The following is a 69,311-nucleotide window of genomic DNA, read 5'->3' as shown; positions in this document are numbered from 1 at the left end:
GAATGCATATGAGCAACGTTCATCAACTTCAACAGCAGCAGGCCTCGATGCTGAGTTGGCATAACCAGGCCTCTAGCTAGCAGGGACTTGTCCATCTGTTTCGCTTCTGACAGTCAGCCTCACCTCAGTCCCTGGAAAAATCATGGAGCAGGTCCTCAAGAAATCAATTCTGAAGCACTTAGAGGAGAGGAAAGTGATCAGGAACAGTCAGCATGGATTCACCAAGGGCAAGTCATGCCTGACTAATCTAATTGCCTTCTATGATGAGATAACTGGCTCTGTGGATGAAGGGAAAGCAGTGGACATGTTGTTCCTTGAATTTAGCAAAGCTTTTGACATGGTCTCCCACAGTATTCTTGCCAGCAAGTTACAGAAGTATGGGCTGGATGAATGGACTATAAGGTGGATAGAAAGCTGGCTAGATTGTCGGGCTCAACAGATAGTTGAGCCCGACAATGGCTCCATGTCTAGTTGGCAGCCGGTATCAAGTGGAGTGCCCCAGGGGTCGGTCCTGGAGCCGTTTTTTTCAATATCTTCATAAATGATCAGGAGGATGGTGTGGATTGCACCCTCAGCAAATTTGCAGATGACACTAAACTGGGAGGAGTGGTAGATATGCTGGAGGGTAGGGGTAGGATACAGAGGGATCTAGACAAATTGGAGGATTGGGCCAAAAGAAATCTGATGTGGTTCAACAAGGACAAGTGCAGAGTCCTGCACTTAGGAAGGAAGAATCCCAGGCACTGCTACATGCTGGGGACCAACTGGCTAAGCAGCAGTTCTGCAAAAAAAAGGACCTTGGGATTACAGTGGACGAGAAGCTGGATATGAGTCAGCAGTGTGCCCTTGTTGCCAAGAAGGCTAACGGCATAATGGGCTGTATTAGTAGGAGCATTGCCAGCAGATCGAGGCAAGTGATTATTCCCCTCTATTCGGCACTGGTGAGGCCACACCTGGAGTTTTGCGTCCAGTTTTGGTCCCCCCACTACAGAAGGGATGTGGACAAATTGGAGACAGTCCAGCAGAGGGCAGCAAAAAGGATTAGGGGGCTGGAGCACATGATTTATGAGGAGAGGATGAGAGAACTGGGGTTATTTAGTCTGCAGAAGAGAAGAGTGAGGGGGGATTTGATAGCAGTCTTCATCTACCTGAAGGGGGGGGGTCCAAAGAGGATGGAGCTCAGCTGTTCTCAATGGTAGCAGATGACAGAACGAGGAGTAATGGTCTCAAGTTGCAGTGGGTGAGGTCTAGGTTGGATATTAGGAAACACTATTTCACTAGGAGGGTGGTGAAGCACGAGAGTGGGTTACCTAGGGAGGTGGTGACGTCTTCGTCCTTAGAGATTTTTAAGGCCTGGCTTGACAAAGCCCTGTCTAGGATGATTTAGTTGGTGTTGGTCCTGCTTTGAGCAGGGGGTTGGACTAGATGACCTCCTGAGGGCTCTTCCAACCCTATGCGTCTATGATTCTAAAGCCAAGCTACCTTTGAATCATAGAATATCATAGAATCATAGAATATCAGGGTTGGAAGGGACCTCAGGAGGTCATCTAGTCCAACCCCCTGCTCAAAGCAGGACCGATCCCCGACTAAATCATCCCAGTCAGGGCTTTGTCAAGCCTCACCTTAAAAACTTCTAGGTAAGGAGATTCCACCACCTCCCTAGGGAACCCACTCCAGTGTTTCACCACTCTCATAGTGAAAAAGTTTTTCCTAATATCCAACCTAAATCTCCCCCACTGCAACTTGAGACCATTACTCCTTCTTCTGTCATCTGCTACCACTGAGAACAGCCTAGAGCCATCCTCTTTGGAACCCCCTTCAGGTAGTTGAAAGCATCTGTCAAATCCCACCTCATTCTTCTCTTCTGAAGACTAAACATCCCCAGTTCCCTCAGCCTCTCCTCATAAGTCATGTGTTCCAGTCCCCTAATCATTTTTGTTGCCCTCTGCTGGACTCTTTCCAATTTTTCCACATCCTTCTTGTAGTGTGGGGCCCAAAACTGGACACAGTAATCCAGATGAGGCCTCACCAGTGCCGAATAGAGGGGAATAATCACTTGCCTCGATCTGCTGGCAATGCTCCTACTAATACAGCCCATTATGCCGTTAGCCTTCTTGGCAACAAGGGCACATGGCTGACTCATATCCAGCTTCTCGTCCACTGTAATCCCAAGGTCCTTTTTTTTGCAGAACTGCTGCTTAGCCAGTTGGTCCCCAGCATGTAGCGGTGCCTGGGATTCTTCCTTCCTAAGTGCAGGACTCTGCACTTGTCCTTGTTGAACCTCATCAGATTTCTTTTGGCCCAATCCTCCAATTTGTTTAGGTCACTCTGGACCCTATCCTTACCCTCCAGCGTATCTACCTCTCCCCCCAGCTTAGTGTCATCTGCAAACTTGCTGAGGGTGCAATTAATCCCATCATCCAGATCATTAATAAAGATGTTGAACAAAACCGGTCCCAGAACTGACCTCTGGAGCACTCTGCTTGATACCAGCTGCCAAATAGACATCAAACCATTGATCACTACCCATTGAGCCCGATGATCTAGCCAGCTTTCTATCCACCTTATAGTCCATTCATCCAATCCATACTTCTGTAACTTGCTGACAAGAATACTGTGGGAGACAGTATCAAAAGCTTTGCTAAAGTCAAGATATATCACATCCACCATTTTCCCCGCATTCACAGAGCCAGTTATCTCATCATAGAAGGCAATCAGGTTGGTCAGGCATGACTTGCCCTTGGTGAATCCATGCTGACTGTTCCTGATCACCTCCCTCTCCTCCAAGTGCTTCAAAATGGATTCCTTGAGGACCTTTGCTGTGGTGCAAGCTCAAGGAGGCAAGTGAGCCCTGCTGGCTCATTGCACATAGTTAACCTGTAAAAACCCTTGTCACATGTTGTTTGCAAAGCACTTCACTAAAGTATGGATAATTCTTATTTCACAGATGAGGAAAATGAGGCACAGGAAGAGGGAGTGACACAAGTAAGATCAAAGTGTAAGTTAATGGCAGAAGCAGGAATAGAAGCCAGGTCCCCTGACTCCCAGGCCATTATGTGGCCTCCTTGCTCTGTTAAGAGCCAGCTGTGGCTAGAAAAGGGACAATCAACCCCCAGTGAAGTTACTGTCTTCTAGCCTGTCACTTGGAAGCAGTCCTTTTGATGATGGCATGTCTACCTGGACTGCTGCAGCAGTTCAGCATCAAATGGTGATGTGAGCGGGGGTCACTCCTGCTCTGAGCTGCTGGTTGCTGGGGGAAAAGATGCTTGACTCTTGGGGAGAAGAGGAAGAAAACCAGGTTGCCCACGAGAGCAGCAAGATCCCTTCATGCTGTGATTTCCTCAGCTCTCACCAATGAAGCAGGTTCTAGCCAGGTGAGTAGTTTGAGAGGAGACCTCTTGGAATCCTGGCTGTGAGGGAAGTTGTACTTTGGGATTTGGTGCTCTTCTTTCTGTATCTGTAATAAACCAGTGTCCCAGGCAGGTGAGAGAGAAAACCAAGCGCCTGCCCATTTGTGATTTGCAAATAGTCCAGGGCCCTTTTTGCAAGAGTCTGGGTGCTAACTCCAGCATCTTGGCCAAGTAATTTCATTCTGCCTCCCTCTTGTGGCTTCGCTCGGGCATTACATACGTTTGCGGTATATGTTGAATGGGTTATTAAATTGCTGTCTCACTTGCCAAGGAGCTGCAGGTCAGTGGCGGAGAAGGCAGAGTGCCTTTAAAAGTGGTGGGCAAACTCCTTTTGACTAGGAAATGTCAAATTGGCAACACCATACCAACAATGGAGTTGCTAGGTAAATGTAAAATTCCTAGGGCAAATTCTCCTGCAGCACCATTGAAATCAAATGTGTTTGCTCCTTGCCTCTGACAATCAGGCCACTTATTTAGCCACCTACATTAGATTGTAGCACCTGACTTTAGCAATCCAGGTTTGAAAATGTTGGCTTCAACCTTTCTGTGCCTCAGTTCCTTCATCTGTGAAATGAGGCTAATACGGAAGAGTAAAGCAAGTTCAGCTCAGCTCCATCTGGATAGTGGAAGGGTGAATTAGTGTTTGTTAGGTCATTGAAAAACAAACAGCTGAGCAATGTAGGGGTCTGAAGGGCTCAGAGAGGTGGTAAAGGAAGATTGGCACTTGTAGGCCCCTAGTCCAAGTGGGTAGAGATTGAAAGACGCCACCATCCGATGGAAATGAGCTGTAGACAATGTCCCCTGTTGCTGGCTATCTCGGCAGCAAGGCCTGGTTCTGGCAGCTAAGATCCACTCTTTTCCCCCCTGGGCCAGGGTTGAGGCACATTTGTGACTAGCAGGGGTATACGTGTTCCATAGACAGAGGTCTCCCCACCCCATGTCAAACCAGCTCAGCAGTGACATTCTTAGAAGTAAAATCCCACTCCCAGCTCCCCTCTTATTTAAAGAAAGTCCCTCTGCATGCAGCACAAGGGAAAGGAACCAACCCCCCCTCCCTCCCCAAGCTCACCCTCAGTTGCTTTCCTCAGGGCTCCTCCTCTCCCAGTGTGCCAATGATGTTGCCCTGGGGACTCGCCTGTGGTCACAGCCTGGCTGTGAGAGCTCACAAGCATCATGCAAGAGTCCCCGCACCCAAGCAGTGAGCTCTCCCTCCTAGCATGGAAACAAGACTGGAGGGACCCAGCCACAGCCCTTCAACCCCCCTAGTTTCAGCACAGGCTGAAAGAGGGATGTTGTCTGTATGTGTAGCCTGGTGCTGCGGGCGGGCTGGGTGGATGGGTTAGAAATGCAGACAGAGATGGGGTGTAAGGCGATAGATGGCTCTGGGTGCCCACCCAGGGGCTTCGCCCTCCCAAACTCTCCTGAGGAGGCTGCCCTTCCCCCAGAAGAGGGCATGCCGGCAGGCACACACCTGCACAGATAGGCCCGGCAGCACCGGAGAAAGGGGAGAGAAATAACCCGTTTCAGGCCTTGCCTGTGTCATTCTCGAGACCTGGCGCGTCCTCTGAGCGTCTTTCTGCTGTTTCTGCAGCAGCCGCTCCTTCCCCCGGCGGGGCCGGGCTGCGGCAGCTCCAGGTGGCTCATGGGTGATTCGAGTTTGCAAGTCATCAGCCTGCGCGGTTCCCTTGCCTAGAGGGAAACGGGCCCCGCGCAGCAGGGATGGCCCCTGCTCGCCTTCAGGAAAGTGACTCGCCTGTCCCCACTCTCTCCCCGCAAGGCTCTAGCTCGGTGGGGCTCCCGGGTTTCTTTCCAAGCGTTTGCCGGTGAGGTGGAGGCCGGAGCTTAGCTGGCTAGCGAGCCAGCCACAGAGAAGAGCGCGGGCCTGGGAAGAGCTCCCAGCACAGCTTCAGCTCCCTGCCCCTGCTGGGGATGGGAGATTGACCAGCCTCTCCTCTAGCCAACCGCAGCAAAACCCAGCGGGGTGACTCCCCGCAGCGCGCCGGGGAGGGAGCGGAGAGCGGCCGAGCCGGGGGACCTGCCGCCCTCCCATCACCTGGTCCCTTCGAGCTGTCGCCTCTCCAAGTCCCCGCCCTGCCCCGCTCACCCCAGCGCAAAGGGAATCTGGCTGGCGGCGGGGTCAGGAGCGGGGCCGTGTTCTTGGGGGGTTGCCCGCCTCATCTCGCCAGCGAGGAAAGGGAGGTGTGCGGGGGGGTCTTTCTAACTCCTGATCTTCTCTTCTCCTGGGGTTCGCCTGCTCCTTTGGGGCCACGGTGGGGAATCCCCCTGGTGGGAAGGGGTCAGGGGATCTTCTAATTCCTGATCCTTTCGGGGCTCTCGCCTCCCCCCCCCCCGCCCATACACCTGGCACTTGGCTCCTGCCTTCGCGCCCGCCCCCCCCCCCCCGCACTGAACGGGCGGCGCAGCCGGCGAGGGGGGGCGAGGGAGGAGGAGAGGCCCCCTCCCTCCCCGGCTCGGTGTCTGTAAGGAGGCTCCGTGCGCCGGGAGCCCTATATAAGCGGCAGCTCCCCTCGCCTGCCGCAGTGCCCCGGCCCGCCTCGCCCGCACCATGCTGAGCTACAGCGTGGACGCGCTCTTCGGGGCCAGCTCGCTCCGCAAGGAGAGCGCCCGCAGCGGCGCCCGCTCGCTGGCCTCCAGCGGCTTCCACTCGCAGTCGTGGTCCCGCGGCTCCACCGCCGCCTCCCCGCTCCGGCGAGGCGCGGGCGGCTACAGCCAGCTGGGCTCGTCGGCCGAGAGCCTGGAGTCGCTGAACGGCGAGCTGCGCGCCCGCTCGGAGAAGGAGCTGCTGCAGGCGCTCAACGAGCGCTTCGCCGGCTACATCGACAAGGTGCGGCAGCTGGAGGGGCGCAACCGGCAGCTGGAGGGCGAGGCGGCGGCGCTGCGGCAGCAGCAGGCCGGGCGCTCGGCGCTGGGCGAGCTGTGCGAGCGGGAGATCGGCGAGATGCGGGGCGCCGTGGTGCGGCTGGGCAGCGAGAAGGGGCAGCTGCAGCTGGAGCTGGAGCGGCTGGAGGAGGACATCCAGCACCTCCGGCAGCGGCTGGACGAAGAGGCCCGGCAGCGGGAGGAGGCCGAGGCGGCCGCCCGCGCCCTGGGCCGCTACACGGAGGAGTCGAGCCTGGCTAAGGGCGAGCTGGAGAAGAAGGCGCAGGCGCTGCAGGACGAGGCGCTCTTCCTCCGCCGCGTCCACGAGGAGGAGGTGAGCGACCTGCTGCTGCAGATCCAGGGCAGCCAGGCCTCGCTCGAGCTCCGCGACGCCGCCAAGCCCGACGTCACCTCGGCCCTCAAGGAGATCCGGGCCCAGCTGGAGGGGCACGCGGTGCAGAACACGCTGCAGTCCGAGGAGTGGTTCCGCGGTGAGCGCCCGGGAGGGGCTCGCCCCCGTGCAGGGGGCTGGGGAGACCCGGGGCGGGGCGGGGCGGGGGTCACGGTATCGGAGGAGGAGGCTGGGGAGACCCCTTGGCGCTGCGGGGCGGGGCGGGGGACACGGTACCTCCAGCCCCCATAGCTCTCCAAGAAGGAGGAATGTGGGGCGCAGGCACCCCCTTTGCACGGCCTGGAGGGGAGAGGGAGGGGGGTTTGGGGCCAGGCAGCTGGTGGGGAGCGGCATCCCCATTGCTCTGGAGGGAAGGGGCGTTGGGGAACTCGCCCCGATAGTTCGCAGGAGGCTGGGGCGCCCCACTCCCTGCAGCAGGGCGGGGGTGGGGGGTGTCGGTCCCGGAGGGATGTGCACGAGGTGGGAGCAGCGGGCGTCGCAGTCTGGGCTGAGTCAGGACTGTTCCGCCGCAAACTCAGCCCAAGGCCAGAGCCGCCCAGAACTCGCTGGCCTGCCAGGCACTCCCGGGGGGTGCTGCAGGGGGCGGAGGCTCCTGGGGGTCAGGCCAGGACAACCCGAACTCCTACAAGGTGAGTCAAGCTCCGTAAGGCATAACCCAGCACGGCACCCACCGCCTCGGGAAGGGCTGGGCTGGAGCTGCGCAATCGGCCTCCTCGCACTGGCCATGCGGACCCGGGACGCTGCCGCTGCTCTCCTGCCCCCGGATTAACCGCCACAGAGCAGCCCCGGGCGCCCGCCTAGTTCCCAGGTTGGCTCTGCGCTGGGGAGAGGGGTTAGCGCGCCCGTGTCGCTCCCCGGGCGGAGCGCTTCTCCGGGGGGCAAGGCAGGAACCGGCCCTGGAGACCGGCGGCGGCGGGCGGGGTTCCAAGGCTCCTGTACGCCCTGTGTCAGGGCGCGCTGCTGGGGGCCGGGGGGCATCAAGGTGGCGTTGTGCCCTTGGGGGCTCCCAAAGCCAGGCCCTGGTTTGCGAGGTTGCTAGCTCCCTGCCCCCGGGGCTGCCTGCGTGGGGACGCGCCCCGCTGGTTGGATCTCCCCCCCCCCCCCATCCACCCCAGGGTCTGGGGTCGCCGGAGCTCTGCCGGCTGCGGAGCCGAGCTGCGCCTCCGGCCTTCCTGGAGGGAGCTGTCCCGTCCCCATCGCAAAGCGCCCCTGGGCGGGCACGGCGCGGGATCAGCACCCGGGACAGCGCCTTCGCGCTGCGGTGCGCCTGCCGGTGACCCCGGTGCCCCGGCCTGGGTGTGCGCCCCAGTCCCTGTCTGGGCTGCGGGGCCGCGCTGCGGGAGACCAGACATCTTGGGGAGCCTCTGCCCCGGGGCTTCCCCGCCGCCATCCTCACAGCTCCGGCCGGGGCTGGGCGGGGCAGCCCGCACGCTGCCCACGGGCCGAGGAACGCAGCGCTGCCCGCCCGGGGAGAGGAGCAGCGGCAGGGCACCGGCGAGCAGCCGCTTCCCCCCTTGCAGTCCGGCTCCGCCTCCTGCCCGGGAAGGCCCGCAGCCTGCTTGGCTCAGGAGCTAGCGGCAGACTGGCCTGACTCTCGGTGCCAACGCCCAGACTCTCCTGGCCCTTCTGCAGGCCTGGCACCACCTCGCCCTCTGGAGGGATGGGAGCCGAGGCAGAAGGCGCTGCAGCCCCGGACCCGGGCTCCCGAGACGGGCCCTCCAGGCTCCGCCGCAGTCAGTAAAAATCACAGCCCTTAGCAGCTGCCTCGCACTGTGCAAACCCCGGCGAGGCCCAGGCGGGGCTTGGTTACCTACAGCCTGGTCCGGAGGGGTTACAGCCCCGGGGCCTGCCGTCTGAGCCGCCAAAGCCAGGCGAGGGGCGGTGGGCCCGAGCAGCCCAGCGCCGCTGTCTGGCTGCCGGGATCCGCCCGCAGCAGCAACCCCGCCCATGGAAGGGGTTGCCCCAGGCCCCTTCACATCGGCCTGCCTGCTTCTGCAGTGCTCTCCCGATGGCAGAGCCCTGTTACCCTGGCTCCAGCCGGCTGCCAGGGCAGGACAGGAGCCTCGCTGTGCCCTCCCAGCTCTGGGCATGGCCGTGTACCTGGGGAGAGGGGGTGTTCATGGGGGTGTGGGATTCTGTATTTTCCCCGCTACCCCACTCTGGAGCCCCTGTATCACGATCATCTTCCCACCAGATGTGGGCTGGGTGCAGCTTCCTTCAGACCCCTGCCACTTCTGGATGCCAGGAGATTGCAACAGACTAACCTGACCTCCCCCAACCCTCTTACCCAGAGTAGGAGGAGCCTTCTGCAGCCCTCCTAGCCTTTGCCAGGCAGGAGTGCCGCAGAGCAAGGGTCTCAGACTCAGGTGCCCTGTCCTGGCTGCCCATCGCCCCACTATTCAGCCTGCTAGCTCACACTGGTGGGGGTTGAACCTGCCAGTCGGAGTGCAAATCCTTTATTTTCTGATGCTATTAGGGGGGGATTGAATCTGGGCAATCTGCTAGTACAGTGACTGCCCCACTCCATTAACAAGCTTCTTGGAGGGGCCTTGTAATGAAGACGACCCGCCAGCTGCCTGGAACCGCAGCAAACTGCCCCCGAAAGCATGCTGTGTCATTGCAGCACGTCTTCTGGCCAGCCTGGGATTGCGTGTCAGCTGAGGGTGACGCGTGCTGGCTTTCCTCGCCTGCTTTGCAAAATTGTGATGCTGGGTAAGATGGAAAAGTTTCCAAGAAGAATGTTAATCAGGCTACTCCAGTTCTGAGCTCTTCAGCCCTTTGATTCCTCTCAGGAAGGTTCTCCATGGCCTTTTGGTTAATTTCAAGTACAATAGCCATTTAATGTGTGAAGGAGAAGGACTGTAACTTGTGCTTTCAGGGAGATGGATTTTCTGATCAAACTGGTCTCTTCCATCTTCTGTGGCAGCTTTCTAAAGCAGTCAGCTTTGTGACAATGTTGCAAGAGAAAGGAGTGGATTGAATGTAAGGCTTACATTGGTAGGGTGACACCCCTGGGCTGGCCTGAGGGCTCCCCCCCACCCTGCTGTGTGCAGGGCTGGCCCAAGCCCTCCCTGCCTCCCACTGGCATGGGGCCAGGCTGAGGTCCCCCTCCCCCTGGGGGCCCCCCCACCGCACCCCTGCATGTGGGGCTGCCCAAGCCCTTCCTGCCTCCAGCCCACGGGGGACCAGCCTGAGGTCTCCCTCCTCACTGGTGCCTGGGGCTGACCTGAGCCCCCCTACTGCCTACCTGAGACCCCCCCTTCCCTCTGCATGGGGGGCTGGGCCTCTGAACCTGCCCCCTATGTGGGGGGCTGGTGGTCCAAGCCGCCCCCTCCCGCCACCTGCCCCTGCATGGGGCCACCCGAGGCCTCTCTCATCCCCCTGCATGTGGGGTGGGCTGGCTGGCATGAGCTGCTCCTCCTAGCCCTCCCTCCAGCACAGAGCTGGCATTGCCACTTGTCCCCCTGCATGATGATCAGTTGGGAAAAGCAAACCAGACAAATGCCCAGTTTTGTCAAAATGTTAGGACGGGTGGAACAGGGCATAAAAAGAGACTGTCCTGGCCAAAATGGGGTGTATGGCCACCCGATGCACTGGAGAATTTCCTCCCATCATAGGTAAATGATTGCAGCAGATTGTCGTCTTCTGACAACCTTAGCTTCTCCTAGCCTTTCAGGGACGAGGATACAGCTCTTTGCAATTAAAAGAAGCAGTGCTGGGTATGTGAACAAATGCAGAGCTGCAGGAGGTTTTTGCAGGATACCTCCTCCCTCTGAGAACCTCCGCTGGGAGGGAGGTGGGACTGAATGGCTGGCACTCTGACACTACAGTGAAGGGTGCCGTAGAACAGCATAGGATTTATCTAATGAAGGAAGAGAGTCTCTCTCTTCTTTCCTCTCTCCAGTTCTCTCTTTCCATCCACCACTGCAGTGAGGCTGGACAAGTTGTCAGAAGCTGCCAAGGTGAACACAGATGCAATCCGCTCTGCTCAGGAGGAGATTTCAGAATACCGCCGGCAGCTCCAGTCCAAGGTCACCGAATTTGAAGCCCTCAAGGGGACCAAGGAATCCTTAGAGAGGCAGAGAGTGGACATAGAAGACCGTCATCATGCTAATGTCTTGTCCTGTCAGGTAACATACAGCGGAGGACATCACCCAGCTGCCAGTGTCCCATGCCAGACAAGGCCTGTATAACCCTCTTCCCAGAAATGCAGGGGGCGGGAAGTGGCATGGCAGCCTAGCTGTAGGAAGGTGGAATTACTTCCAGGCTTTGAGCAGAGTACACACGCACTGGGTAGAATCCAAGCCCACCCCGTTCCTGGGACTCGGCTTTGTTGGTACTTCAGACACCACCAAACTGTAAACTTTAGCCTAAGCTTTCTCCCCAGGCTTGGCTGTTTCTAGGGTTGTCCCTGCAGAACATCATCTGTTCCAGTCTCTGCCTCAGAGAGACACTCCAGACCCTCTTAGGTTTTGACCAGTCTGAACTATCCCCACAGTGACTCATCAAACTATCCCTCTGCATCCCTATACAGGGTTTAAGCACCTGATGGTGGAATGGCTCAAGGGAGGTGTCGCAGAGTGTGGGGGAGTCCAGGCCCTGCACCCCTCTTCCTGGGATCCACTGAGACTCTCAGCCAGCCAGTAAAACAGAAGGTTTATTGGACAACAGGAACACAGTCCACAACAGAGCTTGTGGGTACAACCAGGACCCCTCGATCACGTCCTTCTGGGGGAGCAGGGAGCTTAGACCCCAGCCCTGGGGTTCCCTGTGTTCCTCTCCCCAGCCTCCCAAACTGCCAACTAACCCCACCCAGCAGGTTCCCTGCTGCAGCCTCTGTTCACATTCCCGGGCAGAGGTGTTACCTCCCCCTCCCCCTCCTGGCTCAGGTGACAGGCTCTCAGGTCTCCCATCCCCAGGGCACATTCCCAGGTCAACACTCCCCCCTCCCTGCTGAGTCACTTCGTCACAGGAGGAGCCCTGAATCACCAGCTGTGTCCTAGAATATGCCCTGCCAGTTCACTCACTAAGAATGAGAACAGGCTTGCTTTTGTGGCTTGGGGAATTTAGCACCATGCTGTGATCTACTAGGGACAGTTGCACCGCAAGTTATCACCAAAGGGGAACTGCTGCTCTTTGAGAGGTGGGGAGACTCAGTGGGATGGGATATGACTCCTGATGTTTTCCTTAGACTATCACAAGCCAAATCCAATACAGCAGCTCCTCACCACATGGGGGAGACGGGGTGGATAGTTCTTTCTAAGTTGTGGGGCCACACAGCAGCCGCAGAGGCCGAGAGAGGTAGGGGGTGGGAGGGGAGCAATTTGGGGCATGTAGGGCTGCCACAGGGAGAGGCACCTCTCCCCCAGAGCTGCTGCCTGTGGGGCGAGAGGGCTGGGGGGAGTCCTTTTTTTCCTGCCGCAAACCCCAAGCCCCTCATCCCCGGCCCCACCCCAGAGCCTTCATCCCCAGCCAGAGCCCTCACCCCCAACCTTCTGCCCCAGCCCTGAGCCCCCTCCCACACTTTGAACCCTTTGGCCCCACTCCTGCCACACATCACCTCCTTATTGGTGCACATAAGACAATTCATTCTGCATATGGATGTAAAAAATTAGAGGGAACAGTCCCTGGCGAATCTGGAGATAACTTGGCCCTAGCAAAGAGGTGATGATCTGAGTGCAGAATGAGCCCAGTGAATTGCGCATCCACTTGAAGCTAGCATTGCAGGATCTAACGGCAGTGATAGATGAGCACTGGATGCCATGGTATCCCAAGGTGCACAGTGGCAGCTCAGTCTCTGCTTTGCTTGTGGAAAGTGGAAATCTGGAACAGGGGCAGTGCAGCCTGGAAACAGCCCTAATTGTGTTTCTGCCCCAGGAAACCATCCAGCAGCTGGACAACGAGCTGAGGAACACCAAGTGGGAGATGGCAGCCCAGCTCCGCGAGTACCAGGACCTGCTGAATGTCAAGATGGCCCTGGATATAGAAATTGCTGCTTACAGGTACAGAGCCACAAGCAGGGGTAGAGGTGAGCTCATGGAGGCAGCTCTCAGCAAGTTCTTTAGAACTATCCAATGCTAAGCGTACAAAATAGACACCAGCACAGGGGACTTTTCACTAAACAATATCATCACCCCCACTGCCTTCCTTTCAGAGTCCCTAAATCATTTAACAGCCTCTCCTGGGCAGTTCTGCCAAGTCACCACCCTCATCTCGCTGAGCAGAGCTAGTATATATGATGTTTATCCAAGCTGGGAATTACACCTCCCAGCCGCAGTGCAGACAGAGACTTGGGTATGCAGATGGCCCTACCCAAGGACAGGAGGGAACCAATATCTTAAGCATCAAGCTGCTCCGGCCCCCAGGTTTTGCATGGCTCCTTGGCTTATCCCCAGCTAAAGCATGCACGTGGAGGCAAGGGGATGAAATCTTACAGCAGGCTTGTATGGACAGCAAGCTGATCTCCCCAGCCCCATTGGGGAAAATACTGTGAACAGCAAAATACACCCCCCTCCAAGGAGCCTGAAGGGTGAATGTCAAAGAGAAACCAGGATCCCAAGGGAGTCCTTAGGGCCTGATACAAAGCCCTAAGGACTTAACTGAAAGACTCCCATTGAGTTCAGTGGGCTTGGGTCAGACTCAAGTGTTCACAAAAGCAAAGTTAAGATTTACTAGTAACATTTTCAGAACTGCAAAGTGGACTCTGACTTCCTTTCTCTGTCTCTCTCACAGAAAGCTGTTGGAAGGAGAGGAATGCCGCATCGGGTTTGGACTCGGACCTTTCCTCTTCCCTGAGACACCCCCTAAACCCCCCAGCATTTCCACCCACATAAAGGTGAAACGTGAGGAGAAAGTCAAAGTGATGGAGAAGTCTGATAAGGAAACCGTGATTGTGGAGAAGCAGACAGAGGAAATCCAGGTGACCGAAGAGGTAACGGAGGAAGAGGAGGCCGAGAAGAAAGAGGAAGCTGGAGAGGAGGGTGAGGAAGAAGCTGAGGCAAAGGAGAAAGAGAAGGAAGAACCTGAGGAAGTAGCGGAAGGTGAAGAAGAAAAGGCCAAGTCCCCAGAAAAGGAGGAGGCAAAGTCTCCAAAGAAGGCCAGGTCCCCAATGAAGGAGGAAGCTAAATCCCCAGAAGCCAAGTCTCCAGAGAAGCCGGCATCCCCCACCAAGGAGGAAGCCAAGTCTCCGGAGAAGCCGGCATCCCCCACCAAGGAGGAAGCCAAGTCTCCGGAGAAGCCGGCATCCCCCACCAAGGAGGAAGCCAAGTCTCCGGAGAAGCCGGCATCCCCCACCAAGGAGGAAGCCAAGTCTCCGGAGAAGCCGGCATCCCCCACCAAGGAGGAAGCCAAGTCTCCGGAGAAGCCGGCATCTCCCACCAAGGAGGAAGCCAAGTCTCCGGAGAAGCCGGCATCTCCTACCAAGGAGGAAGCCAAGTCTCCGGAGAAGCCTGCATCTCCCACCAAGGAGGAAGCCAAGTCTCCGGAGAAGCCTGCATCTCCCACCAAAGAGGAAGCCAAGTCCCCAGAAGCCAAGTCTCCAGAGAAGGCCAAGCCTCCTGTGAAGGGTGAGGCCAAGCCTCCAGAGAAAGAAATAACCCCCCAAAAGGAATTGATCAAATCACCCCAGAAAGAATCCAAGGTGCCCATAAAAGAAGAGATGCCAAAAAAGAGAGAGGAGAAAGCCCCAGCCAAACCGGAAGTGGAGGAGAAGGAAGACAGCAAGAAAGAGGAGGGGCCAAAAAAGGAAATCCCAGCCAAGGAGACTCACAAACCTGAGCCTAAGGTAGAAGAGAAGAAAGAAGAGGAGAAGCCCAAAGAAGATGACAAGGAAAAAGCTGCCAAGCCAAAGCTCCCTGCCCCCGAGGAGAAGAAAAAGGAAGTTGTAAAGCCTGAAGAGAAAGAGGTGAAGGAGAAGGAGCCGACCAAACCAGCACCAAAACCCAAAGAAGAGAAGATGGAGGAGAAAGCTGCTAAGCAGAAGCCTGAACCTAAACCTCAGGAAAAGGAAGCCAAGGCCAAGGAGCCCAGCAAACCAGCAGAGAAGGAGCCTGAGAAACAGAAGTCTGAAGAAAAGAAGGAAGAACCTAAAAAGGAGAAGGCTGAGCCCAAAATGGACCAAGAGGAGAAACCCAAAGCTGAAGCTAAACCCAAAGAAGAGTCAATGGCTGCCAAGACAGAACCCAGCAAAGACACCAAGGAGACCCCCAAGGTGGAGACACCCAAAGATGCGCCAAAAGCTAGCAAGCCCAAGGCAGAGAAAGTGGAGAAGTCCTCCAGCACAGACCCAAAAGAGGCCAAACCCACAGAGAAAGCTGCTGCTGCTGCCGAGAAGAGCGAGAAGTGAAGAGCAGAGGCTGGGACGTGCGAGGAGATGGACCACCAAAGAGAACTCGGAGGCTCTCCCTGCCAGGTGGTCAGTTATATTTTTGTTTTCACAAGAGGAGCCTTTACTTAGATGGTGGGTGCCCTCCCACCTCTGAGCTGGAGCTCACGTTAGCAATATGTTTATGTGAAAGAAATCAAAACCCAGTACCTGAGCCTCCACCAATGATGTTATGTTATGATAGCTTCAATAGCAGAATGTGATACATGCAGAATGCCACATTTAAACACTGGAATTATAAAAGAAACCTGCCCCTTTTCCAAATAAGTGCATTTATTTACGATATGTGCAATAGATGGACAAATGCAATAAAGAATGTACACAGTTAGAGCTCTGTTATACCGTGGAGAAGTACAGTAAGGTAGGAAACTCAGAGTTGTAAATGCCTTTTCATTTTACAAAAGGAAATTATTGAAATCCTCCTTTGTACACTGCACCGTCTGTGGTTGACTTAAAGGGAAGCAGGTTAGACACTAGTTGCAGAAACACACAAAGAAATAAGAAGTGCACTATACAAGCCCACTTTCAATTGCTTCTGTGCAATAAGAAATAAAATGCTTACAGACTAACTACTCTCTGTCTCCTATCTGCCAGTTCCTTCCAGAGGAGAACAGGACCACAGTTCATCACTGTTGAAAGGCCACTGAGCAATGGAGGGCAGGGCTCTATGCGAATGTGTGGATTGGGAGGATTTGATACAAACAGCTGGAGTTCCCATTCAATCACCCTTAGACATTGGTCCTTGTGACAGGACTTGGGCCCAGGTGCTCAAAGGAATGTAGGCTCCTAACTTCCATTGGAATCAATGGGAATTGGGCACCCAACTACCTGGGAGAATCTAGGCCTTGGTCTCTAAAGAAGGAAGTTTGGCTGTTGAATTAACAGATGGGCTAGATCTAGGCCCTTCCACAGTGCATCCAGCGCTCTTAAGCATTCACCAGTCATATTAGCAATGGTTTCATTGCTCTGCAATGCTCCGGCAAGCCCTCCTTTAGAATTTGGGAAGCCCAACTTGCAAAGAACGTGGAGCGGGGCGAGGTAGGGGATTCAGTCTGTGCCCCAGGCCACTGGCACTGAAGGAGGTACCCCAGCAAGGAAGCCAGCTGTGTGAAGGGAGTGTCTGCAGGAGCCAACTTGGCTCCACAAACCATGGGTTCGAGGCTGCCACCCGGAGAGAGGAAACTAGCGGAAGAGGTTCAGATGAACAAACGGACAAAGCAGAACCACTGCTTGTGGGAAGGGGCAGCCCATGTGCAGGACTCGGAGCTATGGCATGTGTGTGCATAACCACAGCATGGGCAGGGGCTGCTGTGGCAGCAGGAATGTGTTCCAGCAGCAAGGAGAGAGAGGGATTTTTAATAGTGAGAGTCCTAGGGGTCTCTGGGGACTGGTTTATTACAACAGTATCAGTGCAGTCCCACACTGCAATGCAGACTGGCTGCTTGGCCTGTGTTCTTCCCTGCCCAGAGGAGACACGGGAGAGCAGAACCGAGAGAGGGACCAGCAAAGGCCAGGCACGAGAGGATGTAGGACAAGCTCCGGAAATGCCCTAGTTTCCAGGCTGTGTGTGCGGGGGGGAAGCCTGTGCCATCTGCCTCACGCTGCACAGGCCAGCATGGAGCTGATCATTAGAGAAGCTGGTGCTGCCGTTCTTGCAGAGGAGGCATCAGAGAACTGGGGGCCTGGAGCGCTACGCATTATGGGGTGAAATGGAGGAGCTAGGTCCCACAGAGACACTGGGAACTCGTTGACCATCTGCAGGTCACCAGCCTCTCAGCAAGAGGGGAGTGAGTCCCCGAGGGATTAATAAGACCCTCCTTACAGGCAACCCACAGGGAGGGCCATTATCTTCTCCCCCCCCCAGGCCTGGTGGGCCCCCTGCACAGAGCAACACTGCACATTAGCATGATCTCAAAGCACTTTCCAAAGGTTGGTCAGCACCATTAAACCCTCTTCCTCCGCGTGTTTTACACATGGGGAAACCAAGGCACAGAACAATAAAATCGCTTGCCCAAGTTCCCACGTGGCAGTGTGAGGAACAGAACCCAGGACTCCTGACTCCCAGTTCTGCCACCGTCTGTGCATCTCACAGCAGGAGTCCTTGCATGTCTCACAAACCAGCAATGAACCCCCCCACCCCGTGCGTACAATGGCAGCAGCACAAGTGCTTTGTCATTAAATGAACGGGAGCAGGGCAACACGGAAAGTGAGCTGGGATAACTAGAGAGGGTGGAATCCCGGAGCCATGACCTCAGCTTTCAAGGTGGCCGGCCAGCCTGGAGCGACAGCTGCACCCACCCAGACTTGGTGATGAAAACCAATTTTCATTGGAGGTGCTGGTGCTAGATGGCAGGGATCGGTGCCCGAGGTAGTCTGGTCCCTGTAGCCTCGCTTCTCTTCCCAGGGCAGCACCGTGGCCAGGGGGTGAGTGTTTCCGCACCTGCTTTTAGCAGTGGACTGAGGTGGTGCCAAGCCTTGGCAGCTCTTGATGGGTTCGGGCCACTGATCTGGAAAATCGGCGGCTTTCCCAAACCCATTCCCAAGGTTTCTAAGAGACTGTGCAAGGCTGGGGCTGGGCTTGCAGAGGAATCTCTCCCCACCAGGCTTAATTTGTAACGAGAGAGGTGCCAGGGCTCACGCAATTTTTCACATTCATAACTGATGCACCAAGCCCAGGGGTGCTGGGGCTCCGCCCTGGCAAGCCCCACACAAATTAAGCACTGCCAAAGGGGTGACATCGCCCACTGAGCTCCCGGGGAGCAGTCAGTCATCCAGGCTCTGAGCTGCAACCGTGCTGCGCTGTAGCTCAGAAGCCCAGGAGACAGCCCCGTAGCAGACAGCTACCCCATCCCTGCCCACCAGGCTCCTCCTGCCCCCATTCTCTCGGAGGGACCCCTCTTTTCATTGTATAACCTCACTGTCTCCCAGAACTGCCTTGCTCCTGTTCCCATGGGTACCTCCTTCAGCTCCAGGACAGGCCGCCTCTCTCATCCTCACGTAGGGCTGCAGGGACACCCAGGGGAGAGCACTTGCAGGGAGGAAATCTTCATGGGGTCCTCGCAGCGGGGAGGGCTGTGGCTGGGAAGGCTGTGATCATCAGGCCAGCTCCCCCAAGCCCATGGATCCCATAGACTCAGACCCTCCACACAGAGCATCCCCAGTGCTGCAGTGTCTAGCCACCGTGGGCTGGAGGGAAGAGCAATGTGTGGCTGAAGGGGCAGCGAACAGCAGGGTGTGGAGAGGTCAGGTACCACACCTAGGCTCATAGAAATGGGCTGACTCCAAGCCGGGGCCTTTTGTTTCCTCCTCCCTGGTGTAGTCTGCTCATTTCCAGCCCCTGTGCCCTAAGGGGTGAAGGAATGTTCTGACAGACACAGTAAATTTTCTTCTGCCCAGTCCCCCTGGCCATTCACCCACCTTTAGCTCGTGGACAGTGGCAGGACAGGCCAAAGAAGCTTTTGTTTTGCCCCCTGGCATTCACTGTTAAGAACAGCCCTCGTGCTGGGTGATGTCTGGGACTGGCATTGTCATATCACCATGCCAACAAGATGACGTCCTCCTGTGACCACAGCATCACAACCAGAGGGGCTGTTAGCGCCCAGCATCCCAGGTAGCCCCGCCCCCAGCAGATCAGCTCCTGGCTGTCCTACATTTGCCCAAGGGCGACACTTCCCTGCCGGATCAGCCCAACCTCCTGGCCAGGGCCCCGGGCTGGGAACCAGGGCTCTGGAAGTGCTGAGCACTGGCAAGTCCCATTGACTTTCCCTGCAGTCCTGGCTAATCAACAGCTCTGAGAATCAGGCTCAGGGCTCTTTCCTCCCCGACACTGCAAGGCCAGTTCAGATCTGCCTGTGCAAAAACATCAGTTGGCATCAGCTCAGGACACGTGGCCCTGGGCAGGGCTGTACCACCAAGGAGAGAAGCACAAGACCTCCCTTTTCTCCTTCCCTCCAGCATCTAGTATTAGACACTTCCTGAGATCCCTGAGAGTCGGCACCTGGGGGACAGACAAGATAGCTCCACCATGGCAACCAGAAAAGCTTCTAACAGTATGTTGGTTTTCCCCTACACCATCTAATCACTGTAGTACGGGAGTGCCTCCCACACATGAATGCATTTATCCTCACCACCCACCTCTGAGGTAGGTCAGGACTGTTATCCTCACTGATGGGAAACTGAGGCACGGAGGGGTCAAGGTCACACAGTCTGTAGCACAGCAGGGAACTGAAGCTAGATCTTCTGTGGCCCAGTCCCTTCCTACTGTTGTTTATATTTGTATTCCAGTAGCAGCTAGAGGCTCCATTGTGCTGGGCACTGCACAGAGACATGCTAAGAACTGACAGGCTAAAGAGACCAGACAGACAAAAATAAATATTTTCCACCCCCCATTTTACAGAGGGGGAACTGAGCCACAGAGAGATGAAGAGTACACTGCAATCGGAGGTATAACTGCAGCTTATGTGGACATAATCTAGCTAGGTAGGTCCCGGCCCTGCAAAGCTGGAGGATTCCTCAGGCCCACGCTGTGGCGTTGCTGATCTGGCACTCATGCTCGCTAGACTAGTCTGCTTGAGCCCTGCCCCCATGATCCCTCTATAGGTAGCCTTGGGCCAAGGCCACATGGGGCGTCTGTGGCAACATTTGGAATTGAATCCAAATGTTGGCAGTTTTTAACGATGTGCGTAATTAACAACTGGAACAACTTATCAAGGGTCCTGGTGGATTCTCCATCACTGACAATTTGTAAATGAAGACTGGGTGTTTTTCTAAAAGCCGTGCTCTAGGAGTTATTGTGGGGCTGGTCTCTGGGCTGGGTGATGCAGGCCAGACTAGATGATCACAGTGGTCCCCTCTGACCTTGGAATCTGCGAGTCCAGATCTCCTGAGTCCCAGGCCAGTGCATTCACCCCACAGCCCTCCTTCCTCTTCCACCCCATGAGCAACCAGGCACTTTGGGGCTGCGCTGACTTTTCATACTAAGTACAAAGAGCAAGAAAGAGCAAAAGTCTTTGCCGGAGAGCAAAGGGTGCGTGATGCCACTGACCCAGACTCAGAGCTCGAGGCAGCTGCCTCTGCAGACAGGCAGGGCGCTCAGCAAGTTAAACAGCAATGCACAGAAAAGCAAAGCATTTCTGTGTCTACAGCTACCCATGCCACACTCCGAGGCTGGTGTTCTCCCATGCTGAGGAGAAGGGCCATGGGATCTCACGGCCACACAGAGCAAAAAAGGAACCGGATTTTGAATATTCATCCCTTGTAATGCAATTCATCTGCTGTGAAGGGCTGACTCAGTGCTGCTGGGGTCAGGAATGGGCAGTTCCAGGAAGTCTAGACACTTCAGACCTGATGGTTATGGGATTAAATCATCCCCTTGGGCCATTTGGAATTGAAGTCGAGGCCCATTTCCCATTACTGAGCTGGGATCTTACTGAGGTTTTTAATTAATCATTTTATAATAAAGTCACTTTCCTAGTCTCTCAAATGAAGTGGGAAGAATTCCAGGAAGCAAAGCTTTGATTGTCAGAATGGAGGGAAGATGTACTAATTATTTTTAATATTTCTTCACAACCTTCCGCCACCTAATAGAGCTTTAACACATCCCAGCCATCTGCTGCATGCTGGCCTGGCCTGTCACTGAGCTGTCCCCATGGATCTCACAGTCACACTTGCTGAGCTCCTAAATTTGCTTCAAAAACACATCAGTTGCTTTAGAGGAGGTAAATGTGCCGTTCTACCTAACGCAGGCTCTGCGGTTCCCTGGGAAGAGGGTCATTCAGGAGAATCACCACCATCACATCAAAGATGAAACAAAGCAGCAATTTCATGATGGAGATCCAGGACTAGTTAAAGGTACACGATTGTTTAACTATTAATTGGTGAGCTGGCTAATTCTCTCCACACTGGTAGACAAATTAAGTTGCAGGCAGCTGAACCGTGTAGGATTGGCTCAGACAAGGAACGAAGTGAGGAAGGCTGGGAGTGCGGACGGGGATTCAGGAGTAGTGGGCTCAATTCCTGACTCTGCCCTAGACTTCCTGTGTGATCTTGACCAAGTCACTTAAACTCTGTGCCTCAGTTTCCCCATATGTAAAAATAGGGATAATGGTATTTCCCTTGTCTGTCTTGCCTATTTAGATTGCAAGCTCTTTGGGGCAGAGATTGTCTTTTACTACATGAAAGTACAGCAATGAGCAAAATGGGGCACAGATCTCAGCTGGCTCCTAATCCCTAGCCTAATAAAGGTGGTGTTCAAACAGAGCTTTGACACTACGGCTGCCATGCTGCTTTCTTCCCTAAGGCTCAGAGATTGCCCAGTTTCCTTCCCAAATATTTTACTGCCCCCATCCTTACCCAGTCATGCAACATCCTACTCATGGGGTAGGCCTAGGAGCGGCTGAATCACTGTGGGGTTGGGCCCTAGCCACAGTGGAATAGATCTTTCTTGGCTCCCCACTTCAGCAGTCCCATTGCCTGTGGGGGGGTTACATGCAAGAGGCAGACTAAGAGGGCAGCATGGCTCAGTTTGTAAAGCCCGTTGGGACCGTGGGAGAGTCACGGCTCTCTGGGAATACAAGCTAAGAGGGCAGGTGAGGATATGAGCGCTCACTGCAGCAGCGCCCCTCGGTGGCTGCAGGGCACGGTACCATTCAGCACACGGTACTTGCAGTAGCTGATCTCTCTCTGATGGTACTTACAGATCTTAGTGGGGCTCCTCGAGGCGGTCCATGGAACACTTGCTTGTGATCCAGAGGGAACCGGCTCCCCTCCTCCTTTCAAGCTGCAGGCTCCTGGTTGCAAAGCAGAACCTGATCCCAGGTGGACAACAAGAGGGAACCTAGCTGCCTTTGCTGTCCCTAGCAGAAGGGGAATGAGGCAAATCCATCGGAGAAGAGGACTATGGGAAGGATTTTCAATAGCACCTAAGTGATTTAGAAGTGCATGTCCCATTGAAAGTCAATGTGTCTGGGTAACAAGAGCAGAGGGAGAAGACGATGAGGCAATCAGAACAGCATGTGCAGAGGGAAAGTAGATGGGGCAAAACTCAGCCTGCACGCTTGGAATGGAGAAGAAAAGGAGCCAGCAAAAGTTCCCAGGCCAACACACCTAGTGCAACAGACAGCTCCAAAGACACACCCTGCCCGGCTGTCTGCCCTCATTAGCAATTGATGTGGAGCACGGACTGGCCCTACAGCAGCCTTGCCTAAGGCCCTGTCTACACGGGCCAGTTTCTGCGCAGTAAAGCAGCGTTCTGTGCTGTAACTCCCCAGGGGTCACGCGGCCAAGCCGCTGAGTGTGCAGACATTGCACAGTTGCAGTGCTGTAAAAACACCACCCCGACGAGAGACGTGCAGCCTTCTGCGCCGGGGGTACAGACACCCTGGTCGATGACAGCCCTGCGATTGGCCTCCGGGAGGTGTCCCACAATGCCTGTTCTTGCCTCTCTGGTCATTGGTTTGAACTCCACTGCTCTGTCCTCAGGTGACCAACCATGAGCCCCACCCCGTAAATTCCTTGGGAATTGGGAAAGTCCCCGTCCTGTTGGCTCGGTGATGCGTGCAGTGGTCTCAGCGAGTCTTTCCAGGTGGCCAAGCCTGCTCCATGGACCAGGCGATCCCCCGCTTGGCGCAGTGCCGAGCTGCTGGACCTCATCAGCACTTGGGGAGAGGAGGTTGTCCAGCCCCAGCTGCGCTCCAACAGTCAGAATTATGATACCTATGGACAGATTTCACGATGCATGACAGAAAGGGGCCGTGAGCGGGACACACTGCAGTGCAGGGTCAAAGCGAAGGAGATGTGGAACACCTACCACAAGGCGCAGGAGGCAAACCGCCGCTCCGGTGCTGCACCCACGAGCTGCTGGTTCTACAAAGAGCTGGACGCGATCCTTAGTGGCGACCCCACCTCCACTGCGAAAGCCACTGTGGATACTTTGGTGGCTCGCGGGCCAGTCGAGAGTGGACAGAGCCAGGCGGAGGAAATCTTGGACGAGGATGTGCAGGGGGAGGGGGACCCAGAGCCAGAAGACAACTCGGAGGTCAGAGATGCATGCAGCCAGGAGCTCTTCTCTATTCCAGAGGAGCCCTAGCTAGTCACAGCTGTCGGATCTTGGCGAAGCGCAAACAGGAGAGGAGGCCCCTGGTAAGTGGCTTTGATTTTTGGAATTACTGAAGTGAGTTGTTGGGGGCAGGAGGATTGGAGAAAGCAGGCTTGTGTCTGTATGATGTGGGTACCACCACATGCCTAGTCTGAGCGGCAGAGCAAGGTATTGATTGACTCCCTCACTTTATGGGAATCTGCCTCAAAGATCTCCAGGAAACTCTCATGGAGATGCTGGGCAATCTGCTGCCGCAGGTTCTTTGGCAGAGCTGCTTTGTTTCTTGCCCCATTAAGGGTAACTTTCCTGCGCCATTCTGCCGTCATGGGGGGTGGGGACCATGGCTGCGCACAGGTGAGCCGCATAAGGGCCCGGGTGGAATCCACAGTCTTGGTTCTGTGCTCACCCTCAGCAACGAGATCTTCCATAATGAACACAGCCTGTGGAAAATGTGGGGACCATAATGATTAGAAGGCCCCCCTACAATGCCAGCTTTCCCCAAGAGCCACATGCCCAGTGTACAGCAGGGTCCAGGAACAGTGATTTCCCCTGCCCCTGTGGCTACTCACCATTTTGGGGGTCTTGTGGCTCATGTGGCTTGCCTGGGGTCAGCCACTTAGTGACAGGTATGTGAATAGTGCTTGTGTTTTAAATCACTGAATCAGTGGTCTGTGTGTTGCAAACAATGCGGCTTCTGTAAAATGTTGCACTTTGGCTTAACAGATAAGACCTTGGGAGCCCAGCCTCCCTCTTTGTTATCGCCGGCTGAAAAGCTGCACAGAATTAGAAAGCGGCCACGAAGAACTAAGGAGAACTTTCTGCGTGATGTCATGATGCACTCTGCGGCCGAAAAACAAGAACTGAAGTAGTGGTGGGACAGCGAGAAGAGGGACCGAAAGGAGAACACGGCGCACCAGAAGGAAGCCACGGAGCAGCTATTGAACGTTATGGCGCGCCAAGCAGACACACTCCAGGTGCTACTAGCACTGCAAACCAATCAGCTGCGCGCCCGCCTTCCCCTGCAGCCGCTGTCGCAAAACTCTTTCCCACGCACCCCCCAGGCACCACCAACACACTCTTATCAACCTCCTGGCTCCAGTCCGTACCCGCAGCATTCCACTCCTGCCCCATCACAGTCCAGCCCTGCGGACTTCCACTACCCACTGCACTCAACACCCGTCCCGCTGCAGTTTTGCCCTGCTGAAGTACAGTACTCGCTGCACTGTACTCCAAAGGAGAAGGATGGATATGAGCCCTGGACATACACAAATTTTTAACCGTCCCGGGACCCCTCCTCCTCTTGAAGCCTTCTCTTCTACCATCCCCCTCAGTGCTGAGGTGTTCTTTTGTTTCTCTCCCCTCCGGTTGTTGTTTTTTAATAAAAGAATTGTGTTGCTTTGAAAGCAATCTTAATTCTATTAATTGAAAGCAAACAGAGCCCTGCAAAGCAACAGATAATTTTCTTAAACCTTCATAGTGCATCATCTGCACCAATCACAATCACCTCCTAGCATTACAAGCACTGCATTCCCGAGCACAGCAACAAATATTAGTGGCTTTCAGCTTCAAATTGCTGCCTCAAGGCACCCCTGATCCTTATGGCCCCGCACTGCGCCCCTCTAATAGCCCTGGTCTCCGGCTGTTCAAATTCAGCCTCCAGGCGCTGAGCCTCAGCGGTCCAGCCTTGAGTGAAGCTTTCACCGTTCCTTTCACAAATATTATGGAGCGTACAGCACGCGGCTATAAGCATAGGAATATTGTCATTGGCCAGGTCCATCTTCCCATATAGGCAGCGCCAGCAGGCCTTTAAATGGCCAAAAGCCCACTCCGCAGTCATTCTGCCCTTGCTCAGCCTGTTGTTGAACCGCTCCTTGCTGCTGTCAACGTGCTTCGTGTATGGCTTCATAAGCCACGGGATTAAGGGGTAGGTGGGGTCTCCCAGGATCACAATGGGCATTTCAACTTCCCCTACGGTGATCTCTTGGTCCTGGAAGAAAGTCCCAGCTTGCAGCTTCCTGAACAGGCCAGTGTTCCAAAAGATGCGTGCGTCATGCACCTTTCTGGACCAGCCTGCGTTAATGTCCGTGAAATGCCCATGGTGATCCACAAGTGCCTGGAGAACCACAGAGAAATATCCCTTGTGATTAATGTACTCGGTGGCTAGGTGGTCTGGTGCCAGAATTGGAATATACGTCCCATCTATCGCCCCTCCACAGTTAGGGAAACCCATTTGTGCAAAGCTATCCACAATGTCATGCACATTGCCCAGAGTCATAGTCTTTCGGAGCAGGATGTGATTAATGGCCCTGCACACTTCCATCAACATGAGTCCAATGGTCAACTTTCCCACTCCGAACTGGTTCGCGACCGATCGGTAGCAGTCTGGAGTAGCCAGCTTCCACAGTGAAATCGCCACGTTCTTCTCCAATGGCCGGGCAGCTCTCATTTGTGTGTCCTTGCACCGCAGGGCTCGGGCGAGCTCATCACACAGTCCCATGACAGTGGCTTTCCTCATACGAAAGTTCTGCAGCCACTGCTCGTCATCCCAGACGTGCATCACGATGTGATCCCACCACTCAGTGCTCGTTTCCGGAGCCCGAAGTGGCGTTCCACTGTGGTCAGCACCTCCGTGAATGCCACAAACAATCTCCTGTCGTAGCTACTACGTGTGGCGAGATCAATGTCACACTCCTCTTGCCTTTGTAGTTTCAGGAGTAACTCCACTGCCACTCGTGACATGTTAGTCAGAGCGAGCGGCATATTGGTCAACAGTGCGGGATCCATTCCTGCAGAGGCAGAGCGCGCAGTACACAAACCACTGAAAGATGGCTCTGAATGCAGATGGAAGCACAGGGATTGCTGGGATGCGAAGCCATGCATCACGGGGCACTGGGACAGGGCCCAGGATGCCCCGCGACCCCTCCGTCTTCCCAGAAGTCTTAGCGGCAGAAGAGGAAGAGATGTTCTGTGGGACAGCTGCCCAGAGTGCACCGCTCCGAATGCCGCTGCATTATTGCACAGGCAGCTGTCAGTGTGAACACACAACAGCGGTTGCCCTTCAGCGCTCTCTGAGCAGTGCTGTAACTCTGCCAGTGTAGACATGCCCTAAGGCAGGCAGCCTCTCCATTGGCCGCTGGCTGAATCGTGAGCTGAATGACAAATTACCCCCAATTTTTTAATTTTGAGATTTCTGGAGGCTCAAACCACCTCTGGGATTCTCTCTCTGGGGCTGCAGCACCACCAGATGCACCAGCTACACACGCAAGGACTTTAACTATGCTGGGAAAAAGCAGTACAAGGGCCCTAGACAGAGCACAGTTCTCCAGGGGACCACAGCTATTCCCAGACAGGAAGGGGACTGTGCCATACTGGGTTAAGAGGCCTGTCACGATTCCACCTCACCCCAAATCCCCTCTTGCAGCTGGGGGCAATAATGCCAGGGTTACCTCTCCCATTTCCCCTCTCAGATTCCCTAAAAATGCCACATCACCACTACCCTTACCTGGGGTGGCTTATTGTCCAGCCCAGTGCAAACTGGTCCTTGGATGCCCCAACGACAGCCCTTTGAGAGCTTCCCCCTCCCCGAATGCAGCTACAACTCAAAACACAATCCAGCCACTCAGCCCTTTGCAGCCTCCTGGCACTGGCTTTCTGGCTCAGAAAGGTCCAGCCTGGCCCCTCTTCCCTAACGAGGTTTAATCACGCTGTGCCCTGGAACAACTGCAGCCAAACTAGGGGCTGTACTGGTAATACCAGTATCCAACTCAGCCCCAAACTCATGTGGGCAGAGCAGGCCCAAGATCCAGGCAGGGGCTGGGGGTTTGCAGCTACATTCCCTGACTGCAGCAGAAACAATAACCTCCGTGCTGGCATCCAGGGGGAAATTCTGTCGAGTGGCCAGAACAATCTGTTAAGGTAGCAAAAGCCCCAACTGAGCCAAGTGCCTCAGATTTGCGTGGATGAAGTGTGTAAACCTGGCCTGTCTCAGCACATTTTGTCCCCCCGCAGACAGCTGGCAAGAGCGGCCCCGTCGCCTGCACTAGAGCTGAAGGCAAGTTGCGGTTGCCATCGCCTCGCTGCTCCAGAAGTTTCGATCCAGCCTTCCCCGCTTCAGATGCTGTCCTCAACCGCCCCTCCAGGGACAACGGCAGCCTCCATTCTGGGGCGGAGGCTCAGCAACCTCCCCTTGTTCCTGCACGGGGCTGAGATGGGTGTGCTGGGCCCCAGCCTCGGGGGCACGTACCTGCTTGCTCTGATTGGCACTCAGAAAACGCACCAGGCAGAGGAAGCAGCAGTGAGAATGAGGGGAGTGGCTGGAGGAACAGGGCCAGCTGCTGGGTGATCAGGACCCCCCCCGAGTGCCACATGGGAAAAGGGGGCAGAGGAGAGCTAAGGGGTGATTAACACTAATCACCTCTATGGCACTTTCCCTCCACAGCTCTCAAAGTGTGTAAAGTAGCATCATCTCCATTTGACAGATTGGGAAAACTGAGGTTAAGCAAGTCAGAGGCCGTCAGCAATAGAATGCAGGTCTCCTGCCTCCCAGTCCAGTGCTTTGTCCACTCTACCCTATTGCCTCCCTGGGACAGAGGAAGGCTGGGAGAGGTGCAGGAGGGCAGAGCTCTGCACATATGAAGTGGGAAAGCAGCCAGGACAGAGGGAAAGTCCCCTAAAGACTCCAGAGATGGAGTTAATGAGACACACACCCCCCTGCCCCTGCTCTGGTTACCAGGCCAAGTCAGCTGAACAGCTCCACATGGAATCCTAAAGCCTGAGACCAGGTTACCTGAGCTCCCAACCCCCCGTCACAAACTGTAAACTCACAGGAATTGCTTTGGCCCTGGACTGCCGCCTCCTGTGGGATGGACGGGCTCAGCCCCAAGACACAGAGCCAGAAGGGTGGGGAGAGGATGTACATCTGGCCAAGGACATAAGGGAAAGCAGCACCATGGGATTTCGAACATCTATGCAGTGCAGACGGGACCCGAGTGAGAACATGGCAGAGGCCCTCAGCACAGCAAGCAGCATGGGACTCCATGGGCTGCTTTGGAGGAGAGCAGAGCTGAGCCTAGAGTGGGGTTAGCCCAGCTGTGCAGAGTCCCGGTGCCTAGCTTTGCAGGTGATTAAATGGCAATGCCACCAGTGGCAGGCAAGAGCAAGTTCACCCTCCCTTCCCCAAATCCATTTCCTGCTCTGTGAGAAGTGCTTTTTCTGTCTAGTCAGCTGGCAGGCTGCCAGCAAAGGAGGGTGAGAGTCCAGGCTGCAGTGCAGGTTCCATTAAGGGGCTATTTTTATCCTCTGTCTCCATCTTATTCAGCACAGTGGGGAGGGAAGCTGGGAAGAACAGAGCAAAACAAACAGCGGCAGGCGAGACAGGCTGGGGGGAATCAGTGGCATTTCAAGAGGGGGAGAACCGACAGAGCCAGGCAAGGGGCAGCGCATACCAGGAGCCCCCCTTCCGAGACAGCAGATTTGTTGCTAGGTTTCAGAGCAAACCCCAAGCTAGCTTAGATATGCCACCTCCTCTGAGCCCAGCCACACTCCTGCGGCTGTGGGCTCACACATACACCCATTCCACTTGCCATTGCCAGGGGCTCACGGCAAAGGAGGGAAGTGACTCTGGAGTCAAAGGAGCCGAAGCTCCTCCCACAGGAGCTGGGATAGGATTTTCCATCCCTGATCAAAAGAGCTTCCTCAAGGCCTGGAAGTGCTGGTGCAGGGGTGATCAAAGTCCTCTCTTGGGCCCAGCAGAAGGGCAGGACAGAGGGGCAAATGGGGGCGGGTGGCTGAAAAGGCCCGCATGGGCACAGAGAATGAGAAGGGAGTGACAGTCCAATGACATCTCCTCCATCATCTCTGTGTCCCTAGCGCAGAAGCCTGGGAGCTGCCACTTTTCATGGGCTATTTGCTAAGCCACGCCCTTGGGACATCCACCCGGGACCCTTTAGAGAAGCTGTGAGCATAGCTCCCTAATAGGCATCGCTAGCAATGATCCAGCCGCTCCCCTCAGCTGGGCTGCCACCAGACCCACCTACCAAGGTGCAGCTGGCATTCACACACATGGATCAGAGACGGACTTTTCTTCATCTACAATTTAATACTTTACAACACCCCTGGGAAGCAACGCTGGAATGAGAGCGCTGCATGGAGGGGCAGGGGAGGTTCCTGGAGGATGTGGTTGACCCCCAGCCAGCTGAGAACAACGGTCACACAGAGATTCAAGTGCTGCGGGAGTTCAGTGGCTGGAGGCAGGACAATCCGGGTGATGGGGTCAGCGGTGACTGAAGAACCCCTGAGGATGGTTGTACTTGAACGGCTTCATGCGGTTGGGCCCCCTGCAAGAGGGGATGAGAGAGCGGGGAGGTTAGGCTGCAGTATGCACTAGACCAGGGGTTCCAACGTTTTCTGAGGCCCCCCAACATGCTATAAAAACTCCACAGCCCACCTGTACCACAACCACTGGTTATCTGCATATAAAAGCCAGGGCTGGCATTAGGGGTTAGCAAGCAGGTCAATTGCCTGGGGCCCCATGCCACACGTTTTCCCCGTGAAGCTAAGTTACTCGGCTTTGGCTTCAGCCCCAGGTGGCAGGGCTCAGGGCTTCAGCCCCACACAGTGGGACTTCGGCTTTCTGCCCTGGGCCCAAGTCTAATGCTGGCCATGCTTAGAGGACCCTCTGAAACCTGCTTGCGGCCCCCCAGGGGGCCCTGGACTCATGGTTGAGAACCACTGCACTAGAAGGGGATTTTTATCCTATGTCTCAATCTTATTCAGCACAGTGGGGAGGGGAGCTGGGCAGAACAGAGTGAAACAAACAGAGCGGCAGGCGAGACAGGCTGGGGGGAATCAGTGGCATTTCAAGAGGGGGAGAATCGACAGGGGATGAGGGGGATCTCTCAAGTGTGGGTGCAGAGGAAACAAACCAGGAGCCTATGGGCTGAGCCTCATTTGGAGTCACTACTGCAGGGAGCTTCACAGTCTCATTCCAAGAGCCATTTGCCCCAGTGTAAAACTGCCAGGACAATTAGGCTCAAAGGCAGTAGCTGCTCAAGCTGGCCAGGGAGCTGCAGGGCAGGATCACGGCGCAGTGGGAGAGGGATTGGGAGGATGCTCAGACTGGAACAGCAGTACTATCTGGGGGAAGCCTGCCCAGTGACTGTTCTTTGGCTGAGTGTGGACTGGGGCAACTGGTGAGCGTTAGTCCAGTGCTCGGAGAAAGGGATAAAAAGGCAAGAGGCACCTGCCAGAGCAGGAGAACCTGCTTGCTGGAATGAGGTGTGTGTGGTGGGTTCAGCAGGAGACACAGGGGGATGCTCCTGAGAAACCATTTCTTGGGGGTGGGGAAGAAGCTTCTACCTAGTGGCAGGACAGACCATGGGAATTCACAGTTTTAAGGTCCGTCACTCATGGTTAAGGGCCAGACCAGCAGGTGTGGATGAGCCCAGGACAGACTTCTTGGCAAGGAGCAGCTGCCATCTACGCTACACCGTGGCAGAGAGCAAGGGGCAGCTACTAGAGAAACAAGAGCCTCAGCTCACAGGGCACCATCCTGAATGGCTCCACCCAGGACCTCCACTGCTCAGGTGCAGGATTCAATCAAGGGCCTGTGTGGGGCAGATCAGTCAAGGAGGTGGCAGGGAGGAGAGGTATCAGCCACAAAGACCAAGGCCTGGAAAACAGGGAGTAAACGGCATTGGCTGATCTCGGAGCAGCCCAGGCTGGCTCCTGGGTGGAACTGTTCTACATGCCAAGAGCAACAGGAAGAAGCTGGGGGCAGGAGGAACCGCATCGCATGGAGGTGGGGGAGAGATCTCTCTGCAGGCAGCGAACGAGATGCGCCGAGTGACGCTCGGCTGGTATCAAGTGTAAGGTGGGAGGAAGCGGTTTGCAGAGCTGCACACTCCAGGAAACAGTGCAGACAGTGAAGCTCTAGAAACTGCCTCATTAGACGGCCTCTGATTCACTTCATATTAATCGTTTACCTCCCTGGCGTGTCCCCGACATGGAGTCTTGCTGGCCAGAGAGTTATGTACGGTCCCTGTGTGTCTGCCTTGGCTCCAGGGCAGCCCTCTGCCCGTTCCCCAGGGCCTCCTGGCAGTGGGCTGGGCCCTCACCTGACAAGACGCAGGCACATCTTCTCCTGGGGGAACTCCTTGGGCCCTTCCACGCTGGTGTCATGGGACTCTGTTTCCAGGTAGACGTCCAGCACGACGCACAAGCGCTGCAGCTGATTGGTCAGCAGCTGGTAGCCAGGCCTTGGCCCACACAGCTCCTTGTAGCACACGTTGACCTCGCTCTCCATTGCCTGCAAGAGCCAGGGGATGGAATCAGTCTCACAGGGAACTCTGGCTAGCTGATCACTAATTACTTTCCCTTCCTACGCTATGGACAGTGTCTCCTCCAGGGACCCCCGGTCTGCTGCAGGAACCTCGCTTTCTGGTGAAGGGGCTGGCTCGACACCCCCAGAAACCCAAGATCTCTCCGTCTTCCCCCATTCCCCTCCAGCAGGCCTGGCACAGTTGCTACCAAGACGCTTCAGCCAGGCTACCTCCAGAAGGCGAGAGGGGAGTTCAGACTCCACAGCCCATTCACCCCCTGGCCTCTGCTGTGCTTGCTGATCTACTCTTTCCAACAGGCCAGCAACTGGCATCACCCAACAGTGGCTCTGGCGCTTCCAAACCACATTAGATCTGACCCAGTGAGAGAAGACTCTTCTCCCCTCCAGTTTACCCGAATGTTGTCATCGTTGCTATTGGTTTTCTCCCCTTTCCAGTTCAGACACAGGTTAAAGATGGGTGGCATGGAGGAGTAGCCCGGATTCAGCACGACAGCTGCCTGGAGTTTGGCTGAGACGTGCAAGGGAAGAGATCTAGGATTACACACTACCCCTGAACCTCCTCCCCGCACCAGCTCCCTAACCCTCTCACCCAGTTTGGCTTGTTTCCAGCGCACTGGATCTGCTTTTCGGAATCTAGGTTGATGGCCTGGGAGGACTCTGTCTCCCCCAACCAGCCACTCACAGTGATGGAGCCAGAGCATTCTGGAGAGCGACACTGGTGCCCGTCAGGGAGGCAATGATGGAAAGAAAGCCAGCATAGCTTCCAGGCATGGTTATGCCTCCCAGGATTCCAGGGAGAACCCAGGGTGCGAGCTAAGTGAGGGAGGAGGGAAGACAGCTTTGCCTTGCCCCCCAGATGGCAGACTGGAGCTGTGCACTGGCCCAAGTCAAAGTCTAGAAGAGCCCACGCCAGTCACTTATTGGGGGAGGAACAGTGGCAGATTGCCACGGGGCCACTGTCTAGTGAAAGAGCCCAGTTGTCCACAAAGGTTGAGACCCACTGATCTAACTGTCCCAACAGCTTCTGCTGCTAACACCTGCTAGTGACGTCTCAGCCTTTCAAGGACAATCACCACGTGCCAGCCTCTCCTCAGGGCTTGAGGGCTGGTGAACAGATGGCATGAGGACACCACTGGCTGCTTCTGAGTGTAATGTCAGAGGGAACAAAGGAAGCCACACGCAGCACTCCCTGGAGTCTGAGACCAAAGGAGGGGAAACACACCCACCTGTCCCTCTCTCTACCAGAGCCATATAATAGAGGTGAGTGTCTTCAGCCAAGCCAGCCTCCACAACGTCTTTGGTGTAGGACAGCTCCTGCAGGGGGAGACGCCGGGGAATGGGGATAAACAAAGCTGTGTGCTCAGATCTGCAGCGTGGGCACCGAAGACGGGAAAGTGCAGGGTTATTGATCTGCTTCTGCCAGGGGAGTGGGAAGCTGAAGCTGGTCCCTTGCTCTGGCGTTGCACCTAAGGCTATCTGCACCTACCAGGTAATCCTCGTAGGGGAGCGCAGCCCACTTCACCAAGCGTGACACGACCTTGGAAGGGAAGAGATGCTGGCACTCGCTGGAGACCGGCACGATGCCATGCTCTGAAAGCAACGACAAACCCAGTTGAGCTGAACTGAAAACCCACAGGCAGGATCAAGCCCCACTACCACTGTCTGGGACAACCAAGACAGAACGGGGGAGGGGGGAAAAAGCTCAGGTACAGTCAAATCTGGAGTCCATGGGCCTCTTTAGTTGCAGCTGATGTCTACAGACACTGAATAGAGGGGCATGCGAGAGCATCTGGCAGCTCACCAACCTGAGCCGTGATCCCTCCAGAGCCCACAGGCTGGGCAGGGTGGGGCAGGTCTGCACATGGATGGGAGAAACTTTGGCAAAGTGCAGGCTGTGAGGTGAGCAACTCATCTCTCTCCACATGCCGAACCTATTCCCAGTGTGGTGTTTGAGGGCAGAGTGAACGCAACCCAGTCCAGCTGCTGGGAGCGAGCGAGCTGAAGCAAAGCCTGCCTCACACTTTAACAGTAAAACCGCTAGCTACACGCTATCTGCAGAGCCTTCACAGCTGGTGACAGCACCAAAGGCAGAAAGAACAGCTGGACTTTCTGAAGCCAGGTGGAACTTGCAGCACTGGCCAGTTCGACCAACTTTCCACTGAGTATACGGGGAGTTCCATCTGGCCAGAGACACCCACGGGGACATTTGTACAGAGCCACTGTAAGCAGAGCTCCAACGAGGGGGGTCAGAGCCCATCACTACAGGGACCAGAATCTCGCTTTTCTGCTCTGAAAGCAGGAGCCGCGTACCATGTCTGTCGGAAGGACGAGGGCCCTGGAATCCCTTCAAGGAAACACTATTGTCACCTCTTCTAAACAGGATTCAAATGGACAACCCTGCTCTGATGGCCAATGTCCTACGCTCAGGGGAGGAGGGAGACCACTGGGAGGGTGCAGTGTCCTTACCAAGTGAAGCAAACTGCTTGTGGAGAGCCAGGCGGGACTGCAGCCTCGTCCTGAGCAACTTCATAGTCATCTCCATGTGGCTGGCACTCAGCGAGTTATCTGCGGTCACTGTGTGCTGCGGACAGGAAGGACTGTGACCTAGAGCCTGGATTTCTTTCCTTACCCACTAGCAGGGGCCGACAGCTGGTTGTACTGGAATCCCTTAAGCACAGTATTCCACAGTGCACAGCACACTGGGAAAATACATTTTCCTCTGGTTACTCTCTGGAACATGCTCATCTTCCTCCATCTAATTAGCCTGAAGGAGACTAATGCCCACTTGGGAAGAGGAGCTAGATTTGGCTCCCAGCAAACTAACAAGGCTGGGCCATTGCCAAGCCAGACTGTGGCAACACCAGCCTGTCCTCGCCCCAATTCAGCCCCTAAAGCTGCAGTTAGATTCCTGAGCTCAGGAGTGACTGCCTTTTGATACTGCAGGAGCCACCAAAGCTGGCTGCACCTGGCTTTGGAGCTTAAAAGAATGGCAACCGTGGGCTTGAGATCCCAAGTGTGAGAGTAGCCACCGGGTAGAGCAGAGGGGATGACAGCCTGGCAGGGCCTCAGGAAACACCTTCCCTCACTAGGGTTTTGCTTTCCGGAGGCTGTGCCTCAGACATACCTGAGGCTGATCTTTGGGGAAATGCAGGCCACCCAGCTTCTGCACCCACATGTAGGGGTGCCCCAGATCTGTCACATAATCACTCAGGGTCAGGATGCTTAGGAGACAAAAGGAAAATATCACAGTGCCACCTAAGACAGAGGGGGCGGTCTCCCCAGTGTGAGAGAGCCAGACCTGGAGTGCCGGAAGCAGCAGACAGACCCACCTCCCCGAAACTTGCCAAGAGTATGACTCCAGCTCCTGATGCAGCCATGCACACACCAAACGGGCAGGCATGTGTGTCCCGAACTCCAGGTATCAGAGTTCTTTTCCCAGCTAAACAAGGCTTCCATTATAGACGAGCCACCATCTCACCCAGCTGTTCCAGAAGCAGCAGTCCAGCCCTGAGTGTAGGGTATTGCCATTTGGCCTGGCTGCCCCAGCTGTCCTGGGCTAGAAAGCTTCCCCACAGCACACACTGGCAGAAGAAGCCCTTTAGGTCCCACATCGCAATGGGAACAATGCAAGCACCCTAGTCTCCTGCTCTAGGCTGCCCTGCCTGACTGGCCTCCATGGACGATGCTGGACATGACTAAGGGCAGGGGCAGGTGTGCAGCTGACTCACCCGACTTTATCGAACTGGAACTGGTTGGCTGGATTTGGAGTTCTCCTCCCATGATCCCCAGGATACAGGCAGTTCAGCAGGGAGCCTGGAGACAGCAGATCTCTGGGGGAGAAGGAAGGCTAAAGTCAGCCACAGATTTTCCAGAATGACAGTGCTCTTTGGGATCATTAAGAGCAGAGTGCGCTGGCAACGGACGAGGCGCATTTCAGGGCCCCACAGCCACGGATTTCACCCCTGGCCGTAGAACTGGAATCAGAGTCTCCTTTTCCTGGAAGCTGTTTCCCCTGTCCAGCTGTAGCGATAACTGAAAACACGACCCGCGTGTAACCTGATGCACTGATGTGCCGAGTTTGTGGGAACCTGGAGGAGCAACTGAGGGGTGAGCTTCGCCAAGCCATCTAAATGGGTTGACGCTGAAACCTAAAGATGGCCAATCTGTGGGCTGCTGAAAACAAACTGCAGAGCTGGTGTAAAAGAAATGGCTGCTAATCTCCCCGCAGACAAGAGGGGCAGCTGGCTGATCACACCATGCAACAGAAACCTTTGTTTGAAAGGTGTTCTGCACTTGCCACAGCATCAACACCACACCCCAAACCACGACAGAACACTGGGCCGGCTCGCTGCAAAGCACATGGGGCACTGAGGAGGAGAGGCAAGTTGGTGAAGGGCAGCTGCAGGCGACAAAGGACCCAGCTGGGAGAGTCTGTAGGCAGCCTGCTGCCAACTACGACTCCAGCAGATGAAGGATTTGCTGCACAGGAACATCCCTCCTCCCTGCCCCTGACCAGCAAGGGGGCACTGCCATGGAGAAAGTGCTCCAAGCCGGGGGATCTGTCCACTGCCACGTGGAAGCTCATGCTATGAGATGCACAGACAAGCAGCCCCCACTTCCCATCTCATCCCTGGAGCTCCTTCAGAACTGGGCATTTTCTACTGAATTAACGTCCAGGGCAGGTTTCTGCAGCTGCAGTTTCAGCCCAGTTCTCACACTAATCAAACTTGGATGGGTTCTCCAGCAGAAGGCATTATCCACGGCTCTTGAGACAAGGTGACCTGGAGAACAAGGAGGTGGAGGGAGAGTGCCAGACACAGGCTTGGGGAAGGGAAGGAAACCATTCATCTGCAAGATGGTAATTAAATGTGACAAGCAGATGATATGCCCCAGCTCCTCCTCTGCCTGTGCGCTAACCTATTAATCTGGGCCCGCTGGCCGTGGCAGCAGACACGCGGTACTCCAAGGGAAGCAGATTTATTTTCCCAATGATCAAAGCCACGTGACCGTCTCCTTTTACCCTGATCCCTCAGTCTCACTGCAAAGGATAAATCAGATTAGAGAAAGACTCTGTCTCTGTACCGACAACTCAATCCCTCGCCTTCCGAACTGTAGCTGCGTGAGCAGCTGCATCACCCTGGTGGCTGGCCGACAAAGGGCTGCAGGACGGGTCCCTCTTGCTGAAGGGAAGGACGCTGCATGAACAATGCGGCCCACTGCCTTGTTCGGGAGGGTTTTCAAGTCTCCAGCTCCCCTTGCTGGTGGGCGCTTCATGCTCTGCCTCACGCAGGGCAGGCTGAGATAAAGCCGCCAGGTCCCAGCTCCGCTGGGTTGCTCAAGCGGAGGCAGGAGAAATGCAGGCAGCATTTCAACAGAAAGTAGCTTGTAGCTTTTCAGCCAGGGAAGGGAGGAGCCAGGCACATCCTGACAACAGCTTCCACTTTGCAGCCCCGCGGCTGCTTCTTAGAGGCCAGGGCGAAGGAGTCCTGCTAAGCACTCTGCTGCGCTCAACCCCAGTCAAGCCTCTGTCACGCGGGGTGCTTGGTACGTCCCCCTAGGGTCACTTTGAACAGAGAATGCGGAGGACAGCAGCTCCTCTGCGGTGAGATCAAGGTCAGGCAAATTCCATCACCAGTGCAAGGACTGGGAACAGACTTGGCCTTGACACCTCCGTGGGCTTGGCTTACCCAGCACTGATGGGCGTGGTCATCTCCGTAGCAGTGGTCACCTTGGTTTTCACCGTCATGACATTGAGGTTTATCAGGTAGAAGAAGATCAGGTGGAGCACGCTGTCGTCTGCGTGGTGACATTGGTGATGGCATGGGAAAGAAAAGCCATTTGTGGGGATGAAGGAGCAGGGCAGACAAGAAAGGAAGAAAACAGTCAAGAGGAGCAGAAACCCCATGCTGCTTTCACTGGTTCATGTGGCTGCTGACTCTGACTGGCCAGATGTGGACACGGACACCAAATCGGGGGAGGAAACTATGTACAATTCTAAGCTAGAAATCAGGGGAAGGAAACTTGAGATAAGGGAGTCAGTGATCCAGGTGAACTGAAAGTGCAGGGGCAGCATACAATATCCCAGCCTGGGATCTGGCCAGGCCACTGGAGTGAACACCCCTTCTCTAACGAGATGTGCTGAGGATCTTGAATAAGCATAGGTGGGAGGCCTGTGGTTCTAGGTCTCCTCTGAAAGGTAGTTTGATCCCCTAGCCGCAGGCCAGAGCCCTGGGGCAATGCTGATGCCAAGCAAAGCGTGCCCCTTGCTGAGCTGCCAGCACCGCTTTTCCTTGGAGCCTTCCCATCCAGGTACTGACCCGCCTGATCCTGCTTCGCTTGTGGAAGCCTGAGACTGGACAGCTGGAGACCCTACATACTGCTACCCTGGGAATCCCACGCATGTGAGACGAGTGCAACACATGGCCAAGGAACCCCTCTCTCCCTGGCCCCTCACGCCAACAGGACAAGCCCTGCCACATCTGGAAATGGCACAGAGGTGCCCTCTGAAATGCGTGCAGCAGCACGGCCCCTGTCCTGTGCTAGGCCGCACCAACGCCGGGCAAGGTTCCCCTCAGAGGTGGTCTCACAGGCTGTCAAGACTAACAGTGCTGCAGAAGCAGAAGCTCCTGAATCCTGGTGTCGCAGGGTGCCAAGCTCCATGCAGAGGAGTCTCTACTGGAGGAGGCAGAGCCAAGCACTTCCCTGCAAGCCCGGGAGAGCAGAGCTGCTGGTGCAGAGGCCAAAGGGCACGGCCAGAGGGCCCTGATTTTTGCACCAATGGCTCCATGGTCTCAGAACCAACAGATAAAACTCTGCTCCCTCTGTGCCTGAGAGCAGAGAGGCAAACAAAGAACAGCCTAGAGACTACTGAGGAACAAACACCCCGGCCCATCCAGAGGGCATGAGAATACCATACAGTAGAAAGCCAGACAAGTTTCTCTCCCCAGCACAGCTGCGCCAAGGCACTCTGGCAACTCCGTCATTACCACAGTTCGAGTTCACTTGCCCCTTTGTTTGAGAGGCCAGGGCACTGGTCTCTCCCGTCTTTGTCCCCCCCTGCCTACATGGAATGGTTTGGCTCACTCCGGGCCGACCTGCCGTGAAGATCATCGTTCATTCACGTAGGGGGGACTCTTGTGTGACTCACCCCCAGCTACCCAGAAAGGTGGATCTTTGAAACTCGACTCCTGGGGCCACATTCTGATCTCACAGGCACCGGTGTACATCCAATGGCTCGCTGAAGTCAATGGATTTACACTGAGATCAGAACCTGACTCTTGGAGTCTAACGCCCTTATACCTTTGCACTTGAGGTCAATGGTAACAGACAGTGGGTGTCTCTTCAGCATCTCCTTGCGCTTGTCGTCCAGCTGCACGCCCAGCGTGGGGCGACGACGCTTCTGCGGCAGGGGAGAGCAGAATCACAGCACCTGAAAACATGTCACATTCTTCCCACCCCACGGCTATGTGTTCACAGCAAATGGGGCAAGCTTCTCTGTCTTTTGCAGGCAAAACAATGCTTAGCACTTACACAGCAACCTAATTATAACTACTCCATGCAGCATCCTGGGTGCCAGGTAGAGAATTTACAGAGAGGGAAACTGAGGCACAGAGCTGTGACTTGTCAAGTCCACAAAGGGTAATCGGGGTCAGATCTCAGGAGTTGCTGAGTGCTCTCTCCAATAGCATCTGCACGTCTGACGGCCCATACTCGGAGTGGACCTTCTCTCAAAGCACTAAGAACCTGAATCCTGCCAGAGCCAGCTGTGAGCAATGCTTGGCATACACATACCCCAGTCATGCAAACCTCTGAGGAGGAGATTTCCAAAGGCACTTAGGGCAATTCAGTGCTCAACTCTCACTGCCTTTGAAAATGGATCCCCTGAAGGGCTCTGCAAACATTAACCCTCACATCCCCTTCTTGGGAAGTGTGACAAAGGGAGAATTTTGGTAATATTTTTATTAATCCTCTGTATGCCTCTGTTTCCCCCAAGCTTTGCATTGCTATGCACGGAGTATAAAGGGTTAAAAAGCTGTTCATGAGGCAGAGGAGTGGACAGGAGGTGTTGGGCCATGTAACTGCCTGGGATGGTATAAATGGGTGTGTCAGGACTGGCTGAAACTGACCCATATCAATGGGGGATCTGGAAAGGCAAAGGGAACCCCAATAGCCAGGACATTCACACCTAGAAACCCACAGCCAAGAGGAAGCAGATCCCCCCCTGCAGGGAGAAGCAAAGCAAAGGCCTGGAGCTGGAGAACAAAGGGGAAAGGAGCTATGAGCTAAGAGCTCGCCTTTGGAGGCAGACAGACACCAGGGACTCAGGAGAAAGGGACAGATGGCAGTGTTGGCCAGGTTGAATTCTACCCCAACCTTTGCCTCTCCACACCAGGGTTCAGAAAAATCAGTGAGGCATTTTTTGAAAAAAGAAAAAAAAAATTAAATTAGATTTTATTTAAAATCAGATTCTTTTTGATGTTGTTATTCCAGTCATAGTAAGTTTTTCTTGTAAACCAGTTTAAAATGAATGAAAACGAGGAGGGAGGGAGGGTATGAAATCTACTAGTTTTGAAAGTCTGAAGGACAGCCCAAGTAACTTAGGAAATGGTATCCTTTTTATGAGACTTAGGTGAGTAGGAACTTAAGCTCCAGTCACTTTCCCATCGGCATATTTGAAAATTTTCCCAGGTTGACCTGAAATAATCAATTTAATTCACTGACTACAATTAATCCCTATTTAGTTGTAAATGGGAAACACGTTTTGGTAAGAGAAGTTTATGTATCCAAAACATTTAAAAGTTGGTTTGTATAATAAAAATAAATCTTATTATGCTGATTTGTGTGTTTAATTCAATTCCAGTTACCACCCTAACGCAGAATGACACAAATCAGGAGCAAAAAGTGAATTACCTAGTAAATAAGCAATATGTCATTCACCCTTTTCTAACTTACTGAACGTGTACAATTAATAAGAATTTGAAACTATTAAGCTATATAATTATTTAAATAAATTGATATAGTTACAGTTTATCCTCCAAGGTAACAAAAAGATGTATCAAATCTAGTGTACAGACTCTATTTACTTGTAAATCAACAAGTTTTCATGGTTAGATCAACCAATAAAGTTGCACTTTATAAAAATCACTGAAGTACAAATGGAAAAGGTGATTAAAATCAATGATATAAGTGAGGTTTTCCACTGGGTGATTTAAATCATGATTTACATTGCTGATTTAAATAAACCCTTCCTGCTAACCAAAGGACTTTCCGATTCTGGAGGCCAGGAGACTAAGAAATTGTTACCTTGGTTTGGAAAGGCTGTCTGGTGGTACTGCAGATACTTTAGGAGCACAATATAAGCCTCCTGCAGGAGTCTGGCTTGGCTGGATTTGCTGCAGGGAGTCAAGGAGAAACAGGAAATGCCCAGTTTTGGAGTTGTGGAGGCCACAGGCCTGCCCCTGTGGAACTGTGAGGGTCCTTGGGGCCCAGTGCACTAAAGGGATCACTCCCAAGGGACTGGTTATAGGCTGGGCATGGACTAGACCCTGTGGATCTGTGACAGGAGGCATCATTGGCCCTATTTACAGATGGGAACGTTGAGGCTCAAGGTCACACATCAGATCAGTGGCAGAGCAGGGAAGAGAAGCCCCAACCCTGCCCCCCACTCTAAGCACTACCCAATGCTTCACTGGGAGAAACAGAAGTGGGTCCACCCATGCGAGGAGATCCCAGAATTTCAATATTGGGGCAGTGCTAGTCCCTTACCGTGGTCTGCTCCTCTTCAGCATCAGAATCACTCTCGTCATCTGCACATTCAAACAGAGGGATAAGCAAGAGCCAAGCGCAGGGATCCATTTGAGAGACTGTCCAAACAGTCATGCCCCAGGGACCCACTACCCCTGCACTGCAGTGTTTATTCCTAGAAGACACTGGTGCCCACAAAGGGGCACTTAGCACAGCTGAGGCCCTCGATGTGTTACATGCCTTTTGGCCCCTTTACAGCCTCTACATGACCGAGATCCTCCATGTGCCACCGGGCAGTGCTGGAGGGACTCTTCCTTAAAACTTGGCCACCCGTCTCCCCAGGAGGGTGAGTCGGGTGTGAGGGAGGAGCCAAGGCTATTTAAGCAGTCATTGCACAGAGATAAGCTATAGAACTATTGCAGCCCTGCCCAAGGAACAACATTGCTCCTCAGATCCTTCCCCCGCCACCCCCCAAATCAGCTTTCAGCCCCCAGGCTGGGCCAAGGCAGGCGGGGATGCCAAGTTTAACTTACCTTGGGAGTCCTCTGGTGGCTTGTAGAGGGCCTTGGCTTCTTCCACACTCCCTTCAATTGCCACAGCCAGCTTCTTATCTGTGGAGGGCAAAGCGCCATTCAGCACTTCTTGAGGGCCATGCAGTTAAAGGGAAGGTTGCTGCTGCCAGCCACCTAGAGAGGCATCAAGCTTGGAAGCAAGGATGCCAAAGAGTTTGTCAAGTTACTTTTGTAGCCTCTTCCCCACTAGCAACAGGCAGATTCAGGGCCTAGTGGGCAGCCAAGATGCAAGACATTTTGTTTGTAAGCATGCTCCAGAGCTGTGGTGAGATCACCTTCCCATCCAATGCTCTGTGCACCTCTCCACAGGTGGAACAGCAGTAATGACACACAGACACACCAGTGACATTGTGGTGCGAGGGGGATCACAAATTTCCCACTCCGATTATTGTTTCACATTACCCTCCATCAATATGCCCCGTTCCCCAAATGCAAGGTATCCCCTACGTCAGGGGCAAAATGCCAGATGGGTTGTGATCCTGTCTTAAATGGCTTTTGTGCAATGCAGTACCCATCAAGGTATTTTTACCAGGCTCATCGCTGTAGCAGGTAACTGCATGTGGGCTGAGGAGCCTGAAATGAGACATCACAAGAAGAAAAAAGAACCAGAGATGAAAGCTGGTCAGCAGCATTTGGCATGCACATCTCTGCATGTCAGCAACTGGAATGAGTGAGTAAAAAGAATAATTCAAAAACAATCAGAGGACATCCTTTTCCACACATTTAATTAAGACTATGGAACTCAGTTACACTGGAAGTTGCTGAGGCCAAGAATTTGGCAAGAGTCTAAAAAAGGATTGGTCATGCATATGGACAACAAGAATATCCAGTTATATTAATAATAGTTTTGGGTGCTCCAGGACATAACTATTAGAGATCAGGTTGAGACCTAATATGGGGGCCCATTATCCCACATTTGCTACTGCAGGTTTCTTACACCTTCCCCTGAAGCATCTGGTGCTGGCCACTCTTGGAGACAGGATGCTGGAGTAGACTGGCCTCTGGTCCAATCTAGGCTGGCAACCCCTAAGGAGTCTCAGCCTCAGGAGCTCACTGTGGGACCGGTTTAGGGTTTTCCAGGGTGCCCATCACCACAGTATCCAAGCACTGAACAGAGAATTAGAGAGGGCCACACACTGGGGCTCTACACTGTGCCCTGTCTGGGCTCTAGGAAGCTCTAAACCCAGGGGTGGGGATTTGGCTATTTTAAAAACAACCACCTTCTGCTACAAAGGGGGCTTCTGGCAGATTTCAGACGCAAGGAAAGAAAGGTACTCACCCTGCCTGAGGGGCTGGGAGAAGGGTTTCATGTTAGCTAATGGGGTGGGCCGGAAAAGGACAGGAAGGAAGGGAGGGAGGGAGAGAGGGGAAGAGTGAAGAAGAGAAGTGCTATCCCCTTGCTGTGTGTTTTGAGAAGCAGGTGACAGTTAAACAGGTCTCAGCAACAGGGAATTTGCCAGGCAAGGAAGGGGGCCCCTTGACTGGCAGATGAAGTTGCAGGAGTGCACTGAGCCACAGTAAGCACAGAGGGCATTAGTCTGGGCTCTCCTGGGAGCTGCCAACCCTTATGCTTTGACAGAGGACTTGAAGGGTTGGATCACCTCCTCACTGCACACGAGCCACATAGAGGACAGGAGCCATGTCAGTTTCAAGGCTCTGCCCTGGACCAGTCTCCCCGACAAGTTATGGGCTTTGTCCCGCTACAGGAAGCCATGCAGGAACTGACACCCCCTCAGCACCGACCCAGCAAGCAGTGAGGCCTGCTCCAGGCTGTTACACCGTTCAGGGGTGTGAAAATCCCACCCCTCCGAGTGCCGTAGCTATGCTGACCTAAGCCATGGTGTAGACACAGCTAGATTGACAGAAGAACGCTTCCACTGCTTGGGGCACTGGAGTGCTGACACTGATGGAAAAACCCCTCCCACCATGGGGGTATGCCTGCATAGCTACGCCGCTGTTGTCCCAGCAGCGCGGACATGGCCTTCGACAGCCCGTTCTGAATGGTCCTGGACCACGACAGCCCAACAGGCAGGAGTGCCGAATGCCAGCGCCATACCATGGGGGCTGTGGACGGAGCATACTTGAGCTAGGCGGCTGGCTTTAAAGCCATCACTGCTGCAGTGCCCACAATCCCCTGAGTGGGGCACAGGTTTGAAAAGAGCTCTCAGAGCAACTCTTCCAGGAGAGGCGTGGGAGGGAGGGAGGGGCGAGGGGCTCAGCCGCAGCAGCCAAACGAACGAGGTTCTCATATGATGCTGCTTCATCAGGCCGGCTCCCAGGCTGTGGCTGCCCCCAAGCAGGCTCCGAGAGCAGCGGTGGAGGAGCTATGCAGAAGTGGCGGAGGCAGAGTGGATCGGATGCAGCAGAGTCATCCGCACGTCTCACAACAGCAGGATTTTCTGCAGGCAGCTGTGAAATTTGGCCCATGGGGGGACGGACTCCCCGCTCCACTCACATCACAACTTTCAGTGACACAGATGAAGGCTGTCTCAACCGCTTTACTCCCCTCTCCCGACATTGATACTCACCACAGGCCTGACCATAGGCGTTGGCTTGGACAAAGAGAACATAGAGAGGTGGTGGCAAGTGTCTAGCTGTCTCGTACTGCTTGTGTGCCTGGTCGAAAGGCATGAAGAGATACTCCTGGACAGGAAGGGAGGCCTGGTGGGACACAAATCACACACACACGATTGGTACTGGAATTGTTTGCACACCAGCCCAGTCCCCGAGCGGTTTGTGCTCGATGCGGCTGTGCAGGAGACCTGGAACCTGCGCCAGGAGCATACACAACCCTCTGGGCAGAGATGCCCCTTGGGATGTTCAGCAGCAGCCACCGGGAAGCTCAGCTCTCCTTAGGGGGAGGACTAATGGCTCTGCAGACGGGAGAGAACCTACTTCTTTCACCCGCTCTTCCCAGCCAAGTCTGACGCAAGGGGAGGAAGCTACAATTGCTCTCCATGGAAGGTCCCATCTAACGAGTCTTCTGCCAGCACCTCAGCAGGGGCCGCTGCACAATGAGATTGCACAGGAAATCCTCGCCCTGTGAGGATCTGGAAGCACAGGTAAAGGAGCAGTTCCAACACCTCCAAACAGCCTCGGTCCCCATGCTCCCAGTGCTCTGAACCTCCCTTACTGTGGATTTCGCCAGCCTGTCCCCACACCATCTACCTCCCAACAACTGAAGGTTAGAGGGCAGACAGGCAAGGGCCAGCACAAAGGGTTCTGATCCATCTAGCAGGAAACACACAGACTCTCACTGCAAGCAGCCAGTCTCACAGGCAAAGAGGAGGGCTTTGTTAAGCTCAGGAAGTACCTGCATGATGCTGTTGAGCCGGGGCTGGAGGCTACTCAGATATTCCTTCTTCACTTCTATCTCCTTCAGGATCTTCTCCTTGTTGGCCAGACACTCCTTATACTTCTCCGCCAGCCTGCACAAGAGAAGCTCATTTACAGCACCGCATTTACAAAGGAGACAGATGTCAGATCAGAATCTCTGCTCCCTATTGGTGCATTTCTAAACCTCAGGATCCAGGGCTCCTGATTCCACGGGCAGGGGCTCCCGAACTGAGATAGGTCACTCTATGCTTTGAAGTCAGCTTCAGAGCCTATTTTGATCAATATCTGACCTTGCTGTCACCTCTGAAGTGATGTGATAAATGAAGAGTTCATTAAAATCCAAGGGAAAGGGAAAACAAACCGCAAGAAACCTAGCAGAGCTGGAAAACTGGGAAAATTGAAAAGAATTCTGAAGAGCGTTCAAGAGAGCGCGAAACTGTTAAGAGATAACTGTTGAGGTGGGATCTCCGCACGGATCTTCTCAGAGTTGGGTTGCCTGTGGAAGCATCCCAAAGCAGGTAGTAAACTCCATTCCAGAGTAGCTGGTCCCTTCTGGCTTTGGAATCTATGAAAATAAAACTGAGGAGAAACTACTTGAGAAATCTGAAGAGTAAATGTGCCATTTAGTAAACACAGCAACATATTCCAAGCTCTCTTTTACTCTAAGAAATGAGGACATACGAACGGCCCCTCCTTACTCCCCTGATCTGCTCCCATATTCGCATCTCAACCGCTGACTTCAGCGACAAAGTACATTCTTCATGCTGCTTTATTGGGTCTGTTAGCCCTGTAGAGCTAAAATAGCTACAGGAGAGTCTTTTCCATCTTGTGCTGTTAACAGAAGCATTTTGGTTTTTTAATTTTTATTAAGTGCCTATCAGTAATAGCTGTGCAAACCCCTGGAAGACAATGAGGTTTCACATAACACTGAAGGACTTATTTGATCTAAAGAATCTTTACTACTGGCTCTGATAAATGAGAGAGAGACCAGCTTAACTCTCAGAGCCCAAGAGGGGAAACCTCCCTCACTATTTTTAATTGTGAACTGAGGACAATTGCTGATCAGAAAATGGTTCTTTCTCCCTGTGATTTTTTTCATCAGAAAACAGAAAGCCTGAAAATCAAAATATTTTGATTTGGGAATGCCACCGCAGTGTCTGATGTTGTACTGTGGGTGCCTAATGCTTCCATTTTGCTCTATACAGGCTACTTAACTGGTCTACATCTCCCAGGATGTACCATGGTCTCCCCTCTTGAAGAGGGATGGCATGTATCATAGCAGTTTTGCATCATGGCAGATGAAGTCCAGCAGGGGAACCTGGCCCATAGAGAAGAATGGAAGCATGGGGCAGCCAAACCACAACTCCCATTACACGCTGTGGTGGCATTTCAAAATAAAAATATTTCAGCTTTTGAGCATTCAGTTTTTCACCCCAAACAAATGGAGTGGGTGAAACAGACAGGGAAAGCAGAGCCGTCTGTGAAAAATTCTGATTGTGGAAAACTCAATTTTCCATCAGAAAAACAGTTTAGACAGGAAAGCTAAGGCTGTCTGGAATGGACCTGCTGAGACAAACACAGAACCCCACAATGCCAGTTTTACACAGGCCCTCACTTAGAAGCACAGCTTTAGCTAAGAGGCATAGTCATAACTATCAGATGATGTTATGGGAGGGTGTGTGACTGGCTGGAGAAGGCAGAAATGGAAAAACCACAAAGCTTCCAGTCAGAAGAGTTCTCATAAATAAAACCTACTTTTAAGCTAGTACACCCCACAAATTAGAGCTGCCAAGTGAGGGGAAAGAGACCATGAACACTGTAGGCACTAGGGCTAGGATTTGCACAGATGACTAGTGATTTAACCACACACCTTCCACTCACTACTGTGGGGAAACCTCATCCTAGCTCTTCTTTGCTTTTTAAAGTCGGTTTCCAAGGTGCAGACATTTTTAGTGGGACATTAAAGCAATCCGTTGGCAGGACGCTCCTCCTGTGGTTACCGATGGATGATTTCGGATTGGTGATGGCCGAGCCCCTGTTAATGACGACTCTTTGGAATGGAGCAATGGACAAAGAATTGCATGCTCTCAGCTCCACTCTGTGGTGCGTATAATATGTGGGGGGAGGGATAGCTCAGTGGTTTGAGCATTGGCCTGCTAAACCCAGGGTTGTGAGTTCAATCCTTGAGGGGGCCATTTTAAATGCAGAATTACACCCTTCACAGCCCACTTCTGTCAAACAATGAGTGTTGTTCCTCTGGGAAGAGACCAGGGCATAGCTCTGGCTCCCTTTAATTAGCCACATAAGAGAAGACTCCCTGAACTGAAAAACAGGATCAAGACACTGTTCAGAATAAACAGTAAAAACAGATCTGAGAGACAGGCCCATCTGTGTGTTAAAAAGGGATCTGCCATTTGTCCTTTAGTAACTAGTTTAAACTGACTATGTAGCCTTTCTTTGCTGTTACTGTATTGTTTGTTTAATTTAGTGATTGACAAGTGAAATACAAAAGGTTATTTTCAAAGTGCATGTCCCTGGGCTGTGAAATATACACCAACAAACGCTTGGTGCCAGGTAGAGACAGGACTGATCTGAATGGTGGCCTGTTGGCTTACCTTTTGCGCTGCTCCAGCTCCCAGTCGAGGCGGGCCAGGGTCTGTTGGTGCGGCTCATTGAGGGTAATGTCAGGTTTGCTGATTTCTGGAGGAGCCTCTTTGTAAAATTCATCCACGCTCACTAGATCAATCTCCTCATGTTTTGACCTGCAGGGATGGAGAAGGGATGAGTCTGTGGGAGGCTGGGAATCCCAGTGCAGAGCTGCACCATTACCGGCAATCTCACAACCTCAGCATTCACTATTTGTTTCCCGATTATGAGACCCACCTTGAAACATGAATTACTACAGTTCCAGAAAGCAAAATTGCAACAGGCCCCGCTAAGCGCACAGTTCATATCTGAACAGGGCCATTCCTTTCCTGGGTGTTGCCAGTATGTGTTCCCTGTCTGGCTGTCTGTCCTCAGATTTATTCAGAAGTCAGCCGAGGGACAGTCGCACTTCGTAAGAGCTCAGAGACTTGACTGTGGACGGTGCAGCCTTTGGAATAACTACATTGATGCAGTTCAGCTAAGCATTTTAAAAACTGATCCAAAGAAAACATTGTTGGACCAGCACAATTCCTATCAAAAACCTTCACAGTATTTATCCTGACTGTCCTGACTCTTCCCTATGCACCCGTCTCCTTCCACTTGCCCCAGGAACCTCCAGGATATCTAGACCACATGCCAGATTCTCAGCCCTGGTATGGCAGCATTCAGGATTCTTATGATCTTTCAGTGATGGGAGCTAGGCTCTCCTTGTGACTCTAGGCATTACACCCTCCCTAAGACCCTTTGTATCTGACACGTGCAACTCAAGTTACAGCCTCCTTCTCTCTTGCTGTACTCACTTAAACTCCAGGCATTTGGTGATCTCCTTCTGCAGATGCATCACCTCATACAATAGGTTCTGGAGTTGCAGGTGATAGGCGTCTACTTTCTGCTTTGCCTGAAAGAAGAATGTGATCAGGTAAGCGTAAAAAGAACAGTGCAGATAAAACCGGAATTAATAGAGCAACATGCCCAACAGATGGCAAGGACCAAGGGCTGCCATTTGGAGATGGCAGATTTTATGGAATGGCCATGGTGAAACCCAGGAGGTATCATGGGCACTGGTTGGCACTCCACCACCAGCCTGTACAAAATGGCCTTGAGTTCATTACTAGTGGGGAGATCAGGGCATGCAAGGTGAGAACCAAATCATATTGGATGTTCTTCTAAAAGATCTGCTCTAGTTCAAAGAATAATTAATTCTCTGGCCTGTGTTAAATAGGTGGTCAGGGCAGATGATCACAGTGGTCCCTTCTGAATCTATAACCGAGGCAAACAAAAGCTGTCAGATCAGAAGAGAAGCTGGCTTTGTAACTCTATGTGCCTGCTGTAAGGACACTGCTAAGGCTTTTCATTCCTGTGGGCACTACTCACTTCAAAAAAGTTTTGCAAAACTGAAAACCAGTGAGGTGGGTTAGAGCAAGCATGCAGGTATGTAGGGTTCCAGGAGCTAGTCAGTTTGGGAAGGTTCTAAGGCAGTGGTCCCCAAACTTTTTACCTCATGCCCTACTTTACCCCTGCCCGCATCTCCCCACACACACCGGGAGTGGGTCCGGAAGAGAAGCTGTGGCTCCAGGAGCGGGGAGGCCACAGACAGGGGTAAGGGGGCAGAAGCTGGACTGGAAGCCAAGGCCAGCAGTGGAGCTGGGTGGCACTTCCTCCAAGGCCCCAGCCGTACCCCCCAGTTTGTGGACCCCTGTTCTAAGGAGTTCAGTAGTATCAACTCAGCTTACTTGGAGGTGTATGAGTAATTAATACAGGTTTATCTTAAACACAGTGTTTGGGATTTACCAGTTACTTCTACATTGATATACTATCAAGATGACAATTACTGGTGCTATGGTAATGGGTGAATTAGAAATACCTAGAGAGAGGATTTTGATCCCTGCAGAAATCTGGAATCTGAATAATCAACTTGATTCTCCACATTAAAAATAAAGACTGCATGGCTGAATCAAGGGACAGGCCATGCCATGTTCTGGGGAAGAGGCTGCAGCGATTAGCAACAACACAGCTTCTTAGCTCACTACGTGCATATTTACTTGATAAGAACATAAGTCAAGTTTTTTCAGGAACACCCATCACTGTGTCTTTATCTCCCTCACCGTGAACGGTCTGATTGTACCGACATGGATACTTCCAAGCAGGATCTCCAGATAGAACAGGAGGGAGAAAATGCAGGGCAGCATGGACTGGTACTTGAGAGCCCTGGGGCCTATACCCAGCTCGGCTGGGTAACCTTGGGCCAGTCAATTCTCCTCCCCGTACAATGGCGAAAATGATACTCACACCTCCTTTGTAAAGTGCTTTGAGATCTAGGGATGCAAAGTTCTACACAAGAGCAAGGCACTATTTTCTTCTCAGCCCTGCTGTACATCAGATCAACAGCAGCTTCTTGACTGTTAAATCACGTCAGACATTAAGAGGGTGCTGCTGCTTCTTCATTCATTCTAGTTATTAGATTATCTGCTCCACTTCAGTGGAGTTTCCCTGTGAGCCTCCAACTCAGAGACCACTTGGACCTAATCCAGTGTGTACTAAGGTACCAGACAGTAACCCCCACTCCCACTCTGCCATTCTAGAAGATCCCTAATCCCTCTGCCATTCCAGGTAGCATCCCTTTCAATCTCTGGCCTCCATTGTACCTCATGGGTCTGATCTCTCCCCTTCTTTAGTCGAATATGAGCCAAACGGTTGAGTTTCTTCAGGGTCATGAAGTGCATGCAGCTCTGGATCCGACGCTCTTCTATTGCAACAGCCTGACAAGTAGGAAGGAGAGCTGAGGTAAGGAAGTTTACTCACTAGTAACTGCTGCTTGCATAGATTGCCACTGCAGAGACACTTTGTTACTGTGCATGGGAGAAGTAACTAGAACAAGCAGGGATCTGCAGAGACTGGAAATAAGGCCTACATTTTTGGCAGTGAGGGTACCAAACCATTGGAACAATTTACCAAGGGTCAGGTGGATCACTGACCATTGGTAAATCAAGATTGGATGTTTTTCAAGAAGCTCTGCTCTAGGAATTATTTTGAGGCAGGTCTTCAGCCTGTGTTATACAGGAAGTCAGATGGGATGATCACAATGGTCCCTTCTGGCTTTGCAATCTATGAGACAATTCTCAAACGTGAAACACTGGTTAATATCTCTAGGACTTCCTAAGGTGCCACACATTTCCAGGTTCAGTGGAAATAGACATGCACAGACTCTTTCCTTAGTCCAGGAAGAGATCAGAATCACAAGATTCCCCATGGGCTCAGTACAGGGCTCTTTTTCGCTCAGGAGGCCAGTTTCATGACATCCTTCACTGGGATTTAAATCTTTCAGAGACCAAGTGTGTTTACCCTTTGGTAAAATCATCAAACAAGCCTGACTATTACCAGGTGGATCTACCCTATCCTGGAGGCACACAGACTTCAGTCAAAGACTCGCACCCCTGTTTCCATGGTCTTCGGTGTAGTGACAGCTGCTAGCCTGACAGCCCTGGCTGAAGTTCTCCTCTCAGCCACAGAACAGGCAGCTGCAGTGCAAGCTTTCCTTAACAGTATGTCTCAACTCTGAGCTGATGTGGCCATCCCGTGCAGGCCAGAGGTGCATTCTATCTCCATGCTCTTCGTTCTCTAAACAACAGTCACTAGAGTCAGCTTGCTATGTGAACACCTCCCTAGCCGGAATTAGAACGAGACTCACCAACTTGCTTCACACAGGCCCCCAAACAGGCATCAGGCAGGGGTAATCAATAATTTGGGCGGGATTCTCTCGCTGGTAAAAGGCCTCCTGTCCCCACACCACTCTCCTGAGCTATTCAGTCCTCATATTTTATTTGGTTTTGCTGAGACTGTAATAAACGCCTTCCCCCTTTGTGCATCTTGCTAGGATGCCATGTGGACTTCAAACCCACGGCTTTCTTGGAGCAGCAGAAAGGTATTTAAAAATGCTCAGGGGAAAGAACTCTAGGGGCTTTTTCCTACACTGTCTTTGCTGCCTTTGCTCTTCAGATCCTGGATTTCTGCCATGAGCCTCTGAAGTTCCTGGCAGGTTTGCTTGTAGAGTTCATAGTCTTTGTTGGGATCTCGGAGTTCCACCTCTGCCTCTTCACTGTAATACTTCACATCCTGCAAAGAGCCAGAAATACAGAGTAGCACACAACACTACAACTAATCCCCCCGCTCTCCTCTGAAAAGGGCCCCGTGGGGTCTCTCAAATCAACACTCCCTCCATTCCAAGTTTAAAGCAGCTTTACGCAACATCAGAAGATCTAACTAACTGCTGGTGCGGCAAACTCCACTGGGGATCTCAAAGTCTAGTGAGCTCAGACTGTCTCTTACACTGTCACCAGACGCCAGTATCAGTTCCCACCCCATGTAATTTGACAATCAAGAGAAGAACAAGAGCAGTGAGTAAAGTTCTTTCAATTATCAGACAGGATGGAAGACAGATCGTTAGCACTAGGCTCCAGTTTAGTTGCCACCCTCACCCAATCCCCCCTCAATCTTTTCATGGCTTCTTAAAACACCCCAAGATCTTTTCGGGGGCCAGTGCAAACTTGTGACACAGCAAGAAAATTGCTCAGAAAGCACAAGGCGCAAACTCTGGCTCCCAGAGTCATAAACCATCTTTTCTCAGGATGCTGGCGATTGCTACTTGCAATCGTTGCTAAAATTCCCATTTACTTCGGTTAAGAGTAGCGTAAGACCAACCCTGAGTGCTTTTGAAAAGCTGACCCTTATAACACAGTGTACATATGGGGGTGATATTTTTCTGATGTCAAGAGCTTTCAGAACAAACCACTGAGTTGAGCGACAGCCTCTTCTTCTGCATTCCAACCAGCCCTACAGGTGTCTGATCTGCATGCAGAATTGTCACAGGCTTACAATCACTCTACCCCACCTGGTCAGGGTCAGCCCTGCTCCGCTTGCTCTCCTGTGGGGCCCCATCGGTGCGGATGACCTTGGGTTTCCTCTTCTTGCTTGAATCAGACGACATTTCTTATTTCACAGGCTGTGGAACAGGAGAGGAATGCAAAAATCACTCATCTCCAAAGGGGAGTCCCTCAATTCCTTGGGAACAAACCGGAGCTACTGTCAGAGCACGAGTACTCCAGTGGGAGGGTAATCCAACCCCTCCCTTCCTATCCTAGTCACGATAACTCTTGTCCTAATCATCTCCCCTCTCAACTCCTCAAAGCAATGTCACCCCCCTCAGAGCATATCTGCTAAAATGAGACTCCTCATGTGATCTGCCCACATCACTGAATCCTTTCGCTGCCTCCCCATTTCCGTGTCAAACCCCTCCTGCTCACCTTTGAGGCCCTCCAGCACTCTGCCTCATCTGCTTATCCCACCTAGCCTCATCACATCACATCCCCACCCCCAAGGATGGGTCAGTGCCTCATTTGTTTGTCTGCTTTACCCCACAGCCATCTCTATATTGCTTCCCACGCTATGTATGTCTTATGCATGACGGATCACTTGATGACGACCTGTTCTGTTCATTTCCTCTGGGGCACCTGGCATTGGCCACTGTCAGAAAACAGGACACTGGGCTAGATGGACCTTTGGTCTGATCCAGTAGGGCCATTCTTATGAACGCCCTCCCAGCTTTGCCTTGCCAAGCCATTCCCTGTCCTCATTCAAATCCCTCTGCCTCACTGCCCACAAGAAACAGCCCCAGATGTAACCAAACCCAAGCCAGCTGCTTGATCTAATTGCTGCAAGAACCTCATTCCCTCTCTGAGGTCTGTTCCCCCAGTGCTTGGGCACATCACAGCTAAAATTACATGGCTAGCTCTTTGGGGTAGGGTCCTTGTCTTTCTACCTGTCCCATGAAGAACTCAGCACACTTGCGGGCGCTGCAGATACAGTCACCATCAGTACAGGAAATGGGAATGAGAACCACAACCTCACTCCCATTCCTTGTCTCTGTTCTTGGGGATTCACTCAGCCAGCGCCCCCCCAGACCCAGACAGCCTCCTTCCAACGGCGGCGAGACCCAGCGCACAGGATCCCGGCGTCAGACCCACGGGCAGCGGCCACGGCGTGACCGCCTGGTGCCCAGCAACATGCACAGGCAGGGAGCGCGTCTCGCCCTGGGGGGCGCCGTGCCCGGGAACAGCTCTCCCCGGAGCAGGGCCCCAACGACGTCCTCCGGGGCCCGGGCCCAAAGCATCCAGCACCGCCGGCCACCTGGACAGAGAAGCCTCGCCACACACAGCCCAGCCCCCGCCGGAGCGGCCTGGCCTCGCCCCCCCGCCCCGGACCGGCCTCGCCCCCCACCGGACCGAGCTGCCTCGCCCCCCCCCTCACCGGACCGAGCAGCCTCGCCCCCCACCCCGCACCTCCCCCCGGACCGAGCAGCCCCGCCCCCCCCGGACCGGCCTCGCCCCGGACCGAGCAGCCTCCCCCCCCCTCACCGGACCGAGCAGCCCCCCCCCCCCCTCACCGGACCGAGCAGCCTCGCCCCCCGACCGGCATTGCCCCCCACCCGGACCGAGCAGCCCCGCCCCAGAGCGGCCTCGCCCCCGCCGGACCGCGGGGCCCCGCCGTGCTCCCCGCTGCCCCGGGCGCTCACCTGGCTCCCGCCCCGCCACCTCCAGTCTCCCAGCGGAAGTGCCGGGGCAGGAGGAGACGAGTCCGCGGTCAGCGAGGGCTAGAGCGTCCGCCGAGCTTCACCGCCCTCTGCTGGCCCTTGGAGGAGACCGATCCCTCCCCCCGCAGGACCCCCCCGCCCCATAGACTTGGGGGCGGGGCCCCATTCACCGGGCGCCCTGTCCCTTCGATCCCCTGTTGGAGCCCAGAGATCCCTGAGTCGCTGCCCCTCATCCGCAGCACGTGGGGGTGTCCCCGCCGATGGGGCACCTGGGGGCCAGGCAGGTAAATGCCCCAAGGGGGCTCTGCCCCACACAGAGGGGGTTCAGGGCGGAGACGGGGGTTATCGGTGTGGGACATGGCACCGGGGCCCAGCTGGGCAGCACTTGGCAGGAGGAATCAGACTTGCTGAGGTCCCCGGGGCCGTGAGAGTGGGGGGTCTGGCTGGTTAGCCCCTGCCCCCCAGCACACACGGCCCACTCCCCATCAGGCTGGAGAGGGGTCTGCACCCGCACTGACAGCTGATGGGCTGCGAATAGCAGGGGTTAGAGCAGCGGTTCTCAACCTATGGATCATGGTGGGCTGCAAACGCGGCCCACAACGTGTTACGTGGGGCACAAGCTGAAAACCACAGCACCGCCTCCTGCTAAAGCTCCCCACAGACCCCAGGCTATGCCCAGCGCCCCGCACCCAGAGGCCAGAGGTGCTGGAACTAGCCTGAAGGGGTTTCCATCATATACAGGGTTTACAGTTTGGCTCAATGGCTCTCGGCCCCCCCACTATGAAAATTGTTTCAGCCCCCCTCCACATCCCATGCCAGAGACCCCTCCACAGAGCGGGGCCAGGAGCGGGGCCCTGGGCCAGGCTGGGCAGCCAGGGCCCGAGCCACGCCACACTGGGCCGGGTAGCCAGGACCCGAGCCCTAGTGTGGGGCTAGGAGCAGAGCCCCGGGGCCAGGGTTGGCAACCAGGATCCCAGGCACAGGGCCAGGAGCGGAGTCTCATGTAAAACCTGGGGGGGCTGCACAGGGCTGGCCTTACCCTGAGGCGAATTGAGGCAGTTGCCTCAGGTGCCAGACTGGGGGGCCACTAGGACCCAGAGTGTAGAAAATGGTGTCTGCTGCTGGTGCATCTGGATTCTCTCTGCGCTAGATGCACAGAGATGGGGGAATGCTGTGCTGGATCCAATGTAGGAGCAGGGCAGGGGTTGGGAGCAGAATCAGGGAGAGGGGCAGAGGCAGGATCCTGGGCCCCAGTAGCCAGGCTGCTGGAAAATGGCTCCTCTCAGGCAAGCTCAGGGATCTGGGGGGTGGGAAGGGGGCCCTCCGTGATGCCGGGCTCTGGCTCCATGGTCGGCATAGTAGCCACGGCATCGAAAGGTGGACAGTCTTCACTAGGGTCCCCGCCCAGGAAGGAGGTCGGTTGCCCCACGCTCACGAGGGACATCCCATGGGGAGGAGGGCACAAGAGACAGAACAGGCAGGCAGGAGAAAAGGGGAGAGGGAATCACAGAAAGCAGCAGGAGCTGCAAGGGGAGAGAGGAGGAGGAAACTCTTATGTACCTTTCTAGCCCCCCCAGGGCCTGGACTGATTAACCCCAGCTTCTCAGGGAGCTTCCTGTTTCCTGCTGCTTCCCTGAACCCACTTGAGGAGAACAGGCTGCCAACTGAAATAGTAGGAGCCAGTTAGGCCCTTAAGATGCTGACATCTTCCCTCACTCAGGCCCTGCTACCGGCCTGCTTATTTGTCCCCTTCATCTGAGTGCTGGGAGCCACTATCGCTGGCACAGAACAGCAGTCATGAGTGAAAGAAGAAAACTCCCCTCTGGGGCAGCATTCAGTAAAAGCAAGCAAGCAAAGGAAGCTTTTCTATCTAAGCAGGAAGGAGCTCTCCTGAGATACAGAGACACAAATGTTCACGGTGAGCCTTCCGGCCCCAGTGAGGATGTGAGTGGTGAGGAGATGCCTGATCTTCCAGTCAGTCAGAGTGCAGGTGACCTGGCAGCTACTGTAGCATTCGTATCTCCATCTCAAATGGATGTGGCCATGCACATTCCTGAAGAAAAGTGTAGATCAGAGAAGGGTGTGGTGGAGGCGCAAGAAACAGCTGCTGCTGAGTTTAGTTCCTTAAGTCTAGATGATCCAGGACCGTGGATCCACTTGAGCAGTAGCCTGAGGGACTTGCTTGTACTGCGTGGGCCAAGTGAAAAAGTAAGTGAAGTACTTTCACTCACAAGTAAGTGAAAAACTTCATGTTCCCCAAAGACAATGAAAATAGAAGTTTCCATCCAACACATTACTGGCGTGAAATCCCCAGTGGTGACAAAGTGGAGAGGCCATGGCTTATGTACTCAAAAACCCAGAATGTTGCATACTGGAAGAGTTTGCAACAAAAACAGTCTAATGTTCCAGCCACATTGGGTTCTACAGGAACAAAGGACTGGAAAAATCTGGCTAGAAATCTGGCATGCCATGAGAAGGCAGCAAATCACCAGAGAGCATTCCATAGGTGGAAAGAGCTTGAGATGAGACTAAGGTTAAAAGCCACCATAGATGATCAGCATCAAAAGAAGACTGCATCAGAGTATCTTTACTGACAAAATGTTCTGAAAAGGCTCATTGCATTGTGAGAATGCTTGCTACCCAAAACCTAGCACTGCGTGGCCCTTCAGATCAGCTGTATGTGCCAAACAATGGAAACTTCCTTGAGATTGTGGAGCTGATGGCTGAGTTTGATGCTGTACTCCAGGAGCATCTAAGAAGAGTCGCTACCCAAGAAATGTACACCCACCACTACCTTGGAAAAATGAGATCATACAGTTACTGGCAACAAAAGTCAAACAGAAGATTGTGGCAAATCTGAAGTCAGCAAGAGATTACTCTGTTATTCTGGACTGCACACCTGACATCAGCCATATGGAACAAATTACCTAAATGCTCCTTTTTGTAACAACAACAGAACCTAGTGAAAATGTCCCTGCAATGGTGACTGTCAGAGAGCATTTTCTAGAATTTATTGACATTGATCGTACTACAGAAGCTGGTATGACAAATGTGCTTCTTAAAAAGCTGGAAGATACAGGAATTACGATAGCTGACATGAGAGGTCAGGGCTATGATAATTGTGCCAACATGAGAGGAAAGAACAGAGGAGTGCAGACACTGATTTTAAACCCTCGAGCTTTTTTTGTCCCATGCAGGTTCTCATTCATTGAACTTGGTGGTCAGTGATGCAGCATCAGCTTCTAGTGAGCATCTGCTGAATTTTTTAATGTAATTCAAAGCATCTATGTATTTTTCTCTGCATCAACTCATCGATGGCAAATTTTGAAGCAACATCTGGGAACATCCTCTCTGACACTGAAACCACTGAGTCCCACATGATGGGAAAGTCGAGTGGAGGCGATAAAGCCTATCAAACACCAAATTGGGAAGCCAGATGATGCCATAGTTGCCATAATAGAGGGTAATGCTATGACAGGAACTGTTCGTGGGAGAACAGTGGCAAAGGGAAATAGAATCACCAGAAACATACATAACTTCAAATTTCTGTGTGGCTTAGTGTTGTGGCATGACATACTGGTTGAAATAAATGTTGTAAGCAAGAGACTCCAAGGTGTTGACCTTGATATATCTGGAGCTATGGAACAACTGGACAAAGCAAAGTCATACCTACAATCTTACTGGTCAGATGAGGGATTTCAAAATGTTCTGAAGAGTGCATAGAAGTTGGCAGAGGAACTTCACACTGAAGCGATTTTTCCACCCATTCAAGAATACAAGAGTCACCGAAGAAGACATTTTGATTACGAGGCACGGGATAATCCCCTAAGAGACCCCAAACAACAATTCAAAGTTGAATTTTTTAACCAGGTGCTAGATTGTGCAATACAGTCAGTTGAAGAACGTTTCATGCAGCTCAAGGAACACAGCAGTATATTTGGGATGTTGCATGATATTCCAAAACTCCTCACTATACCTGAAGAAGACCTACACCAGCAATGCAGGGCACTAGAGACAGTGTTGACACATGATGACATGCGTGATATTGATGCGAGTGATTTAGGTGATGAACCGAGAGCCCTTTCAAGATACATTTCAGCAGGATCAACTCCAAAGGCTGTTCTGGAATATATGTGCACAAATAAGATGACCACCCTCTTTCCAGATGCTTTTGTTGCTCTGCGCATACTTCCAACACTTCCTGTAACAGTTGCCAGTGGAGAACGCAGCTTCTCCAAGCTGAAGTTAATAAAAACACATCTACGCTCCACAATGACACAGGAGAGGCTGGTCGGCCTTGCAACCATCTCAACAGAGCATGAGCTGCCCCAGCCTGTGGACCTTCTGAAGCAGTGCAAATCTTTGCAACCAAGAAGGCACGGAAAGCACCACTTTGATTATTCAAACAGATAAAAATGCCAGTGTTTACTAGGCAGACAAGAAAAGTTACATTTGCTGTTCAGGTGTTTGAAAGTTAAGTGTTACTTAAAATTTTTGAACAAGGCATTTTAAGTTGTTAATTCTCCTTTATCGGGGTAGGAATAGAGCAGCACCATGAGAGGAGTAGAACAGGAAGAAGGCAGAATTGAGACCTTTCAAAGTTTTGGCCCAAGCGAGGGGACATCATTTGAGCTCCGCACCTCAGGTGCCAAAATGTTGTGGGCTGCAAACCCCATAGTTCCTTCACCTTTGCTGCCCAGCGCCCCCCAGCCCAGCCCCTCACTGCACAGAGCCCACCCGCAAACCTCTCCAGAGATCCTGTCAGGGTTCCCTCCCCACTCTGAACTCTGGGGTACAGATGTGGGGACCTGCATGAAAGACCCCCTAAGCTTATTTCTACCAGCTTAGGTTAAAGACTTCCCCAAAGCACAAATTCTTCCTGGTCCTTGGATGGTATTTCTGCCACCACCAAGTGAGTTAGACAAAGATTCAGGAAAAGGACCACTTGGAGTTCCTGTTTCCCCAAAATATCCCCCCAAGCCCCTGCACCCCCTTTCCTGGGGAGGCTTGAGAATAATATACCAACCAAATAGGTAACAAGGTGAGCACAAACCAGACCCTTGGGTTTTTAGGGCACTAAAAACCAATTAGGGTCTTAAAAGCAGAACTTTATTATAAAGAAAAAAGTAAAAGAAGCACCTCTGTAAAATCAGGATGGAAGGTAATTTTACAGGGTAATAAGATTTAAAACACAGAGGATTCCCCTCTAGGCAAAACTTCAAAGTTACAAAAAACAGGAATAAACCTCCCTCTTTGCATAGGGAAAATTCACAAGCTAAAACAAAAGATAATCTAATGCATTTCCTTGCTTTACTTACAATTTTTGTAATTTTAGATGCTTATTTCAGGTAGGGTTTTAGGAGAGGTTTTTTTTCTGCCTGGTCCCTAGAGAGCACAAACAAAACCTCCCCCCACAGATGTAAAAAGATCTTCCTTTATTGGTCCTTTTGGTCAGGTGCAACCAGGTTATTTGAGCTTTTAACCCCTTACGGGAAAAGGAGGGATTTAATGCTACCCTTAGCTGTATGTTTATGACAGATCCACTCACTGGACCGCTGCTGGCAGGAGCACTCACTGCCTGATGCTGTCTCCCCATCAGCCAGCCCCACCTCCTGCCAGACCTGAGTGGCAAATTTTGATATTTTTCCTAGCACACAGCTGGGCTGCCGCTGTGTGCTAATTGGGCCGCATGGGGCTGCGGGTTGAGAACCAGGCCACAATACAGTAACCGCTTCCTCCTCCCCAGAGGCAGAGATAGCCCCTATGCTCCTGCCCCACCAGCACCATGGGAACCTGCTTACAAGTGGATGAGATTACAGTGGATGAGAAGCTGGATATGAGTCAGCAGTATGCCCTTGTTGCCAAGAAGGCAAACGGCATATTGGGCTGCATTAGTAGGAGCATTGCCAACGGATCGAGGGAAGGGATTATTTCCCTCTATCTGGCACTGGTGAGGCCACATCTGGTTTTGGGCCCCCCACTACAGAAGGGATGTGGACAATTTTTTGAGAGTCCAGTGGAGGGCAACAAAAATGATTAGGGGGCTGGGACACATGACTTCTGAGGAGAGGCTGAGGGAACTGGGGTTATTTAGTCTGCAGAAGAGAAGAGTGAGGGGGGATTTGATAGCTGCTTTCAGCTACCTGAAGGGGGGTTCCAAAGAGGATGGAGCTAGGTTGTTCTCTGTGGTGGCAGATGACAGAACAAGGAGCAATGGTCTCAAGTTGCAGTGGGGGAGGTCTAGGTTGGTTATTAGGAAAAACTGTTTCACGAGGAGGGTGGTGAAACACTGGAATGGCTTACGTAGGGAGGTGGTGGCATCTCCTTCCTTAGAGGTTTTTAAGGCCTGGCTTGACAAAGCCTTGGCTGGGATGATTTAGTTGGTGTTGGTTCTGCTTTGCGCAGGGGTTGGACTAGATGACCTCCTGAGGTCTCTTCCAACCCTAATCTTCTGTGATTCTTCTATGATCCCCAGGGCAGTTCTAACACAGCTCACTCTCACAGCATAGACAGGACCAAAATGGGTTTTAACCATGGTCCCATTGCCACAGCTAAAGCATGCTGCTGTCCTGCCTGCTCTACAACACTAATCATGGCAAGGGGTTACTGGCTTGTAAAGAAGTCCCCTGGCAGAATAGTTTTGACAAGACAAATGGGGCCTTAGGTTGGTTAGGGAGGGGAAAGATCACCAGGGCAGGAGGCCAGTGACCTGGCTAAAGCATAGGGCATGGAAGCACATGATCTGGCTTCTGTTTTTGACTCTGCTGCTGACACTCTGCACACAACATTTCCCCTCTCTGTGCCTTGGTTTCCCCCTCAGTAAAATGGGGATAATGCCTTCCAGGCTTCATTCATTAACATAAGTAAGACTCCTTGAGAGCCTTGGATGGAAAAGGAGAGATGCATAAGGAACATGAAGAAGCATGTACTGGATATGCAGACGGTCACCCTACATATTATCATTGATATGACATGTCCCATATATCTGTCACACTCATGCACATTTGGCTCTGTCTTTGAACCTCAATGGATTTCTCTACAGCCTCACATAAAGGGGCTGATTGACTCTCACCCTAAGAGAACATAACTCTCAAAGTGGAGCTGTGCTGAGATCCTTTCTCTACATAGTGCCATCCTCTGCTCAGCACCCAAAGGTCGTCAAGGCAGCACTAGCCATCTTATTAGGACAGGGGTACTTGGTGCCTTTTCCATCTTCTCTTGTCCCCTGTAACCTCATCGTTGATGGTACAACCCCCCTTCATAGCCTCTGCCGTCTAAAAACGTCTCCCTCTATCATTCTTCCTTCTCAAGTCTACGGATCTTCTCTTCCCTGTTCCTCTCAATCCTTTGTTTAAATGGCCTTATCCTATAGAGTATCCATACAATGACTATACAACAGCGCTGTCTGTAACTGACACCAGGTACTCATCACCATCTTACATGTTTCTGAGCATGCTTTGGGATAGTTTGTACCTTGAACAAGCCAGCAGGTGCTCATTCTGCTGAGAAAAAATGAAGTGGTTTCTGTTGACTCTCCGAGGCAAGTGTCTCATTACCCCACTTGGACATGAGAGAGGTGGGAGTGGCTCTCTTGGGGACAAAGGACCTAGGGTGTGGGCTGGGCAGTCCTGAGAGAAGAACCCTAGGAGCAGACAAGCCTAGGAAGAAAGTCTGAGCAGATATTATGGCTGTGATAAATGAAGGTGGGGGCGGGGTAGCTCCCTTTGATGGACAGCCAGCCAGTTAGCTGTAAAATCCCTCTTGGTAGCCGTTCTCTACTTGCTTTACCTGTAAAGGGTTAAGAAGTCCTGCAGGTTAAAAAAAAAAAGTGGGCAGCTGACCAAAAGAGCCAATGGGAAGGTATAACTTTTTAAAATTGGGAAAGAAACTTTCCCTTTGTCTGTTGTTCTCACACAGAGCAGCAATACTATTCGCAGGAATACCATGTAAGGCTTGAACCAGGTATAAAAATTCATCTTCCATACCTAGAACAAATCATTGGACAGGGCATGTTTAAATAGACGCGATCAGGTTTACTTCTGTTATTTTTTAAGGCTTGTGGACTCCTCTGTGCTAACCCCAGATGCTTTTGTTTGCTTGTAACCTTTAAGCTGGACCCCCAAGAAAGCTAGTTGGGGTGCTTGATTTTTGGAATTGCTCTTTTAAAATCTAGCAAAAGTCTAGGTTTCAGATGTATTTTCTTCCTTTTTGTTTTTAATAAAATTTACCTTTTTTAATAATGGGATTGGATTTTGGGTGTCCTAAAAGGTTTGTGCATGTTGTTGATTAGTTGGTAGCAACAGCTAATTTCCTTTCTCAGCTCTCCCCCGGGGGGGCGGGGTGTGTGTGTGTGTGTGAGTGTGAAAGGGCTTGAGGGTGCCCCACAGAGAGGAATTCCCAAGAGCGCCTTCCTGGGTCCAAGGGGTTTTTTTTGTACTTGGGTGGTGGCAGCGTTTACCAAGCTAGGGTCAGAGAGGAGCTCTAACCTTGGGAGTTTAATACAAGCCCGAAGTGGCCAATATTAATTTTTAAAATCCTTGCGGGCCCCCATCTTCTGGGCTCGGAGCGACAGAGGGGGGTTTAGCCTTGACAATGGCTTTACTAACAAAAATCAGCAACCCCCTGGAAGGGGGCAAGTTGGACTTTACAGCCTGCTTTACATACGATGGCTGTAGAGCAAGTCGGAAAAGGCGCCCGCCCGCTCAAAGATCCCATCCCACATCAGGCTGCATTGTACTCCACACAAGGAGAGAGACCAGGGCTAGCATATGAAATATTTAGTTACATTTGTGATCAGACATACACAAGTTCCCGCAAAGAAAATGCTTCACACACAAAACAGATCTTTTTTGTCACATAGCCATTAGTCATAAGTAAGATAAATAATGCACAGGAGGAATTGACCTCTGTCAGAAAGGCCCATGTAGAATGATGACCACCTCTCCACTCATTCAGGCTATCCTCTCTCTCTCTCTCTCTCTCTCCTCCACACTGGGGATAGGTACAAACACCCCTATGACTGAGGGCTGCACACACAAGGAAGAAAGTAAGTCTTCAAGAAAGAGACATGGCTCCTCTCTAAACGCTATGGGCCCAATCCTCCAATCAGATTGCATTTAGCAGGGAGGCCCATTGAAGTCAAGGGCATTCTGCATTGGTGCATGGATTGGATTGCGAGATCAGGCCCTAAGGCGTAAGAAAAGTGATTAAAACGGGCACCTCACCTCCTGTATCTGCTCCTTGGGCCTGTGCATGTGCGGAGACAAAGGGCCCCTCCCTTCACACCCACTGCAGCTCAGCAGAAGTCGTAGCATGGAAAGGGCTCGGGCTCTTAGTCTTGGCTCTGAACAGCACTAGCCCCCAGGGCAGCAGAAGTCCTGGCTACACGGCTACTGCTCCCGCTGCTGGAGTACTGCATGTACTATTTTTGCCAGAGCAGACAAGGTGCAGATCTGTTGGCACAGCCCAGCGTGTACTTTTCACGCCAGCTGAGCCAACGCCGCTCTGGAAGATGGCTTCTAGTGCTCGCTAAACTCTAGTTAGTCACAGGGATAACGGAACGGGGAGAAGGACTCTGCTTCATCTGCAGTTTCTGAACCAAGGACTTAATCCTGCCTGCTGTTACATGCCCTCTGCTCCCACCAAAGCCACCAGGATGCACCACCCCATATATCGAACCTTCCCAGCACCCAGTACCATGGTGTCAGGCCAGGAGAGGGCAGCAGCTGCTAGCTAAGGAGGACTTGTGGCACCTTAGAGACTAACCAATTTATTTGAGCATAAGCTTTCGTGAGCTACAGCTCACTTCATCGGATGCATACTGTGGAAAGTGTAGAAGATCTTTTTATACACACAAAGCATGAAAAAATGGGTGTTTACCACTACAAAAGGTTTTCTCTCCCCCCACCCCACTCTCCTGCTGGTACTAGCTTATCTAAAGTGATCACTCTCCTTACAATGTGTATGATAATCAAGGCGGGCCATTGCCAGCACAAAGGTTTTCTCCCCCCCCCCCCCCCCGAAACCCACTCTCCTGTTGTGCTGGAAATGGCCCACCTTGATTATGATACACATTGTAAGGAGAGTGGTCACTTTAGATAAGCTAGTACCAGCAGGAGAGCGGGGTGGGGGGAGAGAAAATCTTTTGTAGTGGTAAACACCCATTTTTTCATGCTTTGTGTGTATGGAAAGTGTAGAAGATCTTTTTACAGTATGCATCCGATGAACTGAGCTGTAGCTCACGAAAACTCATGCTCAAATAAATTGGTTAGTCTCTAAGGTGCCACAAGTCCTCCTTTTCTTTTTGCGAATACAGACTAACACGGCTGTTACTCTGAAAGCTGCTAGATAAAAGCCTTTGGACTTGTAAGGTCAGTTAATTGGATCTGGGTGCCATTATGTGAAAGGGTGAATGGAAAGGACATTTTGGGCTCCACAGCCACTTTCCAGCATACACCTCCCTCCAAAGGAGGGCCCTGGCTCAGCAGATGTGGGGCGGTTCACCCTGGTTCCATCAGCAGGCTGGAGGACTTCCTGTTCCCAAGGATAGCGCCAAGATTCGCTGGCAACAGGACACCACAGCCAGGAACTGGAATTCCAACCTGGGCGAGGAAGGAGGGGTGGAGTTCTCCCTACACCAGGCTAGCCATGTGCTGACAATCATGGTAACAGACACAACCAGGCATGATGAAGGGTCCCTCCCAGTGGCGTGCTGGGAAGGAGACCAGCAGCAGTCCCTCCCCGAGTGGCGGGAGGAATGGCTTGCAGGGGAGTGGGGCTTAAAACTTTAGATGTCTGAACATTGCCTCGGGACCCAGAGAGCAGCGCGCATTGGTTTAGCTAGCTCAGTGTCTGTACTCTGCTCACCACAGGGGCACGGCTCAGCTATGCTGCGCTCTATAGTCATGTCTCCCCAGAACGGCGTTAGGGCAAAGGGGAGTTCCGTCTCCATGGCCCATTCATACAGAGCTGGGGACCCACAGATAGGAAACCATGCGCAGCCTTGTGCTGGTTCAGCCAACTTCATCCATGTCCCACCGGTGCTCCCGACAGAGCCGAGCAGCCTGGGAACAGGGAAGCACCTGGGCTAAGAGCATGGCCTCGAACTGAGAGAGACAGAAAGAGGGACAGATTCCTTCGTGGGAACCGCAGAGACACCCCACTGAGTCTCACTCCTGTCTGTTCGCCGACTCCTGTGCTGGCGGGGTCACTGGAGGGGGGAGATCTTCAGTGGGATCATGATCCGAGACTCCATGTTCCGAACCAGGGGGACTGCAAATCAAAAGGAACAATCACCACTGTGCATGGGAGCCCTGGGCAGAGGGGGCTGTACACACTGCTCCAACTTCGGCCCCTGAGGAGCTCACAGCTACTCCGCCCTACCAGCAGGAGGCACTGCCAGGAGAGTTCTCGTTCACACTGGTTCCAGCCCCTCCCAGGAGGCGGAACTGAAAAGGAGTGTACAGGTGGAGTGCTGGCTGGAGAGGAGATAGGGTGTGCCACAACAGAACAGACAGACAGTCCAGCTGCTCCAGTGTCCTCTTTCCGGCTGTGAGCAGCCAATACGATTTCATAGGAAAGCATATAATCCCCACAATACACCTCACTGGGCAACACTATATCAGCGGGGGCTTTTCTTCCTGACCACAGCTGACAACTGGCTTCGGCCCTGGAACATGAGGATTAGAGCTCACAGCAGCAGCCGCTCCGGAGAAGCACTCACCTGTGTAGTACACATTCTCATCCCAGCCTCGCTTCCTCCAGGCAGCGTTCCTTGTCTCCTCTCGGGACTGTAGGTCCTTGTAGGCTGAAAGAAGAAAACGCCAGGTGTGCACCCCCACATTTGCTGAGTTCTCCAGTGTTCGCTGCCACCAGCAGCTTAGCAAGAATTCCAGGCAAAAGGGAGCATTGCTGTGCGGGGCGGGACAGCCTAAGTCTTGGTGTGTCTCCATGGTGTGCTTTAATGCGGGGGGTGGGGGGGGTGGAGTTCTTTGATAGGAGGATTGTGTACATGAATGCAGTGGAAGGGTCACTCTCCAGGAGCAATTCAATCCTACCAAGGATGCCAATGTTAATGGTGGGTTTTGTGATGAGGATAACTGTCCACTTCGAATTGGGCTGAGACCCACCAAACTCATTGCACATGGGTGATCTTCCACTGGAGAAGCGATGCAGCAGTGGCAAGGCTGGCCACATACACTTTGTTAGCTGCTCAGAAGTGGTTCGTCGCCACCTCAGCTGATTGCTTTTTGCAGGAGCTAGGGATTCTCCCCAGTGTCTTTCCATCAGATTTCAGTGCGAGTAACACCACTCTACCTCCCTGCACTTTCAACTAGATACAGAGTTATTTTCACTCCTTGTCCTAAAGTATTGTGTATGCTGCTGAGCGTTGTTAAACCAAGCTACCGTGTTCCACCCCAGAGTTGGCTGCATTTTGTTGGCCCTCCCTTTGGAAGCAGTTTGCAAAACACACAGGGATCCTTCCAGATGAAAGGTACAAAGGAAATGTTCAATGTTCCTATTTTAAAAATCACATGTGTCTGCCCTAGTCAATTGGGCTGTGGTTGCCAAGCAGCATGGGTAACTAGACCTAGTAGGAAAATTTTGGATTAAACATTTTTTCCTTGGAATTTATGTTTTGCGGGACTGTGTTGATTTTGGTGGAATTCCACCAGAAACCAACAAGAACCTGATGGAACCCTGCCTGCCATTGCAAACCTGGCTGTTTTCCTGCCAGCCTGGAAGACTGATAGAGAGCCCAGAGCCTGGGGATAGGTAGGTCTACACTGCAATTAACCACCCCTGAGTGGCCCGTGTCCGCTGACCTGGGCTACGCGGCTGTAAAATGGTGGTGTCGACTTTCAGGCTCAAGAAGGAGCCCGGGGCAAGGATCTCAGAGCCTGGGCTCCAGTTCAAGCCTGAATGTCTACACTGCAGTGTTTGCAGCCCCGCAAGTCAGCTGACACAAGCCAGCCGGAGAGGTGTGTTTGTTAATTGCAACATAGACATACCCAGAGAGTTCAGACTCCCAGTTCCTCACTAACCAGGGTTGGCAGGGCTGTCAGGTCCCTGGCTCCCCATCAGCCCACCAGAGCTGCCCCAGAGCGGTGTGGAGATCGGGAATACAACTGTGTGGAGAATGTGTCTTTTTGTTCTGCGTTTGTACAGTGCCTAGCGCAATGGATTCCTGCTCCATGACCAGTGCTCCTACGTGCGACGGCAATGCAGTATCAGAACTGAGCAATAACTGGGAGGTGTTTCAAACTGGAATCAAACCAAATTTTGAAATCTCAGACCGCGCCCTGAAATGGAATCCCTGCTCAGCTCTCATTGCTATGTACAAGTCAGGAGATACAAAATGTAATTGATGGGGCAGGAGCTTCTTTAAAGGCACTTGGTGATAATAAACCATCTTACAACGCTTTCAGCACTGCGATAAGGACCAGCCTCTAAAAGCAGCCAAGAGGGTAAAAACAGAGGCATGAAGGTAAAGGGGAGATGGTGTGTATGTGTTAGGAGGGCATCAGGGGAGGGAATAAGGGAACAAATTTAGGGCCAGCAAATCAAACTAAATCTCCCTTTTGGAACGGCCAGGGTCTGAAGTTGATTAAGTGGCGAGGGAGGGCCCATGGGAGTTTTATGCTCTAGGATGCATCCTCACAAAGGTGGGACCCTTGTGCTGCAGTGCTGGTAGAGCAAAGTTACCCACCAGCTGAAGTTCAGGCCAGATAATGGCTAATAAATACTCAAAAGGAAAAGGAAAGCCACCTACCCCAGAGGTGATGAACCACGTAGAGTTCTCCAATCTGGGAGAAGAACCCGCCCACCGCTTCCTGGTTTTTCTGACGGTATTTAATGGCCCGAGCCCTAGCAAAGACATAGGAGGAGAGAAGCAATCAGGTGGCATTGCTCTGGGACGCAACCAGCATTGCAAGAGGTGTTTTAAAATTTCCGTCAAATCCTAATTATCCAACCTCCTGCTATGCAAGTCTCCTTTAATGACCCCAGACTACTGGCTAGCTAAACGTATCTGTCACCCATGTGCAACAAGAAGTGGTCACGTGCACATTGCCAAGGTCAGCAGCAGGGCTTGAACTAGGAGACTTCAGCACAAGACGCACAGGCCTCGATCCTTAGCGCTGCAGGAGAAACAGCATCACCAGGGAAGAAATAGCAGGCTGTTCTAGTCACCACAGCTGGGCACCAAAGGGCACCGTGCTCACACACATAGCGTGTGATACGTACAGTCAGAACAGGTCAGGATTCTACCTGGCGCCTCCAGCTAAGAGGAAGAAATTAACAGCAAGAGAGAGAGAAAACAGCAAAGAAAGCAGAATGAAAATCCAACTGAGATTCGATGGTTAGCCACTTAAAGGTGGAAGGACGGTCTAATGGCTCGGGGACTTGCCTGGCCTAGGTCTCAGCAGACCTGAGTTCAATTCCTGGCTCCATCGTAGACTTAGGGCAAGTCACACCATCTAGCCTGCACCTCAGATCCTGTCTGATGGGGCTAACATGTCCATACCTTGCAAGAGGGGTGGGGGTGGAGGGGATGAAATCTGTTACCGATTGGACGGTGCTCAGATGCTACAGAGATGACAAGGACAATCTAAGCACCTAGCTAGAGTCTTACACATGCCATAACTTTGATACAATAGCAGCCCCAACCTTGATATTAGTCAAAGAGATGCGTGTATCTTATTTTGGATACATGTAACTAAGACCTGGCCAATGCTGGCATGAAAAGATCAGACTGCTTTTGCCCAATGCAGACCCCCTTTATACACTACTACTGTCCATTTCTGCATCCAACAATAGTTCAGACCGTACAATACAGATACTCACCTCCCACTATAGGCCCAATCCTGCAGCCTTCCCTTGTGTCAGCTACCCACACTGGGACTGTCACC

At 52.9% G+C, this 69,311-nt stretch overlaps 3 protein-coding genes across 5 annotated transcripts in view; 1 reads left to right on the top strand and 2 right to left on the bottom strand.

Annotated features, from left to right (window-relative positions):
- The first annotated feature begins 5,937 nt into the window (after positions 1-5,937).
- Positions 5,938-15,654, top strand: NEFH (neurofilament heavy chain). Its single transcript, XM_048821259.2, has 4 exons — positions 5,938-6,781; positions 10,633-10,832; positions 12,580-12,704; positions 13,435-15,654. Exons 1-4 carry the CDS (start codon positions 5,977-5,979, stop codon positions 15,044-15,046), a joined length of 2,742 nt encoding a protein of 913 aa, XP_048677216.2. The 5' UTR covers positions 5,938-5,976; the 3' UTR covers positions 15,047-15,654.
- Positions 15,655-29,257: 13,603 nt separating this feature from the next.
- Positions 29,258-54,486, bottom strand: THOC5 (THO complex subunit 5). 3 transcript variants are annotated; one of them, XM_048821267.2, is made up of 20 exons: positions 54,385-54,486; positions 52,705-52,815; positions 51,786-51,929; positions 50,462-50,575; positions 48,617-48,714; positions 47,786-47,932; positions 45,148-45,262; positions 44,363-44,495; positions 41,796-41,873; positions 41,284-41,324; positions 38,818-38,917; positions 37,206-37,314; positions 35,247-35,348; positions 34,643-34,739; positions 33,985-34,099; positions 33,005-33,108; positions 32,745-32,832; positions 31,911-32,026; positions 31,295-31,485; positions 29,258-29,515 (listed from the first exon to the last, which is right to left on the bottom strand). In XM_048821267.2, exons 2-20 carry the CDS (start codon positions 52,798-52,800, stop codon positions 29,452-29,454), a joined length of 2,052 nt encoding a protein of 683 aa, XP_048677224.1. In that variant the 5' UTR covers positions 52,801-52,815; positions 54,385-54,486; the 3' UTR covers positions 29,258-29,451. The 3 variants fall into 3 exon arrangements, with proteins under 3 accessions (XP_048677224.1, XP_048677225.1, XP_048677227.1); XM_048821268.2 differs by lacking the exon at positions 54,385-54,486 and adding an exon at positions 53,632-53,709; XM_048821270.2 differs by lacking the exons at positions 51,786-51,929; positions 52,705-52,815; positions 54,385-54,486 and adding an exon at positions 51,505-51,682.
- A 10,124-nt stretch (positions 54,487-64,610) lies between these two features.
- The window catches only part of NIPSNAP1 (nipsnap homolog 1), a 15,516-nt gene continuing 10,815 nt past the window's right edge, over positions 64,611-69,311 (bottom strand). Inside the window, exons 8-10 of the mRNA XM_048821306.2 lie at positions 68,174-68,268; positions 66,125-66,208; positions 64,611-65,673 (exon numbers count right to left, since the gene is read on the bottom strand). Of these exons, the coding sequence (XP_048677263.2) occupies positions 65,609-65,673; positions 66,125-66,208; positions 68,174-68,268 (244 nt within the window). The 3' untranslated portion in view covers positions 64,611-65,608. The remainder of the gene's footprint in view (positions 65,674-66,124; positions 66,209-68,173; positions 68,269-69,311) is intronic.

Source organism: Caretta caretta, chromosome 15 (genome assembly GCF_965140235.1).
Source record: "Caretta caretta isolate rCarCar2 chromosome 15, rCarCar1.hap1, whole genome shotgun sequence".
Classification (NCBI taxonomy): Eukaryota; Metazoa; Chordata; order Testudines; family Cheloniidae; genus Caretta; species Caretta caretta.
The sequence above is the reverse complement of the archived record's forward strand: the minus strand, read 5'-3'. Positions and strand labels throughout refer to the sequence as shown.

Excerpts from the sequence above, each read along its gene's own strand:
- THOC5 (XM_048821267.2), bottom strand. The coding sequence starts at position 52,800 with ATGTCGTCTGATTCAAGCAAGAAGAGGAAACCCAAGGTCATCCGCACC. Across the intron at positions 44,496-45,147 it reads GGCTCAACAGCATCATGCAG|GCCTCCCTTCCTGTCCAGGA; the intron begins GTACTTCCTGAG and ends GTGTCCCACCAG. Across the intron at positions 38,918-41,283 it reads CTGAAGAGGAGCAGACCACG|AAGCGTCGTCGCCCCACGCT; the intron begins GTAAGGGACTAG and ends CCCCTGCCGCAG.
- NEFH (XM_048821259.2), top strand. The coding sequence starts at position 5,977 with ATGCTGAGCTACAGCGTGGACGCGCTCTTCGGGGCCAGCTCGCTCCGC. Across the intron at positions 6,782-10,632 it reads GTCCGAGGAGTGGTTCCGCG|TGAGGCTGGACAAGTTGTCA; the intron begins GTGAGCGCCCGG and ends CCACCACTGCAG. Across the intron at positions 12,705-13,434 it reads ATAGAAATTGCTGCTTACAG|AAAGCTGTTGGAAGGAGAGG; the intron begins GTACAGAGCCAC and ends TCTCTCTCACAG.